The sequence below is a fragment of the Zingiber officinale genome, chromosome 10B (genome assembly GCF_018446385.1).
Source record: "Zingiber officinale cultivar Zhangliang chromosome 10B, Zo_v1.1, whole genome shotgun sequence".
NCBI classification, from domain to species: domain Eukaryota; kingdom Viridiplantae; phylum Streptophyta; class Magnoliopsida; order Zingiberales; family Zingiberaceae; genus Zingiber; species Zingiber officinale.
Window position 1 is genome coordinate 7,930,187 of NC_056005.1, and position 72,089 is coordinate 8,002,275.

The window sequence follows — 72,089 nt, forward strand, 5'->3', positions numbered from 1 at the left end:
TCACTTACCATATCAGACTTGAAGTCTGAATCTCCCCCTGCTTCGCTGCTCTCATCTGAGGTCGCTCCCCCTTCATCGATGCTAGGTTCTGACGAGCTTTGCCCTTCGTAACTTGCCATCAGCGCTATCCCAGCATATTCTTGAGCTTCTGATTCGGATGAAGAAGTGTCGTCCCAAGTTGCTTTTAGATTGTGTTTCTTGGGTGTCTTCATTTTGACCTTCTTGAGTTCTGGGCAGTCTTCCCTTAGGTGTCCCTCCTTCTGACACTGGTAGCACCGCACCTTTCTTCTGCATTTTAAATTTATTAGATCTAAAAAACTTTTTAAAGTTTCTTACCATGTATGCTTCTTTGTCGTCTTCGGAGTCTGACTCGGGTTCATCCTTGTTGGTTGCGTTTAGCGCCATAGTCTGGGTTGTGTCCTTTGATGTCTCTGCACATCTAGTTTCGTGTAATTCAAGGGTAGAAAAACATTCCTCTAATGTACTTACCTCCAAATCTTTTGAGATGTAGTAGGCGTCGATGATTGAAGTCCACTCCGGAGTTCGAGGAAATGCGTTGAGCGCGTAGCGTATTGTATCCCGATTTGATACCTTTTCTCCGAGGTTCTCGAGACTAGTAATTAGTTCTTTTACCTTCGCGTGTAGACTGGCTACTTTCTCACCTTTTTCCAGACGGATGTTCATCAGTTTGTTACGGAGGATGTCCCTTCTAGCGAGCTTTGCTTCGGACGTGCCTTCGTGGAGTTCCAAGAACTTCTCCCAAAGTTCTTTAGCAGATACATAGTTTCCGAGGCGATTGACCTCTTGAGGCGGTAACACACTCAGCAGGTGATGTTTGCTACCGACTCATTCTGCTCCTTCTTTGTCCAATCGCTCTCTTCTTTTTCTTTTCCATCTTTATCTACTGGAGCTATAAAACCATATTTCATAATAAACCGAATTTCAAAATCTGTTTTTAGGAATACCTCCATACGACGCTTCCAGTCTGCGAAGTTCCCCTCGAATTTTTGTGGGACGATACTTGGTCCGGCCATCTTGTTGCTTCGATCGGCGGTTAGTCCTCCTGAAGCGTCCTCGCTCTGATACCACTTGTTGGTCCCTTTGGAGGCCGGCAAGAGGGGAGGGGTGAATTGCCCTACAAGATAAAACAAAAAACCCTTCTCGGATATTCAACTAACTTAAAAGAACTTGTAATTAAAAGGGCAGAGACTAATTAAAACAGAAAATAGACACAGAGGAATTACTTGGTTTGCAATCAGAGGATTGCTAATCCAAGGCAAAGAAGGCGCACTAATTGATTCTCCTCTGGGCGGAGTAGCCTCTTACAGCGTTGAAAGCACAAAAAGAAATAACAAATGAAAGCACTGGATTACAAGTAGTTGTTCTTGATTAATTATCTTGCTTCTAGACCAAGGCTATATTTATAGCCTTGGTCGGGGCGCCTGGAAGGGTTCCGGGCGCCCTGGGGGGGATAAGTTTTATCCCCCAATGTTCAGATCGAGTCAAAGCTTGATCTGCTCGAAAATCAACTTCCGGGCGCCCCGGGCTGCTCCGGGCGCCCCGGAGCCCAAAGTCAACACAGTTGACTTTTGGCCCGGGCTCTTTACTCCGGTTCAGTTCTCCTCGGTCCAGGTCTTGTTCGCTCCAGTCTCGCTAGCTTGGGTGATCTCGGCCATCCGGAATAGGGCTCACCCGAACCCAAGTTCCGGCCTTCTCTTCGAGCAGCCTTCCTTCCCGGTTTCTCGTCCCTCGAATGCTGCGCATGTTCTTCTCGTCCACCGGTGTACTCTTCCGCGGACACCTCGTCCCTCGAACGCACCGAGCCCGTCGGCTCTCTCCCGTGCCGTCCTTCTCGCTAGCCGCGTCTTCCGCTCGACTTCCTGTGTTCCTAAGTTCCTGCACACTTAGACACAAGGGTTAAATTACGCAGGACCTAGCTTAACTTGTTTGATCACATCAAAACACCTCGAGGTTCCAACAAACCCTCCCCCTTTGTCATTCATCAAAAGAATTAATGTCAAGTAAACATAAATGCTGACTTCAGACAAAGTAAAAAATAATGGCAAGTTAACCTAGGGGAGTTTAAAATTAAACGATAGTCTTACCGTTATTTCTTAAATCCTTAAAAAAAATGAAAATAGCTGATTTATAACTTAGTAACTCTGAAAAAAAATTTAAGTTTGCAAACATCACTTTAAAAAAAATTTCAACACTAAGTTTTTGCAAATCAAATTATCAAAATTAAGTTAAACCTAATTTTTCAGAACTAGATTCAGGATAATTTTCAAAGTGAAGTTAAATGATTTTGAACTTTACTTTTTGTTTTCAAAGGAGTTTGGTAAAACTAATTTTGGTATAATTTTTAAAATGAAGGAGTTTTCAAAATAATTTTGTAAAATTCTTTTTCCAAAATCAAAATTTCAAAGTTCAAAAGTACTAGTTTCAAAACCATGGTTTAAACTACTTGAAAAGTTCAGTTTTCAAAGACTAAGTAAAAAGGATAAAAAGTTTGTGATTTAAAACAAACAATTTTGAGTTGATTTTAAAAAAAAATTTCATAATTTTAAACAAGTTGATTTTGAAGATTGATTTTTAAACTTTGATTTTCAAAATTAAGTTTAAAATTCAATTTGAAAAATTGAATTAGTTTTATTTCTCCCCCTGAACCTGACATTAAATTTTGAAAATATTTGCTAAAAATATTCAAAGTAATTGGGGTTGAATTTTCTAAAGAGATTTTAAAGAGAAAAAATAACACTTAAGAGTAAAAAAAACCTCCCCCTTAAGTTAATATTAAGGTTTGGTTGTGTTAAATTTCAAAAGCCCTAACACATTTGTCTAATTTAGTAACACTTATATTATTATCTCTGTATCCTTGGTATATGTTTATTTGAATTTGGTTAATCAATTATTAATTAATTTTAGATTCAGGCGCTTAACTTTAGTTTAAGGTTAAATAAGATAAGATTTTATTAATTCAATAACAGTTAAGTATTATCAATAGTTTATTGATTAGTTTTTACTTGATTTAATAATTTAATACTTAGTGAAATAATTTAAATTTTATATTACCTGATTGAGTTGGTCAATGAAAGTATAATTATTATTATTATTTTTATTTATTTATTTATTTAAATTTTTTTAAAGGGATTTCTAAAACAACATTTAAAAGGAATTTAAAATGATTTTTATAATATGTTTTATGTCAATTAACATACGTTTGATTCGGTTTTGATTTTAGATTTAAATTAATATTAGTGGTTAATTTAAGTTTAAGTTTAAGTTGAATTTTAAGTTTAAGTTAAAATTTTTAATTTTAATTGTAATTTCAATATTAAGTTTTAATTTAAGATTTAATTTTCAGTTAAGTTAAATTAAAAAATAATTTTAAGGTTAAAATGATGTTTAAGATTAAAAATGAGTTTAAAGTCAAAATAATAATTTTAGAAGTGAAAATAATCTATAGAAATAATTTATTATTATTACTATTTTTTTAAGTTAACAGAATTTTATTATAGTGAAAAAATAAGAAGAATTTTTAAAAATGATACATAATTTTTAAAATAGTTTTAAAATGAAAATAGTTTTTTTAAATGATTTTTTAAAGTTTTAAAAATAATTTTTTAAATAATTTTTAAGTTTAAAATAATTTTAAAAATATTTTTTAAGTTAATTAAAATAATTTTTAAGTTAAAATAATTTTTATGTTAAAATAATTTTTAAATAATGAAAAATATTTTTTAAGTAAAAATAATAATTTTTAAGTTAAAATAATTTTTATGTTAAATTATTTTTAAAATAATTTTTAAAAGAGTTTTTAAATAATTTTTTAAATGAATTTTTAAATGAGTTTTTAAAATAATTTTTAAAAGATTTTTAAAATAATTTTTTAAAGGAGTTTTTAAATAATTTTTTTTTAAAAGAATTTTAAAATAGTTTTTAAAGAATTTTTAAAATAGTTTTAAAAGAATTTTTTTAAAAAAAATAGTTTTTAAAGAATTTTTAAAATCATTTTTAAAGAATTTTTTAAAATAGTTTTTAAAGAATTTTTAAAAGAGTTTTTAAAGAATTTTTTTTTAAATAGTTTTTTAAAGAATTTTTAAAATAGTTTTTAAAGAATTTTTAAAAGATTTTTTAAAGAATTTTTAAAATAGTTTTTAAAGAATTTTTTAAAATAGGTTTTAAAAGTTTTTTTAAAAGAATTTTTTTTTAAAATATATTTTTTTAAAAAAAAATAATTAAGTTAAAATAATTTTTAGGTTAAAATAAATTTTTAATTTAAAATAAATTATGTTTAATTTTTAAACTAAATTTTTAAGTTAAAAAAAATAAATTTTAAAATAAATTTTTAAGTTAAAAAAAATTATGTTTAATTTTTAAAATAGATTTTAAAAAAATAATTTTAATTTAATTTTGATTAATTTTAATTTAGTTTGAAAATTAATTAATTTAATCCTTATTCATCTCACCCGATCTAGATTATCAATCAGGGAATCCTATAATTTTGTGAGATGAATTAGATTTAATTATAGAGTTTGGTTTAACTTGTGTTAGATTCAGGTTTAGCTTTGGTCTCAACAAATAGACATTCTTCGGATAAACTTCTAAGCTTGGTGAGTTACTTGGACGTCATTAGATGTAACCAACCTTTCGAGGTTTTCAGAATAGTCCTATCCACGGAGCTTAGTACTAAACCTTGGTCTAACCAGTTAGGATCTATTTAAGGGTAGCTTCGGTCAGTTTCACTTGGCCAAATGCACTAGATCGAAACCATATCTTTCTAGACATGCGATGCCCAAGTTTCCCTAACGTACTATCATCCAAAAACTTCACCAGTACCATGATTCAAGTTAAACTTGGTCTCTTTTTAGCTAATCCTAATTACCCTGCCGGGTTAGTTTGTTTAGGTTACCCTGTCGGGTAAGTTATTTTTGGAGGTGCCAGCTATTCTGGAGCCTCCCCCTGAATTATTGGTCTTTAATTTAAATTTTCGTTTTAGGTTTGTGTCTATTTCTTTTATAGTTATATTTAACTTGGTGATAATTTATATCTTGTTGAGTTTTAATATGTTTAAATTTTGAATTCTTTGATTTAGATTTGTATTTTGATTTTTGATTTGGTTTGTTCGAGTTTATATAATATATTTTTTCTTTAGGTATGTAATATTGATTAATTCCTACTTGCGTGGTCAAACACGCTTTCGAAACCCAAACTTGATTGGTAGGTTTGTATTGGGTTATTAATGATTTAAAGGTTTTATTTGAGTTCGACTTGTATCTAAGTCCGGTTTTATTATAACATGCTTTTTGATTATTCATGATTAAGTCTAGATTTTTTTGATCTTGTAGTGAATTTTTCTAGTATTTCTTTTAAGTTATTAATTTCTTATTTTAATGATAAATTTGCTTCAAGTATTAGATCTTGAGTTGGATTTGAATTTTTTATTTGTTCCTTGAGGTCTTGATTTTCCTCAAATACTGATTTGTTTTCATTTTCTATTTTAATTAACTTACTATTTAAGCAGGAAATAATTCTAAAAAAAATTGTTTAAATTAAAATATACCTCATCCGGGCCTTTGGAAACGAGTACGGACTCGTGGCTTGATTCGGGTTCGGACCCGTCTTCATCTCCCGACTCGTCTTCCGTTTCAGCTTCGTGGGCCATCAGCGCAAGGTGGCTCTGGTGCTTCTGCTCTTCTACCTCCGATTCGTCCGAGGAGGAGTCGTCCCACGTTGCTTTGAGGGCCTTCTTTTTTGTTGGCTTCGGTTTGTCAAATTTCAGTCTTGGGATTCGTTCTTATAGTCCCCTTTTTGTTGCATCCGAAGCAAGTCACATTCTTTTGTTCCGCGGGAGAACTGATCTTTTGAAGATCTTTTTTGTTGAAGCTCTTTTTTCTCCTGGTGAACATTTTTCTTACCAAGTTCACCAGGTATTCTTCGTCTTCGGAATCTTGACCGGAATCCTCTTCAGATTCAGTCTTGCTCTTCTTTTCTTTGGATGAGCCTGCAAATAAGGCAATACCTTTCTCGGCTCCAGCATTAGTTTGTTCATGTAATTCTAACTCACAGAAAAGCTCGTCTAATTTTAACTTAGATAGATTTTTCGAAATTTTGTAGGCATCTACGATTGTTGCCCACAAGCTATTACGAGGAAAGGCATTTAGTGCGTACCTTATTAAATCTCTGTTTTCCATCTGGTGGCCTATCGCGTGGAGTCCGTTGAGGATATCCTTGATCCTTGCGTGTAGTTGACTTGTCGTTTCCCCTTCCTGCATTTTTATATTAAATATTTTATTTAAAAGTAAATATCTTTTTGTTACCTTTGCGTCGCTCGTTCCTTCGTGCAGCTCGATCAATTTATCCCATAGTTCTTTAGCATTCTGATGCGGTCCGACCCGGTTCAGCTCTTCTCGTGTTAGGCCGTAGTGTAGCATATTGATTGCTTTGTTTTCCATCGACGCCTTTTTCCTCATGTCCGGAGTCCACTGTTCCGTGTCTAGTGGATTTCCGGAATTGTCGGTTGGAGCTCGGTAGGCCTTTATAACGCTGAACCATTGATCGTAATCCGTCTTTAGGTACACCTCCATTCTTTTCTTCCAGTACGAGAAGTCATCCCCGTTGAATAGAGGAGGACGTACTGTGTTGAAGCCTTCTAATTGAGACATCCTGCACACAAGTAAACAACAAAAAAAATATATCCCAAGACTTGGTGTTGGATCAGTAGTGCGGGGAAAATAATAACTGTATCTAAATTGGTGTTGCACCAATTTAGATTTAATTGCAACGAAAGAAGTTTCAAAACAGGTGATAACACCAGATTGGAATTTAGCGGGAAAAAAAATGAAAAGATAAAGGTTAATTTTTCACCCCCTTGTCTGATTGGTGGTTACACCAAATCAGAGCGGTACCTGCTCTGATACCACTTGTTGGATCGTGGAACGTCGATAGAGGGGAGGGTGAATATCGATTTAAAAAAATAGTGTTAAAAAGAGTTAAACGCAGCGGAATTTAAAACAGTGGACATAATAATTTTTACTTCGTTCGGAGCCTTTGACGACTCTTACTCGAAGGCCCGTACTCCGTGAGTACTTTCGTTGGGCAATTCACTAGCAATTTGAAATAATGATTACAAAAATAGTACAATGAATGCTAATGAAAATTAAAACAAAGCTATACCGACAGAAAGAAAAACCACAAGGACAAGAACACGTTGTCGGAGCTTCGTTAGCGTCGTTGGAGCGCAGAGCAGCAGAGCAAGCAGTCTAAGAGTTCTGAGTTGATTTTGAAGCTCCACCCCTGGGGCTTCTTTTATATGCTGCTCCGGGCGCCTGGATCCCTTCCGGGCGCCCTGGTGCGACGTGGCAGGTCTAATTAGTGAACTCCACGTGATGACGACTTAGTTTGAATAAAATTCACCTCCGGGCGCCCGGACCTCCTATTTCCAGAAATTCCTTCTTCTGTAAAATAGAATTAGTCCCAGGCAAATATATATCCTGTAAAACAGATTGTTAGCACAATTAAAGTTCAACAAAGTAATAGAAAAGAGTATGACTTAGATTCTGTCTTTCCGAGACCGGAATCTAGTCACGATCTCGACTTAGATATCCGAAATGGATCTAAGCCGGATCGACGCCTAATGTTCCCTTCCTGGGAACGCGTCCTCGCAGTCACTCCCCTCCAGTGACTTACCTCACTTACCTGCCAGACGTCCGGTCAGCCCGTCGACCTGCCAGCTATCCGGTCAGCCCGTCGACCTAGCTGGACTTCGTGCCTAAGCGTCCGGTCTGCCCGTCGACCCGCTTGGACTTTGTGCCAGCTATCCGGTCAGCCCGTCGACCTAGCTGGGCTTCGTGCCAGACATCCGGTCAACCCGTCGACCTGTCTGGACTTCTCCTGCACACTCGATCAAAGTGTCAGACAACAACAAACTAACTTAACCTGATTTGTCATTCATCAAAACTTGGGTTAAATCGTTAGTGCTAACCGCACCAACATTTACCTTTACTCGTATCCACATTGAGTTATCGTTTAGATTGCTTCACGAAGTCACGAGTCGTTCGTCTCTGACAAGGGCGGAGCCAAGTACAACCCTACCCGGGTTGTAGCCGGGGTGCCCAGCGGTGGTGAGAAGAGAAAAAAAGTCAAAGTTACTGTCGAAAAAAGGGAAAAATGAAACAGAAAGAGGAGCTAGCCCAGATGTTGGCGGCGTTGGCACCGACGTTGACGTTGGTGCTGGTGGCCCACAGTCCGGGTAAATTACCTGAGCTGGCTCCGCCATTGGACTCTCCGATCGGTACTAGCCAAGCGTGAAAACGAAGCGATCTAAGAAAACTCCCACTCAATCTTGTGCTCAGCGGTTCGAAGCAACTTGGCAGCACAAAGGAAGGTCCAACCAAAAGCTTGGTCAGCACTAGCAATGGCGAAGCCAGGTACAATCCTACTCGGGCTATAGCCCGGGTGCCCAATGACAATGAGAAAGGAAAAAGTCAATTTTATTGTAGAAAAAAGGGGAAAAAATGAAAGAGAAAAAGGAGGCTAGCCGAGGTGTCAACGTCGGTATTGACATCAATGTTGGCGCTCGTGGCCCACAACTCGAGTAGATCATCCGGACTGACTCCATCATTGGATATTAGAGCACTGGTGTCCAAAGTTAGCGGGCGGTGCTGGCTAGTGGCAAGGCAGCCGATCAACAACAGGTGACCGAAACTCCGAAAGATTAGCCCACAACAGAAACTAGAGAGAGGAAGAGGAGAGAAGATAAGACCTTAAGATTATCTCCAACCAATACTCTTTTATACTATTTTGATGTAAAAGAGACACCAAATACACTCTAATGGAAACTCTAACTAAATTTGCGCCATTGTAGTGTAAGTAAACAGTGCCGCACCAATGGTGCAAGGGTTTTTTCTAATATAATATGTTATAATATTAAATTTATATTTAAAATATTCTAAAATATTATAAATTAATATTATTTAATCTAATTGAGTTTATTATGTAAATTTTATATATTATAAGTTTATATTAATTATTAACTTAAATAAGTAATATTTAAAATATTTAACAAATTAATATGTATATTGAATAATAAATTATAAAATGGAAAAATAGAATATTCTAAGGAATATTTTTTTTATGCAGGAAATTATGTGTGTTGATTGAAGTTGGAAAAATATTTGGTGTTAAAAATGTATCAAAATAGATTTTATGATTGAAGATGGTCTAATCACAATTAGACTTTCTTTAATCAACAATTCACATACCTCTTCTCCTCGAAAGGGATATTTTATACACCTCTATATGAGTTAGGAGAAGTCATCTTTGATGATTTCACAGTGTTTTTATTGCATCATTTCTCCTATTCTAAGAGTGTGTTTGGTTCAGGGTTATTCTTGATAATCTTGGTTATCCATCCAAGGTTATAAACAAAACCCTTGTTTGGTTTAGGTATTCGATGATTCCCGAGTAATGTCCCATGCCTGACACGTCAGCAAAAGGGTTATACAGCTCGGAATCGGAAAACCTCAGAAAACTAAGGTTTTTCTTGATTCCGGGGTTAACGATTTTTTTTACCAAAAATATCCCGATAAGAAAAAACATGAAAAAAAGAGAAAAAATGTAAAAAATATAAAAAAATGTAATAAAAAATAAAAAAATGTTTAGAAAATTTAAAATTTTAAAATTTTTTAAAAATAAATAATTTTAAAAATAAAAAATTTAAAAATAAAAAATTTAAAAATAAAAAAAATAAAATTTAAAAAATTTAAAAAATTTTAAAAAAATTAAAAATTTTAAAAATTTTAAAAAATTTAAAATATTTTTAAAAATTTAAAATATTTTAAAATTTTTATAAAAAAATAAAAAAATTTAAAAATTTAAAAAATTTAAAAAATTAAAAAATTAAAAAAATTAAAAAAATTTTAAAAAAAATAAAATTTTTTAAAAAAATTTTAAAAAAAATAAAAATTTTTAAAAAAATTAAAAATAAATAAATAAATAAAAATTAAAATGTAAAAAAATAAATAATAAAAATATAAATAATATAAAAATATAAAAACATTAAAAAAATTTAAAAAAAATATACAAGAAAAAGAAAAGTACAAAATATAAATAATAATAATAATAATAATAATAATAATAATAATAATATGTATAGTTGGTTTTGTAACTGAGGGTAATACGGTAAAATATTAAACTAGGGTATTCATTAAAACCTTCAAACAAATAAGTTTTTGTTGCATTACCTAAGTTGAACCAAATAAGATTTAGTTATGTTTTATTCCCCATAATCTTGGTTATGTGATTACTTGGTAATCACATAACCAAGGTTATACATGATAACTTGAACCAAACGCACCCTAAAAGTATCTGCCCATTCCTCTACGTGCAAAATATGATTCCTTCATGTCAATGCCCCGTTAGTCCATTCCAAGACTATCACACAGAAGATAAATTGTGATAACTAAGAATCCACTTCTATTAATTTATTCAACCTTAAACAGAAGTCGTAAAAGTCTTTGCTTTTCAACGATTCACTCAAACTGTTGGAGAAATCCCTTCAGTCGTACGTGAGATTCCGACGAATACCTTTGTTCAAGGAAGATCGGGATTTCTGAGTGTCTAAATGGAAAACATGTCTTATTTTATCGTATTTTGTTTGATTTCTGGAATTAAAGATGAACCGGCCGGTCCATGGGTCCATCGACGACCGGTTCGAAGCGCTGTGCAAAATTGAGTTGCAACTGATAGCCTGTAAAACGGCATTCCATCTCCCCACGGTGAGGGCGAGGCGGCGCCTTCCTCCGCCCTCAGCAACCTCCCTCCCTCTCTCTGTCTCTCGCACCGCATAATGGTGCATCCGAAGAACAAAAATGCCACGAACAAGAAGCCGAAGCCCAGAAGGCAGCGCGATGGTGTCAGTTCCATCTATTGATTTCTTTATTTAGTTATGTTTTTTTTTGTCCAGTTGCTTTGCCTCCGTCGCTCTCCACTTCCGCCCAAATGTTTTCGTATCAACTTAATTCTTGGGATTCAGTGGCTGATCGGTATTGACGATCGAAATTCCGTGATGCCCAACGGGAAATCCACTATGGGATTCGGTCAAATCCTTTGAAGTTGCTTTTATGTCGGCCTCAAAATCAAATCTTCGAAATTATGCATTTTTTTAGTTAAGAATTTGCTAGTTCAATGTCTCACCTGATGATTATTTCCTCGTCTTGTTTGAAAATCCAAAGAGACGGAGTAAAGGGAGCGATGCCGTCGGGCAGGGTGAAACACTCTTTTCGCAGAGGATCTCCTATCTTAGTGAAGCGAATAAGCGGGATCAGATATCCTAAGGGAAAACCAAGCAATATTTTGGTTTCGGAAGTTCAGATTTGAACGGCCTTAGTTTCGTTTTTGTTTTCTTATTTTGCTTGACACTTGACGTTGAGTTTTATGGAAAAATTTTTCATTGTTACTTCTGTTTTAGTGTTTAAATTCGCTACAATTTCTATCATTTTTCTTACACATGATCTTTCAGTATGCAATAATCTTGTACCACATGCAGGTGAAGAAACACGGTAAACAAACTGATATAGAAGAATTTCGCGTTCAACTTGATGTTTTGGGATTAAAAATAGTTGAAGTTACAGCAGACGGCAACTGTTTCTTTAGGTTTGAAGGATATTGTTTTACCCTTTATTAGTAGTAATAAAATTACCATCTTTATTGAATGTTATGATTAGCATACGACAGACTCCAGAATGTGCATCATTAGAAATGAATTATCTTCCAAGTACACTTATTCGAAGTAGCTTGCAGGGCCCTAGCCGATCAGCTTCATGGTAATGAAGATGAACACCAAAAATTCCGTGAAATGGTGGTTAAATATATAATGGTAGGCTTCCATAACCCTATCCCTGTTTTTCCAAATCCTTCTTTATGGTTAATCACTTTGATCCAAATCTATCAAGACATTTTACTAAATTCTCTCTAATTCTTCAACTTTCTTTGAGTAGATTATGCAATTGTGTACTTAGCATAGTAGTTTAATGAACATATAGCATTATCTATCACAGGTATTTGATACTTGTCCTTCCCACCCTTCAAACCTAGTACTATTTGAAGTAATTGATGTTTCATAATATTCTTAAACTGCTTTCCACCATTCATCTTTCCTAAGCCTGCAACTAATCCATATACTTAACAGAATCATCGTGAAGACTTTGAGCCCTTTATTGAAGATGAGGTTCCATTTGACGAGTACTGTCGGACAATGGAAAAGGATGGAACATGGGCAGGCAATATGGAACTTCAAGCAGCTTCTCTTGTTACAAGGAGAAATATTTGTATTCATCGAGTAAATTCATGATTTTCTCCAGTTATGTTTCGCAATATAGGCTTGTTGCTTGTCCTTCCTCAATTGCATACTTGTGTACTGTTATAGTGAAGAAAGTTCAGTATTTTCCATGCAGTCTATGATGATTTAGGGATTGTAAATATTTTTTGTGTATCAGATCAATACTTCATATTTTGGGCTAGTGTCTCTGAATGGATATTCTGTGTAAATAACTTAAGAACTGATTTGATTTTGAAATATTGGAGCATCCATTTTTTTTTAAAAAAAAACAGAACTCGTGGTTTTAAATGATTGAGTGTGGAGTGACTAATGGAAAAGCAAACTTGTCCTTCACCATAGTTATTCCCATGTATCTCACCTTTAATATTTTGTCTTATCTTCCTCCCTAGTAAGTACCATCAAGCAGTATGAGCTTTGGTTGGGATCCGATGCAATAATTCTGTAGTTGGATAATGGCTTGCTGCTTTTTATGGCTGAATTTTATATTCTTAATTGTGATTAAAGATTTTAGGGGTGAGATGGGGTGGGGGTGGGAAGGTAAAAGAAAAACACATAAAGGAAAATATTGAGAGAAATAGAGATGTATTGGAGAATCAAATAGGGAATGAGATTTAAACTGGATCAGAAGTAAGCCCCTTTTCTCAAATAGGGAATGAGAAAAAGGGGAACTATATCAAGAATTTGAGAATTGAAATGCCTCAATTAATGCTATTGTGATTTTTGGTATCTATTCGTTCAATGTAGAGTTATGATTCATTAATTGGCATAGATACAAAAATTATATTTTTGGAAGGTGTTTTTATGCAAAAAAAAAAAATTGCATATACATTCCATCTCATCCATTCCTCCTCTTATTCACCCCCTCCCATGTGAATGAAAACAAGGTGAAAAATCCTTTCAGCTCCATTCATCTATCACTATAGATTCAAAATATTCAAAACCCCATAATGTTCTTTAATCCCCATTCCTGTATCCTTAGTTCTAATAACAAAACACATTTAGAGTTCACAGGAACGATTTCATTGTTGCTAGGACAGTTTTTATGAACTTGCTGGATAAATGCTCATGTAGAAAATTTGTATACATATATCTGCATTATATTTTATGAATGCTATTGGAAATGAGTTCTTGTAAATTTTTGATGGACTTGGCTTTGCTAATAAGTTTTCGTTATTTATTGGTCTGTGTTCAGTTTAGTTCTCCACGTTGGTACATTAGTAATTTCAGTGGTCATCAAGATGATATGATTCACTTGTAAGTTGGATACTCCTCTCAATAATATAATGGTTGCTTCCCATTTTTTTTTTTTTTTTTGTAACTTTATGATTTTGGGTGTTTTCATATTTGAAGCTTAATTTTATCATGACAATATGAAAAAAGATCAAGATGTCTTCGATAGGATTCTTTCAAAATCATAGTTCTGTTGTATTATTTAGGATTCATTGAACCATTTATATAGCTTATGCCCTTTTATGTATCCCTTCTTTCAAAATCATAGTTCTGTTGTATTATTTAGGATTCATTGAACCATTTATATAGCTTATGCCCTTTTATGTAACCCTAGTTCCACAATTGTACCCATTACTTGGGTTCTTCTGCAATCATAGGTTTGTTAAACAATCATTAGTTCCACTGGTATGATGTCTCTGATAGGATGCCATAATTCACTCATGCATAATGACTGATGGGACTACAAGGTCCTAATCCCATACTTATATTGGCTTTAGATCAAGTCAGTAGTATCACCAAGTCATGCAACTCTAGCAAAAGTTTATTTTATCACTGTGAATGTGATTTTTTTTTTTTTTTTAAAAATGAATATAATCAATGTTGAGGGAGGGAGTTTGTGTATATCACATTGGAAATTTGTGAATAGCTAATTGCATACTTGATTGTATGAAATATGCTAAACTTCTCATACTTGATACAATGATCTTATCTACATGGAATGAGATGCTGAAAGTTGATTGCAGTTAGCATGTATATCCCCTACCAATTCAGTTAAATTTTCTAATCTTGCATTTCTTTTTCTCATTTGTTATCATTGGTCTCTTGGCATCTTCCGTCAAGTTGTAACCTCCACACATCCAACTTACACTTTTAACTGGAAATTTCATTGATTGCACAATAGTGCTAATCAATGGCTTTTCTATACATACAAATATTTTTCTTTCCTGAAAAGGAATCTTTTAGCTATTTATTTTTACAGGTGCTACCATGATGGCGAGCACTACAACAGTGTTCGGCTAAAGGAAGATTCTTGTGAAGGACCTGCTAGGCCAATAATTATTAAGGTCCCTTTTTTTCTTCTATTGTTTGGATGAAGTAGTTCATGTCATTTCACAATATATGCTTTTTATGCAAAACAGTTGGTCCTTTCTTACATTTAGGTAGATGCTCATATTTCTAGAAAGGATCACGATGACAAAGCAACAACTAACAAATCATCAAAAGGGTCCTCATGCAGATCCTTCAATAGGGAATCAGTTAAATTGGTCATGATGGGAACAGGATGTAAGGATGTTGATAAAGTTGAACAGGTAGTAGAATGCTTATAAAATTCACTGACAAGTACTTCTTAGATTTCTATTTTTTCACTTTAATAAATGTCTCCAAATGTTGATTAATGGACTTAGGTTTTGCAAGAAGTAGATGGCGATGTCGATGCAGCAATTGAGTTTTTGATAGCTGAACAGGATATGGACTTACATGAAAATGCACAAAGTAGCAATGATAGGTCCATGGAAAATGATTTAGTTCAAGGTAATGAATTGTCTGAGTAAGCTTGTTCATGAACTTGATGCAACAAGAGTTTTAGATTTTTTTATGACTTTGTGAACTTGTGATTACCTATTCCATTATTGTCTTAGCCTAGATCTCTCTTGTTTGACACTGTTAGGATGTTAGAATTATTAGTTACTATGTTATGAACTTAGTACCACTTTGGGTATTATGTCAGAGTTATACATGTTTATATACTTGTTTTCCTTGACACAACACAATATCTTTTCCTTTCAACTTTGTATTGCAGCAGGTAAGAAAATTATTTAATCATCGTCTTATTGATAGATTGATCTACCTTATCATAACTATACTTGTTTCGACTGCAATAGTTGTGCATTCTCTTTTGGTTATGGAAATTTTCAAAACAACTTTGTTAACAAGATGGATGATACTTTTCGTGCATGTTCATTGACCATAGCCACCAAAAACGAAAATATTGGTGGATTTAGTATTAACTCTATTATAAATGATGTCGAACACCAAGCATAATTTAGAATGTCTAAGTTTTAGATGTATATGTTAAGAACTATATAGCTTATATTTTTTTTCCATTTTTCTTCTAAAATTGTGGTTGTTTATAAATATGGAAAAAAAATACTTGCTTTCAATTTTGATCTTTTGCAAAACTAATTATTACAATTTAGTACTGTTGAATTGTATCTCATGCTTGCGTCTATCTTCATAGGCTCTTTCTTATCATGACTACTTTCTTCTTATCATTGTTGTGTTATAATATATTCTGTATCATTTTTACCTCTTATCCCTACCTTGAGCCATAAGTGATTTTGTATTTTTGTTAACTTTTTTTTTTATTGTTTGTGAATGCTCTTTTTCATACTCTTTTTGTTGTTTTTCTGTTGCTTTCCTCATCTTGCTTTATTTGGTGTTGTTGTTGGTTTCCTCATCTTGCGTTATTTGGCATATTAAAAATAATAATAATCATTTAATAGATTATTAATTATTCAGTCGAAACATTATAATACAGTCAGTGTTCTAAAAATTAGTCTAGGTGGCAGCCTAGGCACCAACCAACCGCGCCGAAAACATGCTAGTCGGCCAACCTAGGCGACCTTGGCTCCTAGGCGGGATTAGGCGGCCCTAAGCGCTGACTAATCTGTCAAATCATTGGTTTTCATGATTTTTTTTTTTTAGTTTAAGGTTTTAAATTTAAAACCCAATTAAAAAAAACTGAAATGTAACTTTTTTTTATAAGCCCTAAACTTTAGTCCAATAAGGAAATCGATTTGTTGTCTTGCCCTAGTGGTTAGTACAAACTCCATCGTACTGAGTAACCAGAGCCAGACAAATTTGAGCGAATGAAGAAGCCCACATTTATGAGAAATCAGAGAGTTAAAAGGCTGGAGAAATTGATTTGAAGAAAAATTTATTGTCTGATCTTTCCTAGTGACTTGGAAGCGATTAAATTGAAGGTTGACCAAAGTCTCATCCTTTGTAACGTCATTTTATCAGACAACCCAGAAGAAGCTCTAGAGTGAGAGAACTTCGCGAAGATGATTTTGCATCCGAAGAAGAAAAGGATCACAATGATAATATTGAGTTTGTGTCCGATAAAGAACAAGTTGTTGAAAATTATGGAGAAGTAGAATAAATTTGTGATATTTTATTAGTTATGTAATTTTATACTCATTTTAAATTTGATGTTATTGAGTTGGAGTTATAGAATGTGATTTATCATGTAATTTATGTTGATACTTGGAATCTGCGTAGCGGTGCCTAGTCCCCGCCTAAGCAGCCTAGGCGTTAGGCGTTAGTCTGGCGCCCGACTAGCGCCTAGCGAATTTTAGAACCTTGAATACAGTATTGCCAATCTTAACTCATTTTTGAAGAGAATTTGAAATTTTCCTTAATAAATTTCTTTGTGGCAACCTTTGAGGAAAAATGATGCGTCACATGTCTGCCATTGTTTGGGATCTCAGGAGAATAAAGGCATGAAGCCACCAAGGACTAAAGGTTCACTAAAGATAAGTTAGATTAGGGATAAAAAAAAATCGATAACATTGATATATTTAATTGGATTTTCCTTTCGAATTAAAAAGTAATTTTTAGTTTTCTAGTGGGCAAACGGCTACTAAAAGTATGGCCCAGAAAAGCATCACTATTACAATTTTTCAATCAAGAGCTTCAACCCTTGGCTCCCCTGGTCAGGATAATATGATCCTAGTTTATGAATGTTAGACTCCTTGCTCACAAATTATGCTGGCTATATCCTATTATTAGTTGTAAAAGTAAATACTTCTCTAAGAATTTTGGTTGAATTTGGCTACAAGGAAAAAAAAATGACCGGGATTTGGAAATGATTTTTATAATTATTATGTGGCAGATACCAGAGAATCACACACTTTTTTTTTGGATCAACTATCTTATTTCAATATTTAACTATCTCTTGTAATGAGTTTGTGAACCCATATGGTGGTTCTTGATGCAATATATATGTTGGCAAGATTGCAATTCAAATTTTTTGCTAAATATTTTCAGATTTTTCTGGAGAAGGCCAAAGTCAGGAACCTGGACTGCCAGAGGTAGCATCAGAAGACTTAAGGTTGGACCAAAATGTATGTGATAAAATTACCCAAACTATACTGGCAGTTACATTGTTAATAATTCTGATAGCAATGGTTATATGGTATTTGGTATGGATTCATTTATGGTAGCAAGTATTCTTGGACAACTGTTTCTACTCATCATTGGTACTCATTTTTCTCACAGGAGAAACAAGGAAAGAAGGATTGTTCTCGCAAATCTAAAATGAAGTGCCAGGCTTGTTTCTCATCAACGGGAAAAACTTCACCCTCTGTGTATGCTCTTGGACAATTTCAGTTCCTGAAATTTATTAATTTTCTCTCTTATGTACCTCTGGATTGAAAATTTATGTTCGTGACTTCGTTCAAAGAAAATATTATTAGGCAACTTACCTGAGCATGTGCCTCATTTTATTAACCTCCCAGAAGCATCATAACATCGAGAAAATGCCCAACTGCATTCTCTTTTTTTCTTTTTTTCCAGATTCCAATTACTTCAAGCATCATGATATTGACTCAATCATACTCGATTGTCATAAGTGTATTTCTGTAAACTGATTGTCATACTCTGTAATAGTTGGAGAAACAACAGATTGTAGTTGATCATTGAGACTAGCTAACTCAGGCATGGATGCTTGGTAACCATCAGAATAATGATACAGTCGTACACTGAGAATATGTAGTTTATAGAATATCTCGGCACATATTCAAAAATCCACCAGAATCTCTGAACAATTTTTGTAGTTCTGAACATAACATGAACCTTTAGGATCTGAAAGTGATTGAACTACCTGTTCACAGAAGTTTCTGAACAATATTGAGCCAATAAGACTTTAAGCTTTCATTTTTTGACTCGGCATCATCTTTAGAGTGGTGTGCTAACCTTTCAAACATGACACTCTTTCGTACCCCATATGATAAATTTCAGCTCTGAACAATAACTTCCCTTTCAGCTCACCACTTCCTAGTTGGTCACGTATCAGCACTATTTCTTCAATTGAAGCCCATCCAAACTAGATATCAGTATATTGGCCTAGTAAAATTTCCTTCCAAGTCTAAATACTACTATTCACATTCACAGAAGATGTGTATATATTCTTATGCATATCTTTTGTTCAATACAATTCCCCACCATAAGTTGGTAACCGTACCATTCCGCGGAGCTAATATTAAGTTTCCTTAAAATCCAATATAGAATTATGGTTCAAAAGCTTGGTAGACAGACCCTTACAAATAATGGATCCTTCTTAGATGCTTTGTCCCATAGGAATTTCATAAATTAGGTCTTGTTCAGGAATTTGATATGTATTAGCTCCAATTCATCTTCTCTGTAAGACATATAATTCGATGGTCTGAACTTTTTTTTTCTATCTTCTGCACTCCATAAAATCTTGGAATTATTTAATTCTATCATTTTGAATTCTTGATGCATTCCCTTGGAAGAGAAGTAGAAGCCCAGTTGGATATCTTAAGTATCTTTCAGAATGCTTACTATGGCTATTGCAGATTGTGAATCATCCTTTGTAAATATTACCATCTGCAACTGATAGACGGGTGATTAATGGATTTTCATTTTTGACATGGAATCTGATTGCCTCTTGTAACTTCCTCATCTAGCCAATTAAATGACATTGGCATGGCAATTACAAACATATATGGGGAAAATGGACAGCCTCGTGTCACTCTTGGTGCTCTTTGCTTTACCATCCTTACATTCTTGGCATTAGTTGATGGTAAAATTTGGTGTCAGTATGCAAGTTCTGATCCTCTTCAGGATTTCAAGGCAAACTGTTGGTGCAGCGGGGCCGGCAAGAAAAGTGGGGGGCTCCTCAAAGAACTTCAACTCCAAAATAAAAGCAACAAGAGTAATTAAATTAAATAACAGAAACAAAGAGAGACGACTCAGCGGTTTTGACTTGGTTACAACCAAGATGGTTGTTAATCCAAGGCGGTGGAAAGGCGCACTAAAAGAGTCTCCTTCTCTGAAGGCGGAGAAGCCTTTTACACAATTGGAAAGCACAGAAGTTGTTTAGAGAATTAAAGTACAGAGTTGATTTCGAATAGCTGTTCGAGACCCCTTTATATAGGGTTCCAGAACTTATCAGATCACCTGATCTTCGGAATCAGGTTTTGACTCGAGAGGGATCGGTCGACCGATCCCCAGGTTCGGTCGACCGAACCTACGTACTTGGCCAGCCTTCCGTCCAGATGCAGTCTGTGTGGATCGAGCCTGCGTTCGGTCGACCGATCCCATTGTTCGGTCGACCGATCAACCAACGGTCCTTCCCTGAGCTGGCCCGATCAGAATGTTTGATTGAGTCTTGGGTTTATCTCCGGTTCGGTCGATCGATCAGAGGGTCCGGTCGACCGATCAGCCAATGGCTGGTTGCTAACGTGGCTGCAACGGCTGACTACTGAAGATAGGGGTTCGGTCGATCGATCATGACGTTCGGTCGACCGAACACTTGTCAAGTCAACTCTCGGTTGACTTGCTCTGGTTCGGTTTGCTTGGGTGATTTCGGCCAACCGGAATAGGGCTCACCCGAACCCAATTCCCGACTTTCTTCTCGAGCGGTCTTCCGTCCCGGCTTTACGTCCCTCGAACGTCGCACACGTTCTTCTTGCCCACCGGTGTATTCTTCCTCAGCTTTCTCGTCTTTTGGACGCATCAAGCTCATCGGCTCCCTTCCCATGCCGTCCTTCTCGCTAGCTACGTCTTCCGCTCGACTTCCTGCGCTCCTAAGCTCCTGCACACTTAGACACAGGGATCAGACATACAGGATCTAACCTAAACTTGGTTGATCACATCAAAACAACCTCAGGGTCCAACAATCTCCCCCTTTTGATGTGCATCAACCCAAGTTTAAGTTAGGGTAAAACAAGCAAATAGTAATTTTAAGAAAATTACTAAACTAACATTTTAAGCACAAAAAATAAAGTTTGCAACATAAGATAGAAAACATATTAAAAAATTAATTTTCCTAACTTCCCCTAAACTGGTTATTTAATTCTCCCCCTTTGATCACAGTAAAAATGGGGTAAAAAGAATTTTCTAAGTCATTTTGAAAAAAATTGCTAAGTGAAAATTTAATATTATTTTCAGAAAAACTTAGCTTAGATAAATCTAATTTCAGAAAATATCTTAATTAAAGAAAAATGAGAATTTTTCTAAGTAAAACTTTCAAGAAATATTTTTCTAGATAAAAAAAAATATTTTTGAAGAATTTCTAAGGAAATGTTTAAAAGCTTTTCAAATCATTATTTAATTCTAATTTTAATGTTTTTATCAGAAAGTTAATTAAACATTTTATTTCGATATTTCGGCTTCCAGGTCGTGGCGAGGCACTAGGCCTTCTTGGTTATTGGAGCAACAACCACTTCCTTAGACAAAGCTTCCATAAAGAAACTTATTGTTTAATTTTCTCACTGTAAGCTTTTAACTAAAAGAAAAATTTAAACTAGCAAAGATTTTGGAACCCAGTAAAGGTTCCTTCCTACAGGTTGGTCAAAAACTTAGGGGGTACATATCCTTTAGGTATTCTTCTAAGTTGACCTTGATGTTTTCTTACATACCAATTTAATTTTTCATAAACATTAATTTTTTATTTTTGAAAAGCATTAGTTTTTAAACATGAATTTTCAGTTTTCAATTTTTCATTTTTCAAATTTAATTTCTCATTTTTTAAATTCAAAATTTCTAACATTGTTTTTAAATTGACAATTTCTTTTTTTGATTTGACTAAGTCTTTAGTAAGTACTTTGATAAACTTAAAAGACTGAGAAGGAGTGAGATTACGTACCTTACTTACCTCACTTGTTGATGCTCCCCCTTCATCGTAACTTTTTTCTTCTGATTCTCCCCCTTGATCAATGCTCATCTCTGAGTCCGAGTCATCTTCGAAGAGATGGTTGGCCACCAGTGCTAGTCCCGAGAAAGCTTCGACTTCTGACTTGGAGGATGAAGAATCATCCCATGTAGCCTTCAGGCTCTTGTGTGTAGAGGACTTCGGTTTTTGAGGCTTCTCTTTGCTCTTTTTCTTCAGTTTGGGGCAGTCATCCTTGATGTGCCCTTCCTCGTTGCAGTTGTAGCATCGGACCGTCCTTCTGTTGCGTTGATGCTTTCTCGACTGCGATTTAAATTTATTAGTTTTAACAAATTTATTTAGCTTTCTTACCAATAATGTTACTTCGTTTTCATCGATCGATGCTTCGGAGTCGAAATCGTCCTTTTCGGTTTGTAGGGCAATGTTGAGGTTCGACTTCTCTACTGGTTTCTCTACAAGTCGAGACTCGTGAAGTTCGAAGGTAGAAAATAAGTTTTCTAAACTACTTGCCTCAAAGTCCTTAGAGATGTAGTATGCATCTACTAAGGACGCCCAGTCTGGAGTTCTGGGGAAGGCGTTGAGCGCATATCGGATGTAATCTCGGTTTGTTACCGATTCGCCGAGATTCATCAGTTGCGTAATCAGCTCCTTGATTTTTGCTTGGAGTTGTGCTACCTTCTCGTCGATGTTCATCCGGAGATTCGTTAGTTATGTCCGAAGGATGTTGCGCCTCGCTAGCTTTGTTTCCGAGGTACCTTCGTGGAGCTCTAGGAATTTCTCCCAGAGGTCTTATGCGGAGTCGTAGCTTCCGATCTGACTTATCTCCTGGGGTGGAAGTGTTGGGACCAAATATGTAGCTAGGGGGGGGGGGGGGGGGGGAATAGCTCGTCGCGATCCCCGTGTTCTTCGTTGCTTGTTTCTTCAAAGGTGTGCAGCGGAAAATACAAAGAAACACAATACAACGCTAACAAATGGATTTTACTTGGTATCCACCTCACAAGAGGTGACTAATCCAAGGATCCACACACTCACGCACCCTCCATTATGAAACACACTCCTCTACGGTAACTACCGAAGGCGGAGAAGCCTTTACAAACTCTCACAACAAGAAGAAAGGGAAAGGGAACAAAATACAAGCAAAAGCTTACAAGTTTGCACAAGAAAAACCCTAACCCTAGCTTTCTTCTTCGCCTCTTGACTTGGACGTGCCTCCAAGATCCTTCAAGAACTGGCGGTGAGAACTCTGTGGAGAAGCTGTGGGAGCGCTGTAAAGATCTGAGATGAATCGTGGAAGTTCTGCCGAAGGAATCGAACGCCTGCAGCTATAAACGACGCCAACGGTCGAATCCCGATCGATTGGATTGCTCCCAATCGATCGGAGAGGCTTTGGATCGATCAACCGATCGATCCAGAGCGCCTCTGTGCTTTCTGGAATAGCCTGGATCGATCCAAGGCTTATCGCCCACAAACAGCAGCTCCCAATCGATCCACTGATCGATTTGGACCTCTGGATCGATCCACGGATTGATCCAAAGGGGTTCTGTTCGCGGGGACTCACCCGATCGATCAGCTGATCGATCCAGATCTGCTGGATCGATCGGCTGATCGATCCAGATCTGCTGGATTAATCGGCTGATCAATCCAGATCTTGGTTTTTGCCCAAAAACAAAGTCCAAAGCCCCCTAAACCAGCATCCAGTCAACCATGACTTGTTGGCACATAAAACCTAGCATCCGGTCACCCTTGACCAGCTAGGACTCTCTCACCAAGTGTCTGGTCAAACCCTTTGGCTCACTTGGACTTTTCTCCTCTTGCCAAGTATCCGGTCAATCCCTTTGACTTATTTGGAGTTTTCTTCCTCGTGCCAAGTATCCGGTCAATCCCTTTGACTTACTTGGACTTTTCTCCTCTTGCCAAGTATCCGGTCAATCCCTTTGACCTACTTGGACTTTCACCAGATGTCTGGTTAACCTTGACCCATCTGGATTTCCCCGTGCCTGGCTTCACTCACCAGGATTTCCCTTCTGCCTAGCTTCACTCACCAGGATTTCCCTTCTGCCTAGCTTCACTTACCAGGACTTTCACCTAGCTTCACTCACTAGGTCTTTCACCTGGCTTCACTCACTAGGATTTTCTTCTGCCTGGCTTCACTCACCAGGACTTTCACACTGCCTAGCTTCACTTACTAGGTCTTTCAAACTGCCTAGCTTCACTCACTAGGTCTTTCACCTGGCTTCACTCACCAGGATTTTCCTCCTGCCTAACATCCTAGTTAGGATTTCCCAATCAAGTATCTGGTCAACCTTGACCTACTTGACTCTTCTTCAACCAACCTGATCAGACCCTGATCAGAGGGGAATTGCACCAAACAATCTCCCCAAATGAACAACTGCCTTGTCAAACATCGAAACCCAAACCAAGACTCAAGGTTGGTCAACCAGGTCAGCCTTGACCTGAGGGATATTGCACCAACAATCTCCCCCTTTTTGATGTTTGACAATATCACATTTAAGTTAGGCTAATCCCATAGCCTCAACCTCCTTCATGCCACTAGGTAATGAAGGCATAAGTTAAACCCTTCATTCTCCTCCTAAGAGGGCAAACTCCCTCTAGGTAATGAAGTCCTAACTTAAACCCTTCATTCTCCCCCTATTGACACACATCAACAAATGCCCCATCTTTGGGCACACATCAACAAATTCACTTATTGAAAACTCTCCCCTTTAAGACTCTCCCCCTGAAGAGTTGCTCATCGTTGTTCACAACTTCACTCGTTGTGATCAACACGATAATGAAAGTCTCATACCCTTCATTATCTTTAACCCTACATTCTCCCATTAATGTAGTCAAATGCTCATCCTTGAGTATTTTTAACTTAAACCACTTGAACAATGAGGATATACACTCCCCATTAAAGTTCAAATGCTCAACCTTGAGCATGTTCTGAAAAGAAGGTTAACCACCTTCCAAGGTTCATGAAAAATAGTTTTCATGTCTTTAAAGAGTCGCTCCCCCTAAAGACATGGTGGTAACTTCTGTCATTGCACCAACAATGACCTAGAATTCCTAAACCTTTAGGAAACCCAAATTTAGAAGTTTTGAGGTTCAAATATTCAATATTTGAAGCAAACCTCAATCTAAACTTCTACTTAGTCTCCCTTAACCAATCCATCCTTGTTTTCAACATGAAAACACCCTTTTTATGTATACAAATATCCTTTTAAGGGTTTGGAATGGTTACCTAGACTAACCATGGTTCAAAAATACTGAAATTAGGCTTTACCAGCCACAATCAGCAACTTCGATCGATTGGAGTTGGGTCCCAATCGATCGGACCATGCTGAATCGATCCACTGATCGATTCAGGAGGGCTGGATCGATCCAGACGGCTTCTGTTCGCGAGAAGCCTGTTCTCAATCGATCGCCCGATCGATTGAGACCCTTCAATCGATCGGGTGATCGATTGAGGTCTGATAGTTGCTGAAATTTCATTTCAGTCAACTTCAGAAGCCCCTAGAAAATTCTACAAAATTCCAAAAATCGTGAAACTTTGTGTAGACATTATTTAGGGTATATATTTTCAAGGAAAAATAGTTTTCTAAGAAAATACATCATATTTTCAAAGATTGACACAAATTTGAAAACTTGCAAAAACTTTAGTGTTTTCTTCAAGTTTGTGTCTAACTATTCAATGGTGATTACTATCAAAAGATAGCCTTCACCAAGGTTTTCCAAAATCATTTTAAAACCATTTTCAAAACCAATATCCCACCATATTCCTTGGGCTTAATGCACATGACTTGTACATTAGCTTTCCCAATGATGGGAACACACATAAATATGTGTTTTGATGAACTTAAAACTCAAAAAAATGCACTAAATCAGCATCTTGAGTTTTGTTCATCATCCTAACATCTCACTTGTATCTAATGTGCACTAAAACACATACAAGTCACCTTATGGATCTTTGTGAGATGTAAAAATTGGTTTTGCCCTAATCTAGGGATCATGCATATCTATCTAGGCATTTTTGTGGATATTGAACATCCAATTTGGACGTCTTGTTGATACTTGTTGATAAATGTCTTTTGTCCTTAATTTTAAGGAAATAAACATAATGCATGATAATGTTATGGCATACATCAAAAAGAAATAATTTTCAAAAGAAAATTTCTTATAACTACATGATGTATGTATGTCATGACATGGTATTTTTGTGTTTTTCAAAATAAGGCATGAATGCAGAATATCAAACTAAATATGATGTCATGGCATATAATGGGCAAGCAAATCATGGCAAGTTAGCATAAATAAAATACCTAGATTTCCTATTTAAGTATCCTTAAACCTTAGCTAAATTAAAAATTAAGCCTAGATTGCCCTCTAAACGTGCCAAGTAAATGCCAAAACCTAAATTGGCATTTTAGTTCTCTTGATTTACTTATGTCAATTGAAATTAAACTTATTCCTCAAATGTTGGCATATTTCGTTCTTCCATCAAGAGTAGCACTAAGAAAATACCAAAATCCCAACTTGGTATTTCCTTGTCTTTTCCCATATGTGTCATTTTAAAATAAGATCAATACTTCTCAATTTTGGCACATATTACTCTTCCAAAGAGTAAATTATAAATCCATTTCATTTTCAAAGGTTAATAATAACCTTGAAAATGCTCCTTGAGTGTCAATTTCTTCTAAGTTGGGTTAACTACCCTTCTTCTTAGAGTTGACACTCTCTAACCCATCTATGGGGTAGAGAAAATGCTCCTAGGAACCCAAAACCTATTGGTGCTCCTTGGATGTTCTAGGTATTCACTAGGGATAACTTCCCTAGATACCTTCCTAGTGACCTTGTTTGGCTTCTTAGAGGCCTTGGTCACCTTTTCTAAGTTAACCCTAGGAATTTCTTCCATTGTGACCTTCTTTGTGACCTTCTTTAACTTCTTAGAAGTCTTAGTCACATTTGTTGTTGCAAAGATACTTCTAGGGATAACTTCCCTTGTATCCTTGACTTGACCCTTAGACTTAGAGTTAGTTCCATAGCTATATGGAACCCTATGATAGGTAGGTACATCCTTTTTGGTTTTAGGTTTGTATCCCAAACCTCTATGGCCCTTGGATGACTTTTGTTATTCTAAACCTAGGTTTTTACTCTTAGACCCTTGTGTTCCATTTGTGATTTTTCTAAGGGTCTTCTCTAATTTATCAAGTCTTGACCTCAAGACTTGATTTTCCTTCCATAATTTCTCAACCTTAGGTTTTTTACTAAAACCTTGATTTTTCTTCTTCTTAGGCACATACCTAGAATCCTTAAGGTTCTTGCCTAAGTTCCTGTCTACCTTTCTAAACCTAGGTTGAGAGGTCTTAGCATGATAAGCTACATGATTTTCTTTAATTTTATCATGCCTCCTATTTTCATGGTAAATAGCATTAAAATGATATAAATTAGAGCTAGCATGCTTTTTACCATTATTCAAGGGAGTAGGCTCAATACAAGTTACCTTCTTTTCTACCTTGGAGGCTCCCCCTTGAATTGAGCTTCCTCCTTGAGCCTTGACCACCTTCTTCCCCTTAGGGCATTGACTTCGATAATGCCCCTTTTGGTTGCAAAAGAAGCACACAATGTGCTCCTTGCTCTTCTTTGTTCCGGGAATGGTCTCCTTGGGCTTCTCCTTGCTCTTTTGTGCCACTTGGCCCTTCTTCTTGGTCAATTTTGGACACTTGCTCTTGTAGTGCCCATGCTCTCTACACTCAAAACATATAATATGATTTTTATTTTTAATTGAGATGTTTATACCTTCACGTGTAGGGATGACACTTGGTCCTCCATATGATATGGATGTAGAGGCTTCCTCTTGATCCGATAGTGATGCTCCTTCATTTGATTTTGCTTGACTTGTGGAGGTGGAAGCTTCTTCATCCTCTTCTTCTTTTGACCCGGATGTGGAGGCTTCTTCTTCTTCTCCTTGATCCGGTGTCACCAAAAGTTGCTCCCCCTCAATCCTAGAGGTGGAGGCTTCTTGGACTTCTTCTTCTTCGGAAGTTGAGCATCTCTCAACCTCGGAGTCCTCCTCTTGGTCTTGCTCCAATGAGTCGCCCTCTTTGGATGCTTCTTGGATTGGTGCAGTGGAGGGGATCTCATGAATTGATGTCAATTTGCTCCATAGCTCCTTGGCATCCTTGAACTCTTCAATTTTGCATAGAATTGTGCTAGGCAATAAATTAACCAATAATTTGGTTACCTTGTCATTTGCTTCGCACCTTTGGACTTGCTCCGGGCTCCATTTGCTCCTCTTGAGAACTTTGCCCTTTGAATTCGTTGGAGCTTCGAAACCTTCCATAAGAGCAAACCATTGCTCTATCTCCACCATTAAGAAATTTTCGATCCTTGATTTCCAAAGATCGAAACTTGTAGATGTGTACGGTGGAGCCACCCTTGTGTCAAAACCAAGTCCATCTTAGAATTGCATCTTGAAGTTGAACTTCTTGAATTCTTTGACTTTGATAATTTTGCTCCAACTTCTTCACCCTCTAGCTTTGCTTGTTATGTTTGCCCCTTCCGGCGATGATTCCGGTGAAGAGCGACCTGACTCTGATACCACTTGTTGGGACCAAATATGTAGCTAGAGGAGGGGGGGTGAATAGCTCGTCGCAATCCCCGTGTTCTTCGTTGCTTGTTTCTTCAAAGGTGTGCAGCGGAAAATACAAAGAAACACAATACAACGCTAACAAATGGATTTTACTTGGTATCCACCTCACAAGAGGTGACTAATCCAAGGATCCACACACTCACGCACCCTCCACTATGAAACACACTCCTCTATGGTAACTACCGAAGGCGGAGAAGCCTTTACAAACTCTCACAACAAGAAGAAAGGGAAAGGGAACAAAATATAGGCAAAAACTTACAAGTTTGCACAAGAAAAACCCTAACCCTAGCTTTCTTCTTCGCCTCTTGACTTGGACGTGCTTCCAAGATCCTTCAAGAACTGGCGGTGAGAACTCTGTGGAGAAGCTGTGGGAGCGCTGTAAAGATCTGAGATGAATCGTGGAAGTTCTGCCGAAGGAATCGAAAGCCTGCAGCTATAAACGACGCCAACGGTCGAATCCCGATTGATTGGATTGATCCCAATCGATCGTGGAGGCTTTGGATTGATCAACCGATCGATCCAGAGCGCCTCTGTGCTTTCTGGAATAGCCTGGATCGATCGGCTGATCGATCCAAGGCTTATCGCGCACAAACAGCAGCTCCCAATCGATCCACTGATCGATTTGGACCTCTGGATCGATCCACGGATCGATCCAAAGGGGTTCTGTTCGCGGGGACTCACCCGATCGATCAGCTGATCGATCCAGATCTGCTAGATCGATCGGCTGATCGATCCAGATCTGCTGGATTGATCGGCTGATCAATCCAGATCTTGCTTTTTGCCCAAAACAAAGTCCAAAGCCCCCTAAACCAGCATTCAGTCAATCATGACTTGTTGGCACATAAAACCTAGCATCCGGTCACCCTTGACCAGCTAGGACTCTCTCACCAAGTGTCTGGTCAAACCCTTTGACTCACTTGGACTTTTCTCCTCTTGCCAAGTATCCGGTCAATCCGTTTGACCTACTTGGACTTTTCTTCCTCGTGCCAAGTATCCGGTCAATCTCTTTGACTTACTTGAACTTTTCTCCTCTTTGACTTAAGGTTGTCATGGCTGAGTAAAAACCTTATCAGGGTATTTTAGGGGAAAGGATGAGTAATTATTGAATATTCCTCCGAAACTCTTTTATTCCCAAAACTATAAAGGATATCTTTCTTTAAAACTTAAGCCGAGTGAATTGCAACTGTTGACCAGTTATAACAAAGCTTAAGGGCATGTCTAGCGAATTGCAACTGTTGATCAGTTATAGCAAAAACATGAACTGATATAGTGTCTGATTAACTTGACCCTAGTATTTATCAAACTGAAGATTTGCGGTAATAAGGCGACCGGGGAACAACGGGTGGATTGTAAAAGAACAAGTCCTAACTTGGTAGCAAGGCAAGGGATGCCGATGTAAATCCAAGGGCACACCTGTGTGAACAAGAAAACCCTTAGAACCCTCTAAGCTGTACGCCTCAAATCGCAGGTAAGATAAATAGCAGGAAACAGTTATAATAGTGTCTTATGTCAAGACGTTGGGAGGAAAAGATTCAGGAGTGGTATACAAAATCTCATACCTCAAACCTAGAATACCTTGATTTAGCTCAAAACAAAGAACAACCAACAAAAAGAGAACTTGCTCATAACCTATCGGTAATCTACGATAGAGTCTGTCTTTCTTGTCGAGTACATCTCAAAAACTTTAAAATAATCCAAGAACAACTTGAGGATATCAGGAAAGAAAACAAAGAGTTAAAGAAGGCCTTAGAAAACCTTGCAAAAGAAACCATTGAAAATAGGCTTTTGTCTGAAAAACAGTTAAAAAGTATTGTTGTGGAACAACCAAAGCTTACAGAACAACAGGTGTTCAAAATTTCAGAAGACTTACAAAAGAAGTTGACACAAGTGGAGTTATTATTACAAAGGGTGGAGACGTGGTCTTCTACATGAGCTATATTAATACTCAGGCAACAAATTCCTACAAAGACGCAGTCAGAGCAACTGAAGGAATAGAGGCACCAGCCCTTGGGTTCTGTAGACCAGCAGAATACAAAGGGGCAACAAGCAGTAGCACAGCCATCATCAAGCAGGCAAATACACAAATTCAACTTCTGGTTAGTATTCTTGAAAAGTTGGAATCTCTTGAAGAACGAATCAAGAAGATCGAAGGAAAGATAGCTGTAAGCTCAAATTTGCAGCAAGAAACAGCTTTACCTGATAATCTGATTCAAAGCTTAACGGATAGGATAAAAACTTTATCTATACAAGAAAAGCCAAAGGAATCCAAAGGTAAATTAAGGGTTTTTACTGATCCATTTACTATTTTGGAAGAAGAACAGGCTAAAGTAAGAAAGCAATGATGGCACGAACTAGAGCGCAAGATCCACCTGTAACCACAACAATAACAAGGCCAGGAGATGCCAGAGTTTTTGAGGATCAAATCAGAGAATACCATCAAGCCCATAGACGACGGTATAATGCTCAAAGAACAATTCAAAGGATGGCCGGTCATATTACTGGGCGAACATATACTCGTTCCTTAGAACAACAGATGGACCCACAAGTGCAGCTTAGATTATCCATGCAAGAAAGAGCAGCTATAGTACCAGCTGAGGTACTATACCATTCCAGGAGAGATGATGTTCATCACCGAGTTTATGTGCACAGATCAGAGGAAGCTCTCCTTGTAACAAGAAACCAAGTTGATCTCTCTTTTATTCAACCTGAAAGCTATGCACAACTTCAGAGAAGTGGCATGAGGTTCATACACATGGGAGTAATTCAGGTACGTATCCAAATCCTACATCGGCAGGAGGAAGGTACCTTGGCATTAGTTGTATTTCGAGACAATAGATGGCAGGGAGATCAGGCCATTTTTGCAACCATGGAGATTGATCTGACTAATGGAAGCCAGTTAGTATACGTGATTCCTAATACTATGCTAACAATCTCAGATTTCTACAGAAATATACAGATATCTGTTCTGACACGAGGATATGAAGGGTGGCAAAATAGTGAGGCCAACTTATTAATCACCAGAGGACTGGTGGGAAGACTTTCAAATACCCCAAATGTGGGTTTTGCTTATGAAGTCCAGAACGTGGTAGATTACTTAGCAAGCCATGGAGTACGGGCACTCCCAGGAAGAAGCTATAGCACAAGAGATGTCATTGGGCAAAACTGGACAGTTAGACCATCATCTGCCAATATTCCCGTAGAACCCACTGAGGTAAACACACGAAATTTATTAAATGGAAGCATCTCTTTGCAATTTACGAATTACCAAGCTACGACGACAAATCATCCAACATATAACCTAAATGATGAAGAAATTCAGTCGGATGAAGAAGAGATACGTAATCATATTGTTTCAGTGCTTATTGAATCACCAATTCCACGGGAGGAAGAATTACTTGTCAAAAGAATCTCTTCATTAGCATTATTGCCTCAACGACGAACAGCTGGATCTGCTGGATATGATTTGGCTATCAGTTATCCACAAGAAATTGCAGCACGAACAAGATCTATGATGGCTACAGGCATATGTATTCAGGTACCAAAAGGGACATATGCAAGGATAGCTCCAAGATATAGTGCAGCTTTACGAGGATTAATAATCATGGGAGGCGTAATTGACAGCGATTACAGAGGTGAACTCAAGATTATTGTTTATAATGCAACTGATAGTGATATATTTCTAGATCAGCAAGAATGCATTGCACAAATAATCTTGGAAAGGATCGCAACACCTCCTGTACGAGAAGTAGCTGAGCTCGCTAATACTTCAAGGGCGGATCAAGGGTTTGGCTCAACAAACCAAATATGCTCCAGGTACTTGGCAAACCCTTATTGTGTTGGTTGTCAATATTGTGATGACGATGCAGATTATCATCCGCAACCAATACATGAACTGGAACCTGAACCAGAAATAGTACCCGAAACATCAACAAGGAAGGGTAAGGATCCCCTAGAAATTCGCCTAAAAACTGAGGAAGCGATTGAAGAAGAAATTAGACAGATACAACATCAAGCAAGAATCAGGGCTATTGAAGATCATAAGTTTTATGAAGATGAGGCTTATTGCCAACTAACAGAAGGAACATGGGCACATAGCATTGCAACAACCAAACGTATGCTTCGTGATTCTCGAGAATATAGAAGACAATTACAGGCCTTACTGGATGTGGATGACCCCAATGCTTCAAGTTCCTCGTCCTCATCTAATTTCTTATGTGTTCTTTCTGAAGAAAATATTCCTGAACCTGATGATGATGATGATGATTATTTCCAATATCTGCAGTATTTAGCATTACAGGATACACCAACAGCAGTAACTAGTGATGAGGAATTTATCAATCCCTTCGCGAAAGGTGGTGGGAAAGAGATAATTGCTGCCACTACAGCTGATTCGGAATGGGTAACTGATTACCCTCAAATATCCAAGTTGCAGGAGCAAATTTATTCCCAGGAAGCAGCATCCAATTATCGACCCCCGGCAGACACAACAATGAATCCGGTAGGATACCCCCCCAACAGACCGCAGCCCGCACCAAAGGAAGAACCAATAAGTTTTGGGCGGCCTTCAGAACCGAAGGGGGCTTTTAAGCGAAAAGAAACATCAGAATGGTGGAATCTGCCAACTGCTCAACAACAAACTGGTGCGCTCCTGGTACTCCCTACTCAATTAAACAGGGTTGAAGATGTATTTCTCAGGTGGGAGGCAATTACAAGAAATGTGGTGGCTTTGCAAAATTTCACGGACACCCAAGATAAGGCAGATTTTATAGAAAACCTGTTGGGAGAATCAGAAAGGCTTACATGGATCCAGTGGCGAATGAATTACCCACATGAATATCAAGAACTTGTTAATTCAAGTGATGGGAGGAATGGTACTCAGAACATTATCTCTCAAATCAGAAGGGTATTTCTACTGGAAGATCCCTTTCAAGGCTCAACAGAAATGCAAGACCGAGCATATAGGGACCTTGAAAGATTAACATGTAACCAGGTAAAAGATATTTTACCATTTATGAATGAATATATGACTTTAGCAGCAAAAACAGGAAGGCTGTTTACGGGACTCTGGAAGTTCTGGCTCAAACTACCAGGTGATCTTGGAAGAAGGTTAAAGGAAGCCTTTGAAGAAAAGTACCAAGGCAACACAATGGGAGTTCATCCCCGAGTGATGTTTTCATATAAATTCCTTGAAGAAGAATGCAAGAAAGCGGCATTCAGTAGGTCGTTAAAGGACCTTTCTTTTTGTGCGCAAATTCCAATACCAGGATATTATGACAATCCTAAGAAGAAATATGGTGTACGAAAGTCGACAACATACAAGGGGAAGCCGCACCAATCCCACGCAAGAATAGAAAAGCGTAAGCACTTGGTCAGAAATAAGAAGTGTAAGTGTTTTCTCTGCGGAGAAGAGGGCCATTTCGCAAGAGAATGCCCTAAGGAGTACAAAAATGTCAAGAGGGTGGCCATGTTCGAAGGATTAGAATTGCCAGACGACTATGAAATTTTATCAGTTCAAGAGGGAGATGATATGTCTGATGCTATCTATAGCGTATCTGAAGGGGAAGATTTTCAGGTCAATTCTTTACTCCAAGAAACATTATTTGTCTTTATAGAACAAACAAATACTTACATGATAGGCAAAAGTGGCGGATGGCAACCCATGGTTCGTATTTCAAAATTACAACATGACTGCAACCACATCTGGGAAGTAAATGGCGAAATACCTCCAGAACATCAAAGGTGCAGCTGTTGCAAAAGAGAGACAATGCGAAAACATCGAATGCATTGTGGGGTATGCAAAATCACATCTTGTGGCATGTGTACAAGCAACTACTTTGATACAACTATACCTGTTGAGAGGTTTGTTCCTATCCCATTCTCTCCAACTAACCTTATACAGGAGCAGCAGAATTACATTATATGGGCCAAAGCAGAAATTGATCGATTAAATCAGGAGATCCAGACAACCAAGGCGTTATCTGAATTACAAATAGAAGCAGTAAAGCAAGAGTTTAAGCTGAAAGAGGCAGAGTTAATTCGACAGACAGATGCTGATAGAATGGAGGTAGATGCGGAAAATGAAGAATTACGTTTAAAGGTTGATCTTCTTGAACTTGAAAATACAGATTTAAAGAAGCGTATTCAATCCCCAAGCCAGCTCTTAAACAATAAGGAAATTGAAGAAGAAGACGAAGAAGCTTATGTTCTAATTGATTCCGGACGAGAAAAGATTTTCTCTATAGAGCAAGCTGAGCAACCAAAGAGACGGTCAAATGGTCTCTTTAACCTGATAGTAGAAATTGATATACAAGGAGTAGAAAAGTTCAAGGTGAACGCAATCCTAGATACAGGAGCAACTACCTGCTGCATTGATCAGGTATCTATTCCCCCATTATCTATTGAGGATAACACTTTTGTGGTAAATTTCAGCGGAATAAATTCAACAACTACTGCAAATAAGAAGCTGAAATATGGAACTATGCGTATTGGGGATCACAGCTTCAGGATTCCATATACCTACGCATTTCCATTATCAATTGGTGGGAACATATCAATGATACTGGGCTGCAACTTCATAAGATCCATGTATGGAGGAGTAAGGATTGAAGGTAATGAAGTTACTTTCTACAAGAATGTAACTACCATTAAAACTCAGCAGACAATTCCTATTGCAACGGCTATAGAAGAACTGGACTTAGAGGAAGAGGAGTACAATCAGATACAAGAACAGGTATGCACTTGGCATAAAGATCAAAAATTAACAGATTTGCTATCTGAATTGACCAACACAGGATACATAGGAAATGATCCTATGAAATATTGGGGAAATAACAAAATATCCTGTAAATTGGACATCAAAAACCCAGAATTAATTATTGAAGACAGGCCTTTAAAGCATGTCACACCTCAAATGAAGGAAACCTTCCAGAAGCATATTGACGCCCTTCTTCAACTAAAGGTGATCAGGCCCAGTTCTAGCAAACACAGAACCACTGCCATAATAGTCCAATCAGGTACTACAGTAGATTCAAAAACAGGGCAAGAAATAAAAGGGAAGGAGCGGATGGTTTTTAATTACAAGCGACTGAATGATAACACAAATAAAGACCAGTATAGCCTTCCAGGAATAAATACTATCATCCATAAAGTTGGAAGAAGCAAAATCTACTCGAAGTTTGACTTAAAAAGTGGGTTTCACCAAGTGGCAATGCATCCCGACTCAATATCATGGACAGCCTTCTGGGTTCCTCAGGGATTATTTGAATGGCTGGTAATGCCATTTGGCCTTAAAAACGCGCCAGCAGTATTCCAAAGGAAGATGGATGAATGTTTCAAAGGTACGGAACAATTTATTGCAGTATATATTGATGATATACTGGTATTTTCAGAAACTGAAGATCAGCATAAGAAGCACTTGGAAAAATTATTCGAGATTTGCAAGAAAAATGGGCTAATCCTAAGCCCAACAAAGATGAAAATAGGGAGTTCAACAATTGAATTCCTTGGCGCAACAATTGGGCAGTCCAGAATCAAGTTACAAGCCCATATTATTACAAAGGTGGCTAACTTTTCCAAGAAAGAACTTCAAACAACTAAAGGGCTCAGATCATGGTTAGGGCTTCTCAACTATGCAAGAGCCTACATTCCTAACTTAGGAAGAACATTGGGGCCATTATATTCAAAGACCAGCCCAAACGGTGAGAAAAGAATGAATTCACAAGATTGGCAGCTGATAGAAAAAGTACAAGGTATGATCAAAACCTTACCAGACCTAACCATTCCACCTGCAAAATGTTATGTCATTATAGAATCTGACGGATGCATGGAGGGTTGGGGTGGAATTCTCAAGTGGAAGCCAATGAAATTTGACTCAAAATCTGCAGAGCAAATTAGTGCGTATGCTAGCGGGAAGTTTTATCCTCCCAAGTCCACCATAGATGCAGAGATCTATACGGTAATGAATAGCTTGAACAACTTTAAGATCTACTACCTAGACAAAGAAGAATTTCTTATCAGGACTGATTGCCAGGCCATCATAAGTTTCTTCAATAAGTCATCACAAAATAAACCGTCTAGGGTTCGTTGGATCGCATTCACTGACTTCATCACTGGCCTTGGAATTCCGGTCCAATTCCAACACATTGAGGGTAAAGACAACACTCTTTCTGATGCATTATCTCGTTTGGTTTCTGTAATAACAGGTCCATGGAGCCCTACAAACGAAGACGAAATGATATTGGCACAGATGGAGGATTCAGCACAACAACTCAAGATTCGACCCAATGGTCAAGCAGCACATTGCTTGAAGGACCTTATGAATTTTTGGGCCAATACCAAGAAGTTTCAGGATGTGGCCCAAGAGCATGTACACCAAGTGAAGAAGATGCACGAAGACATCTGGCGGACATCGAATGGACTACAGCAAAAATGTTAGAATTTTTCGGGCCACGAAAACCGCTTTTCGCGTCGCGGAAACCCCGAAACACCCTAGCCAAGGATCTCGTGCAAAGAAAAATCCGATTCGAAAAATTCCACGTATTTATATCATGCTTAATACCCGAATATGTTAGATCTACTCCTAGATCTATAGTTTAAAGAAAAAACTACCTTTGATGCGTGCCCTTCGCTTATCCCGCTCAACTAAGGTTGAAGTTGGATCTAGAGGGCACAAAGTAGAGCCCCTCTATATGTGTCCACACAAGCAATTAGGTGGAGAAGATGACCGAAACAAGGTGTGCTAGCACCTATGTGGTTTTCGGCCAAGAAGAGGAGGAAGAGAGGGAGAAGTTGCCGAGAGCACCAAGGAAGAAGAATAATCAAAAATTTGAATTCAAAAATTCAATCAATCCACCATATCATGTGGCCGGCCACATAAATGTCATTAAGTGGGCAATTAATGCTCTTAATTGCCCCCTTAATGTGGCCGGCCACTCATGGGTAACCTCCCATGAGGTGGCAAGCATGAGGTGGCATGGTGATGTGTAGCATCCCCATTGGTTCTCCCATGCCACCTCATCAAATGTGGTGGCATCCAAGTCAAGTCAATATTGACTTTCAACCTTCCTAATTTGGCCAAAGTCAAACATGACCAAATTAACTCCCTTAATTGATTTATCCAACATTTGGATCATACTTGAGTCTAACTCATAGTCAAGTCAAACTTGTGGATTTAGGTCAAGTCAAACTTGCCTTTTATAGACTTTCCATATTTAGCCAAGTCAAACTTGACTTCATCTTTCCTCTTGGTTCATCATATGAACTAGTCTCCATCTATTGCTCTATGTGTGTGACCCTATAGGTTCTTGTCAACGTTGGCAATGTCCCTAAATCCAATTAGGGACATAAGCAATGAGAGGTATCTAGCAACACATCATTGCTACCCAAGTTACAAGAATGTTGAGATCCAACATCACCAATATGACTAATAATTGTGACTCTCACAATATGTGACATTGTCCTTCTATCCTTGATATCTAGATTGATCTTATATGAGGCATAGACCGTGTCATCCTCCAATCAATCTAAGTGTCTTGAACTCCAAGTAGACTCACTATAATCAAATAAGCACAATATCACATATTGCCTTATTTGGGCATGACCATGCACTTAGTGATCTCACTCTATCAAGACTATGATATCACTCCTGTAATATAGGAGGGATAGATCCCATCTACATCACTCACATCCCTCCGCATAATTTGTTACATACCCAAGAATCCCTTTATAGTCCACCCGATTACGGGTGACGTTTGATGAAACCAAAGAACATAACTCCTTATGTGAGGAACCGTGGTGACTTCGGTCTAAGGACTAAAGTCATACTAATAGTCACTTGAGAAAGTATATGACACTCATATAACGATCCATGATACTTTCTCATGGCGGGTCATTCAGTATACATTCTCCAATGTATACCCATGTGTCAACTTGATATCTCATATCCATGACTTGTGAGATCAAGTCATCATGTTGACCTACATGCTAGTCTCAATGCATTAACATTGTCCTTCTATGTTAATACTTGACTAGGAATAATTAAGTGTAGTGTTCTCTATATCATCTCACTATCGATTTAACTAATCGATTGATATAGATATGAACCTACTACCCTAGGACATTATTATACTTATTTATATAGCACAAATACACACAAGTATAATAATCACAATGCCTTTATTTATATATCAGAAATATATGTACAAGAATATGATACAAAGAGTCCAAAAAGTAACCATCACATGATTGGCTCTAGGGCTCTCACTAACAAAAAAGGCTTATCAACAGCCTGTGGGAGTTCAAGAGAATCATTGACACCAAGGAGACAGACTTTTTCAAAAGAAGCCAGCACTCAAAAGGAATCTACTTTAAAGACGCACTACCAGCTGTCACAGCATCAAAGCAACAATTATTAGATGCTTTCCTTCTGGTGCAAGGCATAGTCCAAGACGTGATAAACACCCCACCATAAAAGATGGAACGTGGTGAGCCCGAGAATCCAAAAAGATAAGATTGGATTGAGCCCCGGGGAGCCGTCCATATCTTAAAAACTCTTAGCCTTAGCTGGAAAGCAATATAGACTTAGCTGTAAAAGCATATAGGCTTGTGTGTAAAGAGAATTGAGAAGTGACAAGTGAATGACCGATGGGGCCCAATGAGCACCCGGTTCACTTTCATCTCTTCTATAAATTCTCTCTAGTAACTCATTGCAGAGCACGCACCGCATAACGGTTCAAGTTCTACTCTGAGATCTAAAGCACATTTAAGTAAGTTCCTTTTCTTGCAATCTCAGTCTTGTACTATTCTCTTTGTACATTATCTACTTTGCTTGAAAAGAAGCACGCTTCATTTTGGTATCGAGCAGTCTTCCGTCCCGGCTTTATGTCCCTCGAACGTCGCGCACATTCTTCTTGCCCGTCGGCTCCCTTCCTGTGCCGTCCTTCTCGCTAGCTGCGTCTTCCGCTCGACTTCCTGCGCTCCTAAGCTCCTGCACAGTTAGACACAGGGATCAGACACACAGGACCTAACCTAAACTTGGTTGATCACATCAAAACAACCACAGAGTCCAACACAAACTTCTCAATGATAACCATGATGGACTTCCTGCTAATTGGATCAAAGCTTTAGGTAGCTTATATTTTAGAGTTTTAATCAATTTTTAGTGCCCTTTCATTTTCTTTAGATCACAGATAGTGATGGAACTATACCCAGAAGCCTCTTTGTATTTATTTATTTATAATTTCATAAACATTTAGGAATTTCTTTCATCGTTTCTTTCATGTTCTTTGGAAGAAACATTTATTGCTTATTGCACTGCATTCTGGGCCTTATCCAAATTTATAAGCGTTTAAAGAAAGCCTGATTATTATCTCAAAAAGAAGACTAATTAATTGCCATATGGTTAGTTTAACATGAAAATGACAGTTTTGACAATAAAAATTGGAATTTTTATGCTCAATTGATTTATGATAGATTGCCGATCTAAGTTTAGCTGGAAAAATGCTTATTGCATTGTGATTTTCAACTCACATGAGTGAAAATTGTTTTTTTATGTTCATTATGCCATTAAGGTCAAAACATGTTCTCTTAAGATATAGTGGTATCATGTGGTATGTGTCATCGTCATCAGATTGATGAGCTCTGATATCTGCAAATTGATTATCATAATTGTCATTAACATGCATTTCCATTAAGTTTTAGACTCTATGTTTCAAGTTTTGAAATCTCGAGTTGGGCCTGAGTTTTAGTCCGGGCCAACTCATGATATGTTGTTAGTGCCGAGTGTTGGTGTCGGAGGTGTACCAAAGCCAAACACTAGAAGAGGAGATAGACGAAAGAGAGGAAAACTCTTGCAGAAGACGACACTAAAAGGAAGAGAGAAGGACCTTGACTTTGTCTCAGCAGTGACACAGTCAGGAGAGTCTCTAAAGTGGTTGTAGAGTGGTCGCTAAGTGGTTGCATTTGTCTCAAGAGCTCATAAAGTGGTCACATGCGTCTCATGCGAAAGTCTAGGGAGCTCAGAATTTTTTCACCAGCCTCAAATGGATTGTTTCTAACTTCGACAAAGTTGTTGGTGTTCGAAGTCCCATGAAATGCGTCATTGTGATGTGGAAGCTTCTTCGCTGTCTCTAGTCTCATGAAGTAGTTGTCATCGCAAGGTGCCACCAGGTGGTTTTTTTTTCCCTCACGCCTGTTCCACTTACTGATCGCAAGCTTTTTTGCCCATGCCAACTGGCACAAAATGAAATTCTAATATCTGGTAAGTTGGCAATGTTGGGTTTTTCATGCACAGCTAGTTTCTGCAAACAACATATTTCTCATTATTAAAATACTACATTTTATATTTGCTAGGTTTTTGGTTTATTGAATCTGTTCCTTTTCCTACTGATTAACCATTCCTGATTCCCTTACTATCTCTGATAGTGAGTTGTATGTAAGACTGACTGGGTGGAGGTTGAGAATATTTTCTGAGTGATGGTGCACAATTACCGTTAATATGATTGGTTTTTATTTTAAGAATTCCAGAAGTTTTATAGATTCTGAGGCAACATTATGATAATAAAATTTATGCCGATCTTACTTGGCAGTGATAACAAACGCGCTGTTAACAAAGGCAAGAGGGAAACAAAGCAGAATAAAAGAAAAGAAGCCCGCAAACAAGTCAAGGAGTCTGGATCAGGGCCATTGCCGGATATGGGAGCGCTTTGCATTTGATTGGTGGATTTTGACCAATTTACATAAATTTTCAGTTTCTTGCATGAAGCTTTGACACTTGATTATCAAGTCGGCCATGCTCCACTTATTTGAAGTTCACTGGGCACCTTGGTGTTGAGGTATTCCATTTTTTGTTCTCGTCGAAATTTCAGGCATCATCTACAATATTTTGCATATTGCTGTAAAAATACAAAGTTCTACCTTCTTGCGTGTTTCATCTTTCAATTCCACTCTTTTGTTTCAGGATTGAATGAAACATTCGTGACACTTTTATTCTGCTGATTCAGCCGGGGGTATTCGATCGTCAAAGTTTCAGCTGAGGATTCCCTTTGCAGAGCGAAACAAATCAAATCTTGTGTGTTCCCCATTTAAATCTTTTACACACTAGATGGTCATATAAGCTAGTAAACAGGTAATTAATCAGGAGACTCTCTCATGAGCTTTTACTGTATTTGTGACAACGATCGGAATAAAGGGGAAAAAAACAACAAAAAGTCCTCTTCGACACGGATGCAATGAACTTGTGCCTCGAATTATCCACGTGAAATTATCCCCCAACCATGCACTTTGCTTTTGGAGCTTTTCGAGGTGGTTCAATGTGAACTGCCTTTAATTATTGGTCACTTTCTCAATTCAGATCATTGAAACTCATGCTTAAATTGGAAGCAATCAATAAAAAAATTTTAAAAAAAAAGATTGTTTGAATATGAAGAATCAAGGTCAGATATTTCTATCACCTTTTTTTTGCAGGACAAATGAGAAAGCGAGGACATCGGAAAGTTCCGGCCTCCTAAAAACAGGAAGCTGATATTGACCGCAGCAGTAGGTAGGCAGTTCTTTCCCTTTAAAACAGGTAGGAAATCCAGAAGGCAATGCGCATGGTGTCAAAATAGTATAATTTGCAACGCTGTCAGATTGAACTTCCGTTTTTTGATCTCAAACAGCTTAAAACGTTTTCTTTTGTCGAGCTAATAGGAAAATTTTAAAGACGGTTTTGAAGCTGTTTTTTCTTTAAATAAAAATGGTACTTTCTAATTTTGTAGTGGAATTGAATTCCTGGGCCAACCTTTGCTTTAATATCTTTGTTTCTTTCTTTCTAAACGCCTACATTTAGTTAATTAATCTTTCCTGCTTTGAAACCAAGCAAAACAAAGAGACAAGCCGATCAAACAAGGGCTGATTTCGGTGTAGTATATCAAATTTTTTAATTGAAACTGTATATAATATTAAAAATTTTGGTACAAATATATTAAAATTTTGATATATCATATTTTTGATAGATATAAATTTAATATTCTATATCAAAATATAAAAGAAAAAAAAGTTATATTTGTCCAATTATCATTAATTAAATAACAAAACTTCTTCAAAAATATTAAATCTCTATATTTTGGTATATATTGAAATATAAAAAAAATATTAACTCTCATATTCATACTGAAAATTGGTATTTTTACCATGCCTAATTACAATAAAATTTGAAACTCGACATTCTTGTAAAGATTTATGGGAATAAACTTCAAAATCTAAATCTTGGAAAGTATGGATACTAATTTCCCATCCGCATTGAAAGTACTGCTTCTGCTATTTGGCCAATAGAGCTATGTGATGCCCCTCACAGTCTCACCTTTCCCTACCGCACCTTTCCCAATAATCCATAAAAAGGACCAGAGACAGTGTTCCAACCACATTTGCTCCAATTATTGGCTGTCTCAAAGGCAACAACTCTGAGCGATGACCAAAAGTATGTGCATCGTCCGTGTCCATAGGTTCAGCACCAGCAACTACTCCAAAATAACCAATGGATGCTTTGATGACATAGGAAAGGGGACAAAGCGTGGGTCCTTTGGGAGTAAATAATCAGGTTATTGAACCGATCATTAATGGCCGATCATTAATGGCGAAAAGAGTTGAGAAGCCATGGTTGTGCTGCGCCCGGAGGGGCAATTCTTCCTGATGCCAAAGGTGGGAATCCTGATGATGCTGCAAAGCTCTGTTCCTGCCAATTGAGAGCTCTTTCCCTGGCTTCGCGGCCGGGATACTGAATCGTGAATCGGATGGAAACATTAGATACTAAAAAGGATAAATTCATCGTGAGTCTGTAGGCAACCAACCTGATGATCAAACATATTCGTCTGTACTGAACTCCCCAAGCTCAGATCAAGATTGTGCTCGACCTGTTGTGAGATTGGTGATTTAAAAGGGCAGTTAGCCAAAGGGTAGACAGATTTCTCACTCGCAATTCCAAGCTCTGCCTCATAGAGCTTGAGGTGGAAGTTAGTGACTGCGTCCTTGCCGTTGCACTTGATTGCAGCCTTGTCATAAGCTCTGAGACACCAACAGACTCGATTAGGATTGAGATGCATGAGTGATCGGAGATAAAAATTTTGAGAAGAGAATGAACCTCGCAGCTTCGATTTCGGTATCGAAAAGTCCCAGATACACATACTTTTTGTCGAAGAACTGGCTCATTCTAGCTTCCCACCTCCCACATTTGTGGAAGGTGACTCCGCGATACTTGGAGCTTCCTCGGGGATTGCCGGTGCTCTGGCGCCTGAGAACTTGGACGAACTCCTCCTTGGTCAGATTGCCGATCTGCCCAAGATGAATCAATTGTGATCTAGAAATAAGCAAAGTTGGATCCTTGATCAGCAAAGCTTCTTTGGCTATACCTGTTTTAGATCCTCTTGGTACTCCTCCAAATTGAAGTTTATATCCGCATCGATTCCGCGGAACTTGATCGCGGCCCGATCGTATGCTCTGTTGAGTAGAATGTTTGAAACTTCAGACTTAAATCTATTGGAAATGAAGAACGAGTTGAAATGAATGACTGACCTTGCTGCTGCGTATGCTGAGTCAAATCCGCCTGCAGAAACATTAGCAGATAAATCGGTTTCAGGAAATCATTTATGATCCGAAGAAGAAGAAGAAGAAGAAGAAGAAGAAAAAGATGTTTTTGACTGAAGTTGGCTCCATACATACCCAAATAAACTTGCTTCCCGCAGTCCCTGTAAATAAGAGGAAATGTTGATGAAGGAATTCGATAGAAAGGAGGAAAAGATTTCCTTTTTCTGTCTTTTTTTTTATGATATTGATCTTTGAAGAGGAGGAAAGCATACCAGATATGGGATTCCCATCGCCCGGTCCTCCGGTAGAAGGTCACTCCCCGGTACTGCGAGCTCCTCGACCTCGGGCCGCGCCTGCTCTTCTTGCCAGGCGGCGCCGCCTCCATCGGCGTCCCGTTCACCGCTGCCTCCGCCGACTGCCGGGGCCCGAACCCGACCGTGTTAGCGCGAGGCGAAACCTCGTCGGGGAAGGGAAAGAACTGGCGCGTCACGGCGGCAGGTGCGCTCTCCTCGGAGGTGGTGCAGTCGCCGGAGATGGGGAACCCGAAGATCCTCCGGGCGGCGCCACCCTCGCCCTCCGCCTCGACGACGATGACTTCCGACGAACCGGTGCCGCCGTTCTCGACCTCGCCCGAGCTGTTTCCCGCAGTCTTCGCCTTTACGCCGCCCGGCCCGGCGGCAGCGGCCGCCGGGGAGTCCTCCTCCTCCGACGCTGCATCGTTGAGATCCCAAGCATCCTTCATGGTAAAAAAAATTGCACCTTTCCAACCTTCCCGGCCTCAAAATCCAACTTTTCTCCTCCGCCACTCCAATTTCTGCCAAAACTCGGGATTTTTCTCTACAATCTCAACCTTTCTAAACTTCCGAAGTGAAGAACAAGAAAACAGCTTCACAAAACTCAGTGACTGCATCAGATAGAGAAAAACACACACACACAAAACAAAAATAAGAAGAACAAACAAAACAAATCCAATCAAACACTTCCACTAATTCGTGAAATGATTTGTTCCTACTTGTTTTCCCCTTGTTCCGGAGGCAAATGATATACTTCTGGTGCCCGCCAATGGCCCTCCTCTCAGTTCGTCCGACTCCACCTATTCATGTCACGACATCTTGCCTTTTATGGTTGTTGCTGGTGAAAGAAAAAATAAAAGAAGCAACGAATTCTTTAATAATAATAAAAAAAAAAATCTCGCTTCCTGCTTGCCTTCCCACGTTAACCAAATCGAAAAAGATTAATGAACCTCATCTTACCAACGTATTGTATCGGCAATTTTCATTTTTCTTTTCTTTTCTTTGGGAACCTTTTATTTTCTTTCCTTTTTTGTTCTTTTTCATACTGAAAATTCGGAAAGCATGGTTCATATGTGGATTATCGGCACGGAATTGTCATTTTCAAATAAATCTTTTTCCGAATTAAGAAGTAGAAACAAGTAGTCAAGTAGTGGTGCCGTAGGTGGATAAACTCAAACCAATATCTTCTTTTTTAATACGATTCCTTATACATGTGACACCGTATGAATTAAATAGCAATAGTTGATCGCATTTCTTGGGGTTTCATTAAATCATTAAATTAATACTTTTTCTTTTCAAATATATGTTGATCTATATTCACAAAGATGAAAAATGCTTGATTTATTTTTCTATAAATAGATTTTACTATCATCTAGAATTGTATCCTTATTTATTATAATTAATTAATAGATCGACGACGTCTCGATTTATTGACATTGTTACTTTATTTGGTCAATTGAAAGGTATGATACGTTCCAATCTTTGGCGCACTGTTTAATTCCTCGTGCACTGCGTGCTTTCTTTTTATAGAATTAAGACGATCGCGCGCGGCGTTGATAATTGATTGCGTGCCTATGAAACCATTAACGACGACGTGATTCCCAGCAGGCAGTATTTTTGATAAAACAATTCTTTCACCCTTTAGCTATTTTTCAGTTTATAATTTACCTTTTATGATATAGACATAAATTATAAAAGATATAGATGAATAGAATTATTTTTTACTATAATTAACGACCACATATATCCCTTCGACATGGATTTGGACTGAGATACATGGTCAAGACATGCCTAAGCTAGACCCTATTTTATTTGGGTAGCCCTAATATTTTAATGTTTATTTGTATAAAAAATTAATTATTTTTAAAATTATATACTTTAGTTTTTTAAAATACATCTAACTTTTCCGACCTCTCACACATATTGCTACAAAATATGAATCTTTTTTCTCGCTTGTACTCACTAGTCATTCCACATTCTTTTCATTCTTCATTCGTGTTTAGTTATTTTTTTCCTTCTTGATCGATATTTCTCATGTCCTTTCTCTCCTTAGTCGATGGTTTCATATATTTCTGTTTTCGTCCTTTATGTGCTAGTCATTATTTCAAATACTCGTAGTCGTCCATGATTTATCTCTTTCATGTTGGTCCTGAAATGAATTGACAGGGGCACTAGGGACGAACATATTCATCTTTTACCATCATATATTTCTATTTTCTAATTAATTCTTTTCTCTTCTTGATATAAATTATTTTTATTTACTCTATTACCCTTCTTTTTATATACCCTTTTTTTATATGGAAAAAAACATTAGTTATTATGGACAGGACATTTGGCAAATCTTTACTATATCATTATTTTTAACAAATTTTCATCAATAAAAATATCTCATCTATATTAAAATTTTTTAAAAAAATCTTATTAAAAAAATTAATCGGACCACTGCTCCAAACAAATCAACAGTTCAAACTACTTTAGCCTTGATTTATAATCGGACATGCTCGTTAACTAGGTCAATGAATAACCAGTTTGTTGATCTGGTGACCTGGTTATAGGTTCAGTTCATCCTCGACCCATGGGCAAATTCATAAGAGATTGTTAAATATAAATTTTAAAATTTTTTATACATTAAAGTATAAGATGATTATGTTCACTACAAGTACTCCTCATAGTCCGTCCCTAAATTATATAAAGAGAGATAAATCATGAGGTTAACTTATAGTCATCCGACAAGTAGCTAGAGTGTGGGAGAGATTTGTTTTCCCCCAAAGGGACGTATCCGTTGGGAATTGATCATTTGCCTCATTGTAGTAAAGTTGTCATCCTCTAACCAACTAAGTACCTCATAAGGATTGAAACTCTTTATACATTGGAAATAGGTACTGATCCTGTCCGAATGCTGAATCAACGGACGCTGGGTACGTAGCGCTTTCCGGGTCGCTGGTCGTACGAAACTCCAGCGATCCTGCACAGAAGTCGGGCCGGGAAGGGTAGAGCTGTAAACGAGCCGAGTCGAGCCGAGCTTTGGGGTGTTCAAGCTTGTTTGATAAGATAACCGAGCTGAGCCGAGCCGAGCTTAAAATGAACCAAGCTTTTGAAATGAGTGTTCAAGCTTGGCTTGGTTTATTTTTTATGAGCTTGAGCTTGTTTGAAGCTTGGCTTGAGCTTGGTTCGTTTAGATGTTATCAAACTCTCAATTCAAGCTTGGCTTGAGCTTGGTTTGAGCTTGGCTTGAGCTTGGTTCGTTTAGATGTTATCAAGCTCTCAACTCAAGCTTGTTTGATTGTTTGAAACTTTTAATTGTTTGATTGGTTATTAAGATTGATAATTTAAATTTATTTATTTATTTTATTTTATTTAATTATTTATTTAGGATATTGAAAAGAGTTTTTTTAATAAATATGGTTCGTGAACATTGTTCACGAACGTTGTTCACGAACATTGTTCACGAACGTTGTTCACGAACGTTAACGAGCTGAACACATATGTGTTCAAGCTTGTTTGTTTAGCTTAACAAGCTGTTCAAGCTTGTTTGTTTAATTAATCCTATGTATATTGAACGAACATAAACAAGCTCTTACCAAGCCGAACACCAAGCTTGTTCACGAACGCTTGGTTCATTTACAGCCCTAGGGAAGGGGTTCCCGGCGGCGACCCTCCGACGCTCAAGTCAGGCAAGCGAACAGTGAAGAAGTGGCTCCAAAAATATCAGAACGCATACCTCCAGCGAAGTATAGGGCTCCTTATATAGAGCGGTGAAAGAACTCACGCACACATACCGAGGCAAACACGTGTTCTTAGCCCATACCTCGGTATGTGTTTGTCAGAGAGCTTACCTGACACCATACTGCTACAGTCATGACACGTCTTCGATGGGACAGCAGAACACCTTACCGCCAGATTTGGAGTATGACCCAGTCATAGGAATTGACAGCTATCATAAGATGTTACTTGTCCTTCTCTCCCTACTCCAAACCGGGGCGTCCGGCCGGCCGACACTCATCTCCTGTCCGGCCAGCCGGCACTCATCTCCTGTCCGGCCAGCCGGCACTCATCTCACATCCGGCCGGCCGGCACTCACATCACATACGGCCCTCCATATGCATCGGCATGCTGGGGAGATCCTCGGTAAGGTGCTATGTGGGGACTACTGGCAGTATGTTACCTTATGTCTACGGCCGAGCGTGACTTCCGCTCGGCCCTTCGTTACTGTTCAATCGAGCACCGGAACCCCGACCCCTGTCGGGGCGCCTTTTACCATCGGTTATTTACCGAACGGCCGACCGAGGGGTCGGCCCATCCTTCTCCGGTCGACCGACCGACTCGCCTTTCTCCGGTCGGCCACCTGGCCTTTGACTTCCACATGGCGTTGACCCCTCAAAATGGGGGTCTCTTGTTCTAACTGCCGGATCACTTGTCTCCCCCTCAAGTCTAGTCGAAGGAGGCGAAGTCCGATTGACTGGACTGCCGATCTGACTGAGTAACGGCCGCTACACTAGTCCGCTCGGCCAGGCATAGAGATGCTCATCCGGTCGGCGGTGTCTTACTCGTGCCTTGTATTCCCTTGAAATCCCTACCAAATCCTTTCCTTTACTGCCAATCACGTGCGCTGCGCACGGTAAGGGGTGCTCATTAAATGTGACCCGTATCCTGCTGACACGTGGCGATCCTGCTTTTGTCAGCGTATGGCGGTAGCGTCACCTCCGATGGGACATCCGCCGTTTGAAATGAACGGCCGGATGATGGCCTCGTATTTCACGACCTGAATCGGACGGTGAAAGTTGATTGCGGCCGTCATTATAAAGCTCCCGACTTCTCCTCTTCGCCGCACTTTGGCTTCATCGATCCCAGACGCCTCACTGCTCCTTTCTTCTCCGGCGACCTCGCTTCTCCGACGACTTCAAAGCCCCCTGCGACCGTCTTTTTGCTTATAAGCCTTTCTTTTCCTCGATTCCTCGCTCCTTTTCTTCCAGTTAATCACCTCTATCATTCTGCCCCCTTCTTTCCTGGCTTTATTTCTTTTTCCTTTCATTCCGCGTTCATTCCCGGCCCTATACCATGACTAGTACCTCACAGTCGACCGGCGGGGCTCTCGGTCTCTGGTACACGACCATGGAGAGCCGGTTTCACGAGGAGGACGCACTGCGCCTCGCTCGGACTTATGACATCCCTTCCGATCACCATATAATAATAGCCACCCCCGCCGACCGGCCACATGAACCACCGCCCGACACCATTCTTTTCTTCTGAGACCAATTCTTGGTCGGGCTACGCTTTCCACCCCATAAGTTTTTCTTGCAAGTTTGTAATTATTTTCGCATCCCGCTCGGCCAACTGGTTCCGAACTCCATCAGGCTGCTGAGCGGGGTGGTAGTTCTCTTTAAATTGAACAACATCCCATTAGACCCCAAAGTGTTACATTACTTCTATTACCCCAAGCAAGCCGAGTGGGGAACTTTTGTTTTCCAATCTAGGATAGGTTTCGTCCTTTTTGATAACATGCCGAGCTCCAACAAACATTGGAAGGAGCACTTTTTCTACATGCGTTTCCCCGAGCCACCGGCCTTTCGTATCAAGTGGCAAACGGCGATGCCAGCGCAACCGGAGCTTGGCAAGTTCAGGAGCGATCCAGCCTACTTTCATGCAGCCGACCGGCTGATCGGCCAGTGATATCACATCGAGAAGCTGCTCCTTCCGGGAGTATTGTATCTATTCGGCTTGTCTTCCATTCCAGCCGATCTGCCTAGCAGCATGAGTAAGTTCTCCTATCTTCCCGTTTCTTTTGTTCTAACTGATTTATTCTTTGCTTCTGCAACTGAAGTCATGTGGCGCGCCAAGGCTACCGAGCGGCTGAAACTGAGAGCCGCTGAGATCGAGGCGGCCAAGAATAAGGAGGTCGCCGAGCAGGGCTTGGCTTCAGCTGATCCGGCCGGCGAAGAAGATGAGGGGACTCAAGGTGTCCCCGAAGCCTTAGACGCTCCTGCCTCTCACGACGAGGTCACGGGCGACATAGAACCCTCTACTCAAGTCGAGGTAGAGGGTCGTTCGGCCGACGACGTTCCCCTAGCAACTCGGAAGCGCAGACGGCCAGAGTCAACATCTCAACCGACTCCATCTGATGAACCACAGTCCGAGCGGGGCGATGAAGCTCCAGTGTTATCCGGGACAGTTTCTATAGAGAGTACCCCGACGCCGCGTGGTTCTCCAAGGGTTACCTCTGAGGTGCCGCCTTCCAGTCCTACCCGCACCCTACGGCATCTTAGGCGGTTGGGCGACCGTCCTTCTTCCTCCACCAGTGAGCCGTCCGGTAAGGCCGCTGCTTCTCAGGGTGATCCGAGCGGCCCCAAGTTGATAAAAACCGTCCTGCGCCTCCTGTCGGAAGAATACATGGCGGCCGCTGATCGGCCGGTGGTCCCCGAGCAGCAAATCACACTCACGGGTCCTCTCGCCAAGGCTTGGGAGGATGCTCGGCTCAGAATTGCCATGATAACTCCCGGGCAGCTCGGCGACAGCAATTTACAACAGGCGACCGAGGTATGTTCTTTTGCTTTGTTGGTTATTGTGGATCGAATTTCTAAGTTGTTCATATCCGTTCGCAGAACCGGGTGGAGCATATTGCCATCAGCAATCGACTGGCCGAGCTGGAGGACGAGCTGAAAAAGCTCAAAGCCGCGGGAGAAAGCAGACAATCGACGACCGCTCTGGAGAAGGCCAAAAAGCTGCTGGAAGCCGAACAGGGTAAGTCCTCCGGCTTGTCGAGCGAAGTGGCTCGACTCGAGGCTTTGGTCAAGCAGCGGGACAAAGAGATAAAGACCGCTACCACCCGGAAGCTTAAAGCCATCGATGACATGGATATGATGAAGGTAGAGAACCGGGGGTTAGAGCAGCGGGTTAAAGAATTGGAAACCTCATTATCCGGCGAACAGGAGGGTCGTTCGGCCGACCAGGCTAAAGCAAAAGGGGCTCTGGAAGATCTTCAAGCTGCCTTCGATGCTTCTAAAGCTACTTTTAAAGAATATCAGGACGGAGAGCCTGGCTGGTCGGCGGAGGTGAGCAAAGCATTCGTCCATTCGGACGAATTTGGCGAAAGGTTTAGCGACAAGTTATCCTTGACTTTTGAAGAGGCGATCAAAGTGGCGGTGGACTACATGAAGACCAAGGGCCACATACCCGCCGAGCTATCCGTCCCCCCCCCCCCTCGAAGATTTAGCGACCATGATGGGCTCCATTCCCGACTCTCTTTTTAATTTCGATGACTGTGAATGAGGGTCTATGAAGTTTCTTTCAAGTATCTACGATCTTCTGTATGCTTGCCGCTCGAGGCAAATGTTATAAATTTTGTTTGTCCGCTGCTTTTGCGTGAATGAATTTTTTCTTTGGTTATTTGTTTGCTTGACCAGCGTCCAATCTCTAACTCTCGTCTCGGTCATAATTTCCCTGCGTCAAAGTAAATTTTGTAAAGGAGCCGCCCGGCCACACGATGGCTTCATTCTCGCTATTACAGCTGGCCCGATCACCGTTCGGCCCTTTCAACCAAGGACCACGTATTGAGCCATTCGTCCGACGACCTTACAAGCTCCGGTTGCCCATCTTTTAACATCGAATTTTATCATCGGAACTCGACTACCTTCCGGTCGGAAGGTTTATAGACGCCGATCCGTCTCTTGATTTTTAACGTCGGAGCTCGACGGTCTTCCACTCGGAGGGTTTATAGACGCCGGCTTGTCTCTCGATTTTTAACGTCGGAGCTCGACGGTCTTCCGCTCGGAGGGTTTATAAACGCCGGCTCGTCTCTCGATTTTTAACATCGGAGCTCGACGGTCTTCCGCTCGGGAGTTTATAGATGTCGGCTCGTCTCTCGATATTTAACGTCGGAGCTCGACGTTCTTCCGCTCGGCGGATTTATAGATGCCGGCTCGTCTCTCGATTTTTAATGTCGGAGCTCGACGATCTTCCGCTCGGCGGGTTTATAGACGTCGGCTCGTCTCTCGATATTTAACGTCGGAGCTCGACGGTCTTCCGCTCGGCGGGTTTATAGACGCCGGCTCGTCTCTCGATTTTTAACGTCGGAGCTCGACGGTCTTCCGCTCGGCGGGTTTATAGACGCCGGCTCGTCTCTCGCCGAGCTCGACGGTCTTCCGCTCGGCGGGTTTATAGACGCCGGCTCGTCTCTTGATTTTTAACGTCGGAGCTCGACGGTCTTTCGCTCGGGAGTTTATAGACGCCGGCTCGTCTCTTGATATTTAACGTCGGAGCTCAACGGTCTTCCGCTCGGAGGGTTTATAGACGCCGGCTCGTCTCTCGATATTTAACGTCGGAGCTCGACGGTCTTCCGCTCGGAGGGTTTATAGACGCCGGCTCGTCTCTCGATATTTAACGTCGGAGCTCGACGGCCTTAAAGGCTAATCTTTAACACAGCCGCTCGGCGAACACATCAGCCATCCTTTAATTCATTTTTGCTTCCTGCATTACAAGGACATGGGCGACTAGAATATACACAAAAATGAGTTACATCAGTGCACCTTTCACCCAGCTTGATAAGGCTGGAGATGATTCGCGCTCCAAGGTCGGTCCAGCGGCCGCCCATCTTCATCCTCCAAATAATAAGCGCCCGAGCGGAGCTTTTCGATGATTTTGAAAGGGCCCGCCCAAGGAGCTTCTAGCTTGCCGACGTCGCCGACCGGCTTCACTTTCTTCCAGACAAGATCGCCGACCTGGAATGATCTGGGGATTACACGCCGGTTGTAATTCTACTTCATTCTTTGACGGTACGCCATCAGCCGGACGGACGCCTTGGCTCTTTCTTCTTCGACCAAATCCAGCTCCATGTTCCTCCGCTCGGCGTTGTCATCATCATAATTTTGGATCCGAGCGGACTCAACTCCAACTTCGACAGGAATAACCTCTTCGCCGCCATACACCGGGTGAAAGGGCGTGACGCCAGTTCCTTCCTTCGGGGTCGTTCGGATGGCCCATAAGACGCCTGACACTTCATCCACCCAGCTTCCTCCTATATGGTCGAGCTGAGCCCGCAAAATGCGAAGAATCTCCCGATTGGCTACTTCGGCTTGACCGTTGCTTTGGGGGTATGCCACGGACGTGAAGTGTTGCTCGATGCCGTAGTTTTTGCACCAATCTTCGAGCAATTTTCCTGTGAATTGCCGCTCTTTGTCGGAAATAAGTCGACGGGGGATGCCAAAACGACAGATGATGTTCTGCCAAATAAATTTCTTGACCATCTGCTCGGTGATCTTGGCTAGCGGCTCGGCCTCCACCCACTTGGAAAAATAATCAACCGCCACCAATAAAAATTTCCGCTGTCCGATCGCCATAGGAAACGGACCCACGATATCCATTCCCCATTGGTCGAACGGACAAGACACAGTAGCGGCCTTCATTTCTTCCGCCGGTCGGTGAGATAAATTATGATACCTTTGACAAGAAAGGCACGTCGCGACGGTCCGAGCGGCATCTGCTTGTAAAGTTGGCCAGAAGTATCCGGCCAGCAGTATCTTTTTAGCTAGCGATCGTCCGCCCGGATGTCGCCCGCACGATCCTTGATGCACTTCTTGGAGGATGTATGCTGCATCTTCTGAACTCACGCATTTCAGGAGCGGGCGGGAGAAAGCCTTCTTGTATAGTTGATCTCCACTGAGCGTGAACCGACCGGCTCTTCTCCTTAGTAGCTGAGCTTCATCCCGATTGGACGGTGTAGCACCCGAGCGGAGAAACCCCATGATGGGTGTCCTCCAGTCGCTCGGAAACGTGAGCCCCTCCATACGGTCGACGTGCGCCACCAACAATACTTGTTCAATCAGCTGTTGAATGGCGACTGGCGTTATTGAGCTCGTGAGTTTGGCTAACTCATCGGTCGCTTGATTTTCCGCTCTGGGTATCTTCTGGACAATGACTTCTCTAAAATTGGTTTTAAGCTTCTCAAAGGCTACAGCGTAGAGCTTGAGCCGAGCGCTGTTGATTTCAAAGGTGTCAGAGAGCTGCTGAGCGACCAACTGAGAATCTGAATGTATAGTCACCCGTCCGGCTCCCACATGCCGAGCTGCCTGCAAGCCGGCTATGAGGGCTTCATACTCAGCTTCATTGTTTGTAGCTTTATAATCCAGCTGGACGGATAAGTGCATCTTTTCTTCTTGAGGGGAGAGCAACAGTATTCCAATCCCGCTTCCGAGCCGAGTGGATGATTCGTCCACAAATATTTTCCACATAGCTTCCGGCTCTGAATTCTGCACCTCAGTCACAAAATCTACTAAGGACTGTGCTTTGATTGCCGAGCGGGGTTGGTATTGGATGTCAAATTCACTTAACTCTGTCGTCTATTTGATGAGCCGCCCGGACGCTTCTGGATTCAGTAATACACGCTCGAGCGGGCTATTGGTTTTGACAATGATGGTATGCGCCAGGAAGTATGGACGAAGGCGCCGAGCGGAGAGGACCAGAGCGAAAGCCAGCTTCTCGAGCCCAGTGTAGCGAGATTCAGCATCTTTTAAAATATGACTAAGAAAATACACAGGTTCTTCTCCGCTCGCCCTCACTAGTGCCGAGCCAATTGCTTGCTCGGTTGAAGACAAGTAGATACAAAGTGGCTCACCCGCGGCCGGCTTGGCTAATACCGGGAGAGACTTCAGATATGCCTTCAAATCTTCGAACGCCCGATCGCATTCTTCGTTCCAGTGGAACTTAGTGGCTTTGCGCAAGATTTTGAAGAAAGGAAGGCTCCGGTCGGCGGTCTTGGATATGAATCTGGACAAAGCAGTTATCCGACCGGTCAAACGTTGCACTTCCCTCGTATTTCGCGGAGGCGGCATGTCTTGTAGAGATTTCACCTTGCTAGGATTTGCTTCGATACCCCGCTCGGCCACTATGTAACCTAAGAAACGCCTTCCTTTTGCTCCAAATAGGCACTTCTGGGGATTTAGCTTGACTCCATATTTCCGCAGCGTTCGGAAGGTTTCCTCCATGTCTTTGAAGAGATCGGCCGCTCGGACGGACTTGATAAGAATGTCGTCCACATAAACTTCCAGATTCCGCCCGATCTGCTCCTTGAACACTTTGTTCATCAAGCGTTGATAAGTGGCTCCCGCGTTCTTCAATCCGAACGGCATCACATTATAGCAGTAGGTGCCGTCGGCCGTCACGAAGCTAACTTTTTCTTGATCTTCCCGGGCGAGCGGCACTTGATGATATCCCTGATAGGCGTCGAGCTTGCATATCAACTCGCAGCCGGCCGTAGAATCCACCAGTTGATCGATTCGGGGCAAGGGGTAAAAATCCTTTGGGCACGCCTTATTACGGTCCCGGAAATCGATGCACACTCTCCACTTATTGTCGGGCCTAGAAACTAGCACCACATTCGCCAGCCAGCTCGGGAACTGGACCTCGCGTATATGGCCGGCCTCCAAGAGTTTTTCCACCTCCGCTCGGATGATGGCATTTTGCTCGGCGCTGAAGTCCCTTTTTCTTTGCTTTACTGGCCGAGCGTCCGGTCGGACGTGGAGCTCATGCTGCGCTATACTTGGTGAAATTCCCGGCAGCTCATGTGTCGACCAGATGAAAACATCATGGTTTCTCCGGAGGCATTGGATCACCTCTTCTTTCTGATTCGCCTCCAGATCGGACGCGATGAATGTCGTGGCCTCCTGTCGGGTCGGGTGTATCTGCACTTCCTCTTTTTCTTCATAAACTAAAGAGGGAGGCTTTTCAGTTATAGCATTCACCTCGATCCGTGGCGACTTCTGACCGGAATTTGCTTCTGCTCGGACCATCTCGACGTAGCATCGCCGAGCTGCCAGTTGATCTCCCCGTACTTCTCCCACTTTGTCTTCGACGGGGAACTTGATCTTCTGATGCAAGGTGGAGACGGCCGCCCGGAACTCGCTGAGCGCCGGTCGTCCCAATATGACGTTGTATGATGAGGGAGAGTCCACCACCACGAAGTTTGCTGTCCGCGTCCTCATGAGCGGCTCTTCTCCCAGTGAGATAGCCAGCCAGATTTGTCCGACCGGCAGGACTTCATTGCCCGTAAACCGGTAGAGGGGGGTTGTCATGGGCAGCAGCTCGGCTCGGTCAATTTATAGTTGATCGAACGCCTTTTTGAATATGATGTTGACCGAGCTTCCTGTGTCAATAAAAACGTGGTGAATAGTGTAGTTGGCTATTACCGCTTTGATGAGCAGAGCGTCGTCGTGGGGCACTTCAACTCCTTCCAAGTCCCCGGGCCCGAAACTGATTTCGGGTCCACTCGCCCGCTCTCGGCTACAGCTGACTGCATGGATCTGGAGCTGCCGGGCGCTCGCCTTTCTTGCTCGGTTGGAATCTCCTCCGGTCGGCCCACCAGCTATGATGTTGATCTCGCCTCGGGAAGTATTGCTCCTATTTTCTTCTTCCCGAGCGGACGGTCGGGGGCGTTCCCTAGACATTCGGAGATTCTCCCGCCTCGGAGAGCGATGCCACTCGGGAGTCTATTGTCATCGTCTGTCAGCTACCGTCTGATCGGCTTCACGAGGCCTCTGTCGTCTGTCGGCTGATGGCGACCGACGACCGCCACCTCTAGGAACGGGGTGGGCGATTAGTGGAAGACTACGACAATCCCTGGTGTTATGTGTGTCCGTCCGGTGGAAGGAGCAGAACATCGGGGTCCATCTCTTCTTTGTCCTGGGTCGCTCGGCTGCTACTTCTTGGACATGAGGTCTTGGATGAGCACGAATCGCTTCGGCCCGTGGTCCTCTGGGTGGCTGGTGAGCAACGTGAGGCTTCCGTTCGGTCGGAGGAGCCCGCTCGGCTGGAGTTTCTTTTTTCCGGGTTGCTTGCGCCTCCTCCACGTTGATGTATTCATTGGCCCGGTGTAGCATGTGGTCGTAATCTTGGGGCGGTTTCCGAATGAGTGATCGGAAGAAATCCCCATCCACGAGGCCTTGTGTGAAGGCATTCATCATGATTTCCGAGGTGGCCGTTGGAATGTCCATGGCCACTCTGTTGAACTGCTGGATGTAAGCTCGGAGCGGTTCGCGGGCTTCCTGTTTGATGGCAAACAGACTAACACTGGTTTTTTGATAGCGCCGACTGCTTGCGAAGTGGTGGAGGAAGGCCGTTCGGAAGTCTTTGAAGCTTGTGATAGATCCGTCTGGCAACCTCCGAAACCATCGTTGAGCCGATCCGGAAAGGGTGGTGAGGAAAACCCGACACTTCACCCCGTCTGTGTATTGATGCAGAGTTGCAGTGTTATCGAATTTACCCAAATGGTCATCCGGGTCGGTGGTTCCATTGTATTCGCCGATCGTCGGAGGCACATAGTGCTTGGGTAGAGGGTCTCGTAGAATAGCCTCCGAAAATTGGCGGTTGATCCGCTCGGGCGATGCATCCGCTCGAGGGGCTTTCCCTTTTCTGCTATCTCGTCTTGGCATTTCATCCGAAGATGATCCCCGATCTCGATTAGTTGCCGCGGCTTTAGGAGGAGTGCGGAAAAGAGCCCAATGGAATGGAACTGTCGCTGGCGGTGCTTCCGCTCGGCCACCAGATGCTGAAGTTGCTTGCTGCTCTGGCCGATCGGCTATTGCCTTCTGTTTTTGTTCCACAAGCTTAGCGGCCCTCAACTCGGTCAAAGCGTCGAGTTCCTCCATGGAAAGCGTCACTGTGTGCTGTCGTCCAGCCTCGTCCATTGTTTCCGTTCGGATGCAGGAGCGTTCCCACAGACGGTGTCAAATTGATCCTGTCCGAATGCTGAATCAACGGACGCTGGGTACGTGGCGCTTTCCGGGTCGCTGGTCGTACGAAACTCCGGCGATCCTGCACAGAAGTCGGGCCGGGAAGGGGTTCCCGGCGGCGACCCTCCGACGCTCAAGTCGGGCAAGCGAACAGTGAAGAAGTGACTCCAAAAATATCAGAACGCGTACCTCTGGCGAAGTATAGGGCTCCTTATATAGAGCGGTGAAAGAACTCACGCACACATACCGAGGCAAACACGTGTTCTTAGCCCATACCTCGGTATGTGTTTGTCAGAGAGCTTACCTGACACCATACTGCTACAGTCATGACACGTCTTCGATGGGACAGCAGAACACCTTACCGCTAGATTTGGAGTATGGCCCAGTCATAGGAATTGACAGCTATCATAAGATGTTACTTGTCCTTCTCTCCCTACTCCAAACCGGGGCGTCCGGCCGGCCGGCACTCATCTCCCGTCCGGCCGACCGGCACTCATCTCCTGTCCGGCCAGCCAGCACTCATCTCACATCCGGCCGGTCGGCACTCACATCACATACGACCCTCCATATGCATCGGCATGCTGTGGAGATCCTCGGTAAGGTGCTATATGGGGACTACTGGCAGTATGTTACCTTATGTCTACGGCCGAGCGTGACTTCCGCTCGGCCCTTCGTTACTGTTCAATCGAGCGTCGAAACCCCGACCCCTATCGGGGCGCCTTTTACCATCGATTATTTACCGAACGGCCGGCCGGGGGGTCGGCCCATCCTTCTCCGATCGGCCGACCGGCTCGCCTTTCTCCGGTCGGCCACCTGACCTTTGACTTCCACATGGCGTTGACCCCTCAAAATGGGGGTCTCCTGTTCTAACCGCCGGATCAGGTACATATATAAAATGTTTCCCAAGATAACAACTTCAGAAAAAAAAATCTAAGAAACACATATATCATAAGTTAGACACTAGCTATCAATCTCTACACATAAGGTATCACCAGCCTCGGTCCTAACATTCAAGAGGTCCGAGGTGAAACGATCAAAATAGGTCTTTAATTTTTTCTTTAATAAAGTAAAAATTATTTACAATGACTTCTTCTAATTTTTTTAGATGCAAAATCATCTATAATATTATTAATTTCAAGATTTTCTAAAATCTCTTTTTCAATAGATAAAATTGCTAATACATTCCATCTCTCTTGTGACATTGTTGATCTCATGTATATTTTTAACAATTTTAATTTTGAGAAATTTTTTTCAGCCAATTCTACGGTAACAGACATAGTTAATAATACTTTATAAGTAATTACAACATTTGGATAACAATCTATATTTTTTTATAAAATTAAGAATATTAATTGCTGACATTATCTCATTTAGTAAAGTCACTTGTAATATTTTTAATTCTGTAAACAAATTATCTAACTCAATGATCCGGCGGTAAGAATGGGGGACCCGGTAAGAATGGGGGACCCACTTCTTGAGGGGTCCCAGCCTGAGGACGGATGGAGGGCTGACTAAGCGGGTCAAGCAGTTGGGCAGGTCCGAGCGGAGCCAGAGATAACCCAGCCAGACTTGGGTTTTCGACGCCAAGGCGGGAGGGCTGAATGGCCGAGCGGGTGTCTGCCCGGCTGGAACCGAAGGGCCGAGCGGGTGGTCCGTTCGGCCAAGATAAGGGCGAGGATACAAAGGTTAGCCGAGCGGCCTATTCGTTCGCCTCGGAATATGGGATGTCAGCAAAGGCATGTCTGATGATTATGCCGTACACAAGATTTCACGATAGAGGGTCTTGCCGTCACATCTCCGTCACATCATGGAGAGGTTGATACAGTAGCGGTATGGCCTTATGGATGCCCTTCTGACAAACTCATACCTGGGCATGGTCGAAAGCAGGTGATTGCTTTGATTGACGCGCCCAGGCTCCTGTGAGAGGTCTATATAAGGTCTCCATTTCTTCACCGGAGGTACGCTAGTCTGGATCTCTGAAGCCGCCTCTTTGTTATTCCTCGCCTGACTTGAGCGTCGGAGGGCCGTCGCCGGGACACCCCTCCCGGCTCGGTTTTGTTGCAGGTTCGCCAGAGCACTCGAGGATCCAGCAGGGAGCGCCACATCCCCAGCGTCCGTTGACTCCTGGTTCGGACAGGATCAATTTGGCGCCGTCTGTGGGAACGCACCTGCATCCGAGCAGAGGCAATGGACGAGGCTGGAAGACTACATACCGTGGCACTCTCACAAGAAGAGTTTGACGCTATAGTCGAGGCGAGGGCAGCCAAGATAGTGGCGCAGCAAAAGGAGAAAGCACAGGCTGAGCGAGCGCAACAGCAAACCTCGGCTTCAGCAGGCCGGGCGGCGCAAGCAGACCGCCCGCTTCATCTGATGAGCCTCCCGTTCGGGATCATAGGAAGGGCAAAGCTCCCCAAGCGAACGCACCGCCCGAGCAGGTTCACCGACAGTTTTCTGAAGCCATACATCGGGATCCGTTACCAAAATACTACACACCACCGCCGATCGGAGCTTACAATGGGACGACCGACCCCGACGATCATTTGGGGAAGTTCGACAGCATCGCCACATTGCATCAGTACTCCGATGGCGTAAAGTGCCGGGTATTTCTCACCACTCTATCGGAATCTGCACATAGGTGGTTTCGGAGGCTGCCGGACGGCTCTATCACTAGTTTCCAGGAGTTCCGAACGGCATTTCTTCATCACTTTGCGAGCAGCCGACGTTATCAAAGGACAAGCGTCAGCCTATTCACCATCAAACAAGAACCGAGAGAATCTCTCCGGGCGTATATACAGCGATTTAATCAGGTAGCCGTGGACATCCCCACAGCCACCTCGGAGACAATGGTAAACGCCTTCACGCAAGGCCTCGTGGAAGGGGACTTCTTCCGCGCGCTCATTCGCAAACCGCCCAGAGACTACGACCACATGCTACACCGGGCGAATGAGTATATAAATGTGGAAGAGGCGGAGGCTGCCCGACGGAAGGGAACTCATGCCGAACGTCCGGCCCACGCCGAACGGAAGCAGCCCGCTGCCCACCAGCCACCAAGAGGACCAAGAGTTGAGGCATCTCGGGCACATCATGCGAAGTCCCCGGTGGTCCAAGAGGTAGCGGCCGAGCGGTCAAAGATGAAGAAAAAGAGGGTATGGACCCCAATGTTTTGCTCTTTCCATAATACTGACACCCATCCTGTACGACGGGGTGGCCCGCGTCGACCGCCTTCGCCCGACCGCCGGCAGCGGCATCAAGAGTCCGGTCGGCGAACATATAGGAGATCTCCCGAACAGCGCTTCCCTCCAAGGCATGAAGATCGTTCTCGGTCCAATGAGCGATCTAGGCAGTCCGCTCGGGAAGAGGAGAACAGAAACAACACCTCCCGGGGAGAAATCAATATTATTGCGGGTGGGCCGACCGGAGGAGATTCACACAGGGCAAGAAAGGCAAGCGCCCGGCAGCTCAGAATCCATGAGGTGGGTTGCAGCCAAGAAAAGGCGAGCGGGCCCGAGATCAGTTTCGGGCCCAAGGATCTTGAGGGAGTTGAAGTGCCGCATGATGATGCCCTTATCATCAAAGCGGTGATAGCCAACTACACCATCCACCGTATCTTCATTGATACTGGCAGCTCGGTCAACATCATCTTCAGAAAGGCCTTTGATCAACTACAAATCGATCAAGCCGAGCTGCTGCCCATGACAACCCCCCTCTACGGGTTTACGGGCAACGAGGTTCTCCCGGTCGGACAGGTAAGACTGGCTATCTCCTTAGGGGAAGAACCGCTCCGGAGAACGAGGACAACAAACTGTGGTGGTCGACTCCCCTTCATCCTACAATGTGATACTGGGGCGACCGGCGTTAAGCGAATTCCGAGCTGTTGCGTCGACGTTCTACCAGAAGATCAAATTCCCGGTCGAGGACAAAATCGGTGAAGTACGAGGAGATCAGTTCCAGTGCAGCGCGAAAGGCTCCACGGATCGAGGTACATGTCATAACTGAGAAACCTCCTGCTTTAATTTATGATGAAAAAGAGGAGGTTCAGATCCATCCGAGCCGATCGGAGGCTACAACATTTATTGCTGCCGACCTGGAGGACGAACAGAAAGAAGAAGTGGTTAAATGCCTCCGGATGAATCATGACGTCTTCGCTTGGTCGACGCATGAGTTGCCCGGTGTCTCCCCCAGCATAGCCCAACATAAGCTTCACGTCCGGCCGGACGCTCAGCCAGTAAAACAAAGGAGAAGAGATTTCAGCGCCGAGCAGAATATTATCATTCGAGCGGAGGTAGAAAGACTCTTAGAGGCCGGCCACATACGGGAGGTTCAATTCCCAAGCTGGTTAGCAAATGTGGTGCTCGTCTCCAAGCCGGACAACAAATGGAGGGTGTGCATCGACTTCAGAGATCTGAACAAAGCTTGCCCGAAGGATTTCTACCCTCTACCCCGAATCGACCAGCTCGTAGATTCTACAGTCGGATGCGAGCTTATATGTATGCTGGACGCCTACCAAGGCTATCATCAAGTGCCGCTCGCCCCAGAGGATCAGGAAAAAGTTAGCTTCGTTACACCGGACGGGACGTATTGCTATACGGTGATGCCGTTCGGGCTGAAGAATGCCGGAGCAACATATCAAAGATTGATGAATAGGGTTTTCCGCGAGCAAATCGGACACAACCTGGAGGTCTATGTAGATGACATCCTCATCAAATCCTTCCAAGCGGCCACTTTATGCGAAGATATGGAAGAAACCTTCCGTACACTCAGAAAATTTGGGGTCAAACTAAATACTCATAAGTGTTTGTTCGGCGCCAAAGGAGGACGTTTCTTGGGCTATATTGTGACCGAACGGGGTATTGAAGCTAATCCTAGCAAGGTGAAGGCTCTTCAAGACATGCCACCGCCCAGAAACACAAGGGAAGTACAGAGGCTGACCGGTCGGATTACAGCGCTATCACGCTTCATCTCCAAGACAGCCGACCGGAGCCTTCCGTTCTTCAAAATCCTCCGCAAAGCTGCAAAGTTCCAATGGAATGAAGACTGCGATCGGGCCTTTGAAGAACTGAAGACGTACTTAAATTCCCTGCCTGTACTGGCCAAGCCAGCTATCGACGAGCCGTTGTACATTTATTTATCCTCAATCGAGCAGGCAGTGGGATCAGCGTTAGTCCGGTCGGGAAATGAGGAACAACCTGTATATTTCCTTAGTCATATCTTGAAAGATGTTGAAACCCGCTACACCGAACTCGAGAAGTTGGCCTTTGCTCTGATCCTAGCCGCTCGGAGACTTCGTCCTTATTTTCTGGCGCACACGATTATCGTCAAGACCAATAGCCCGTTGGGACGAGTGCTTTTAAATCCAGAAGCTTCCGGACGGCTCATCAAATGGACAACAGAGCTAAGCGAATTTGATATACAATATCAGCCCCGCTTAGCTATCAAGGCACAAGCCTTAGCCGATTTTGTGACGGAGGTGCAGGACCCGTAACCCGAAGCTGTGTGGAAAGTGTTCGTGGATGGATCGTCCACTAGACACGGGAGCGGAATTGGCATAGTTTTGCTGTCCCCACAAGGAGAGTGGATGCAGCTCTCCGTCCGGCTAGATTACCGAGCGACCAACAACGAAGCAGAATATGAAGCCCTTATTGCTGGATTGCAAGTCGCTCGGCACGTTGGAGCCGTCCGGGTCATCCTCTATTCAGATTCCCAGTTGGCTGCTCAGCAAATCTCGGGGATTTTCGAGATAAATAGTACAAGGCTCAAGCTCTATGTGAAGGCTATCGAAAAACTTAAGCTCAACTTTAGGGAAGTGATTATTCAGAAGATCCCCCGGGCGGAGAATCAAGTGGCGGATGAATTGGCCAAGCTGGCAAGCGCGTTATCCCCGGTCGGCTATCAGAAGCCGATCGAGCAAGTATCTTTAGTAGCACATGTCGATCGGATGGAGGGCATCACATACCCGAGCGACTGGAGGACAACTATTGTGGAGTTTTTGCGCTCGGGAGCTACCCCCTCCGACCGGGAAGAAGCTCATTTGCTGAAGAGAAGGGCTAGTCGGTTCACCCTCATGGGAGATCAACTCTATAAGAAGGCCTTCTCCCGTCCGCTCCTAAAATGCGTCAGCTGGGAAGATGCCGAGTACATCCTTCGAGAAGTGCACCAAGGTTCGTGCGGTGGGCATCCAGGCGGACGGTCGTTAACCAGGAAGATTTTGCTAGCCGGGTATTTTTGGCCAACCCTTCAAAAGGATGCTGCCCGGACTGTTGCAAATTGTCTATCCTGTCAGAAGTATCACGACATGTCCCACCGACCGGCAGATGAGATGAAAGCATCAACTGTGGCCTGCTCGTTCGACCAATGGGGATGGACATCGTGGGACCCTTCCCCATGGCTACCGGGCAACGGAAGTTCTTATTAGTGGCGGTCGACTACTTCTCAAAATGGGTAGAAGCTGAGCCACTTGCAAAAATATCCGAGCAGATGGTTAAAAAGTTCATATGGCAAAATATCATCTGCCGCTTTGGCATCCCAAGACGACTCGTCTCCGACAACAGACGTCAATTCACTAGGAAGCTGCTCGGGAAGTGGTGCGAAAGTTATGGCATCGAGCAGCACTTCACATCGGTGGCATACCCTCAAAGTAACGGTCAAGCCGAAGTAACCAACCGAGAGATTCTCAGAATTTTACGGGCTCGGCTCGACCATGAAGGAGGCAGCTGGGTAGACGAGCTGTCGGGCGTCCTATGGGCTCTCCGCACGACACCAAAGGAGGGAACGGGCGTCACTCCATTTCACTTGGTATATGGAGGCGAAGCAGTCATCCCGATTGAAGTTGGGGTGGAGTCCGTTCGGGTACAAAATTATGATGAAAATAACGCCGAACGGAGGAACATGGAGCTAGACTTCGTCGAAGAGGAAAGAGCTAAAGCGTCCGTCCGGCTGATGGCGTACCGGCAACGTATGAAACAGAACTACAACCGGCGCGTGATCCCTAGAGCCTTTCAAGTAGGCGACCTAGTTTGGAAGAAAGTCAAGCCAGTCGGAGATGTCGGCAAGTTGGAAGCTCCCTGGGCAGGACCCTTTGAAGTGGTCGAGAAGCTCCGTTCGGGCGCTTATTACCTCAAGGATGCGGAAGGTCGGATGCTGGATCGGCCATGGAGTGCAAATCACCTTCAGCCATATAGAGCTGGGTGAGAGGTGCACTTTTGCTCTATTTTGTGTAAATTCAAAATAGCTGTACTCCTTTTATCGCAGGAAACAAATTATTCCCAAGGCATTTTGTGTTCATAGCCGAACGGTTAGTACTCCGAAGGCCCCGAGCTGCTCAGCCGGAGGTATATTGTACGAGCCAAAGGCTCGATTCCGAAGACCCTGTGCTGTTCGGCCAGGTAAACGTTGTCCAAATTAGGCTTAAAAGTCCGACGAGCTCCGTCGTTAAAGATCGAGAGCCGCGCCGACCGGCTATAAATATCCGCGCCGACGAGCTCCGTCGTTAAAGATCGAGAGCCGCGCCGACCGGCTATAAATATCCGCGCCGACGAGCTCCGTCGTTAAAACGCGCGGACCGGCTATAAATATCCGCCACGAGCTCCGTCGTTAAAGATCGAGAGCCACGCCGATAAACATCCGCGCCGACGAGCTCCGTTAAAGATCGAGAGCCGCCCGACCGGCTATAAACATCCGCGCCGACGAGCTCCGTCGTTAAAGATCGAGAGCACGCCCCTCCGAGCGGAATACCGACGAGCTCCGTCGTTAAAGATCGAGCCGCGCCGACCGGCTATAAATATCCATGCCGACGAGCTCCGTCGTTAAAGATCGAGTCGCGCCGACCGCTATAAATATCCGCGCCGACGACGTTAAAGATCGAGCCGCACCGACCGGCTATAAATATCCGCGCCAACGAGCTCCGTCGTTAAAGATCGAGAGCCGCGCCGACCGGCTATAAATATCCGCGCCGACGAGCTCCGTCGTTAAAGATCGAGAGCCGCGCCGACCGGCTATAAATATTCGCGCGGACGAGCTCCGTCGTTAAAGATCGAGAGCCTCGCCGATCGGCTATAAATATCCGCGCCGACGAGCTCCGTCGTTAAAGATCGAGAGCCGCGCCGACGAGCTCCGTCGTTAAAGATCGAGAGCCGCGTCGACCGGCTATAAACATCCGCGCCAACGAGCTCCGTCGTTAAAGATCGAGAGCCGCGCCGACCGGCTATAAACATCCGCGCCGACGAGCTCCGTCGTTAAAAATCGAGAGCCGCGCCGACCGGCTATAAATATCCGCACCGACGAGCTCCGTCGTTAAACATCGAGAGCTGCGCCGACCGGCTATAAATATCCGCGCCGACGAGCTCCGTCGTTAAACATCGAGAGTCGAACCCGCGACTATGAGCTTACTGGACGAAACTAAGGATGCCAAATAACGAGCGTTCGCAAGTACTAAATTGATTAAGTCCGATCGGCCATCAGTTTGCCAATACTTCGCATTCACTGAATGCAAACAGCATAGCCAAGCGCTAAACGATTTCGAGGAAAACAAGTCAACTGATTAACCCGATCGGTCGTCTAGTGGGGAACACGTGGAGCTTAACTGACTCTACGGATAAGCACCAAACAGACAAAAGAAGGGCAATGAAGGGCAAACAAAAATACAAGCAAAGGAACACAACTATGCCGAACGACGCGTACAAAAATTTTACATCCGCAAAGCGGATGAAATACAGAAAGTACTTGGAAGAACTCGCCTCACTCCGGGTCCTCAAAATTAAAAAAGGCGTCCGGGATTTCGTCAATCATAGCCGCCAGATCTAAAGAGGGAATGCTCAGGTCAGCAGGAAGGTGCCCTCCCTTCTTCCAGTACGCCGTGGTGACCTTGACGGCCTCGGCGAAAGTTGAGGAGACGTTGCCACCAAATTTTACACCGAACCGCTCCGAGCGGAGGTATTCTTGGCGCGCTGAGGCTAGGCGACTTGGCTCCCCCTCCTTGTACTTTCTGAGCGCCGCTCGGGAGGCAATTAGTGAATCTTGGAGAACTTTTTGGTCCACCTCCGCTTTAGTGCGTTCAGCTGAGCGCCCATCCCGTTCGGCAGTTAATTGGGCTTCAAGATTCTTAGATTGCTGATCTAGGGCTCGGACTTCAACTTTCATCTTGTCCAGATCAGCGATCGCCCGCTTCTTCCGGCTACTGGCGCGCTTCACGTCTGCGTCGCGTTTCTTCACCAGGCCTTCAAGTCGAGCCACCTCTGTAGCCAGGTCGGCGGCCTTCTTCTGTTCGGCCTCACGGGCTTGTTTCTCCCGCTCGGCCGATGGACCCCCCGAGACTTGGAGTTTTTCCATGAGATCCTCCAGCTCGGCCAGCCGCTGGCTAGTGGCGATTTGCTCCGCCCAATGCTGTAAGTGAAATAATAAAATCAGAAACCAAACAGTAGCATGGCGCAGGAAGAAAAATGAACCTACCTGAGTGGCCTGCTGCATGTGGTTATCGCCGAGCTGCTTGGGCGTCATGAGGGCCACCCGAATCTGGGCGTCCTCGAAAAGTTTGGCGAGCGGACCCGTCAAGGTTATTTCATGAACGGAGCTTGATGGCCGATCGGCAGACAGTAAATATTCCTCCGATGGGAATCGAAGGGTAGTCTTGATGGTCGGGTGGCCGGCCGACACTTCCTCAGCTGCAGTCGCCTGGCCCAAGGACTCCCCTATGGTTGAAGTCTCGCCCAACCGTCGTAAGCAACGACGAGTCCGTGGAGGAGAGCCAGAGGGCTGTGCGGTGGGCGAGGTCACGGGGGTCCTGATCTGCGACGGCGTGCGATCTGGCGAAGCGATCTCGATCGGCGCCTGCGGTTCGCCCTCTTGGGTCGGCGGGAGGCTGGAGTCTCTTCGACGTTTCCGCCGAACTTCCAGTGGTGAATCCCCGGTCGGGGGGACTCCCAGCTCTGCTGGAGCAGAGGAAACGGGATCCGCCTCAACCTCCGTTGAAGCGGCTGGGGTAACTTCTGTTTCAGGGGCGGACTGCGTCCCCCCCTCTCCTGTAGCTGCCGGGCGGCTGGGGATTAGACCCCTCAATTTCCACGGCTTTCAATTTCAGATGATCAGTAGCCTTGGAGCGCCACATGACTTCAGCTGCAGTAGAAAAAATTAAAATCAGTTAGACAAAAAAGGCGAAGTGAGTAAAGAGTCCTTACCCATGCGGTAGGGAAGATTGGCCCGAACGGGAGATAATCCAAAAATGTACAACACCCCCTTGAGAAGCAACTGGTCGATTTTGTACCGCTGACCGGACAACCAGTTTGCCGCATGAAGGTAGGCTGGATTGCTTTTGAATTTGTCGAGCTCCGGCTGGGTCGGCACAGCGGTCTGCCATTTGGTTCTGAATGCTGGCCGCTCGGGAAGTCGTATATAGAAGAAGAACTCCTTCCAGTGCTTGTTGGAGGTCGGCATATTCTCAAAAAATTTGAAGCCTATTCTACTTTGGAAAATAAAAGTACCCAACTCGGATTGTTTGGGGTAGAAGAAGTAGTGGAATATTTTGGGGTCGAGTGGGATCTTGTGCGACTTAAAGAGGATCGACCACCCCGCTCGAGTGACCTAAAGGAATTGGCACAAGTTGGTCGGGATCTGAAATAATTACAAACTTCCAAAATAAAGGGATGGGTAGGAAATCTAAGGCCGCCCTGGTCCAGAAAAAAACAAATAGTACCGATCGGCGGGTTATGGGGCCGGTCGGTCGGGTCGGCCACAACTATTTCATGGTCATCCGGGATCCCGTACGTCCGAACAAGACGCCGAGTGCCCTCCTCGTCAAATTTACTCTCCATGGTCATATACCAGGGACCATGAGCATCAACAGCGGGTACGGAAGTGCTCGCCATGACTAAAGTACCAAGAAAAAGAAAGAAGGAAGCCGAAAGAAACTCGGAAACGGAGGACAGATAAAAGTTCGCAAGCAAGGGACGAAAGGAGTTCCCCGCGAAAGGGAAAGGCCGAACGAAAGGAAGGGAGAAGCTTACTGAGGGAAGATGAACGGAGAGGATCACCAGAAAGCCGAAAACCACCAAGAGGCAAGAACTAGGACAGCCGGAACGATGCAGCCGCGGGCACCTTCGACGGAGGACGCGCAATGAGACAGAGAATGCGGCGTAAGGGCAAAGACGAAGGCTTTATGCGAACGAGGCTGGTCGGCCTCGTCCATCGGATGCAGGTCACGAGAGACGAGGTCATCATCTAACCGTCCATTTCAAAACAATCGGCGTCCCATCGTACGGATCATCACCGCCACGCGAGAAGAGCCACGTGGTGCTCTGTCACCAGGCGCAATTAATGCGCCCATACCGCGCATGCTTCGACTTAATGAAAAGGATTTGCGTGATTTTCGAGAAGATTTAGACAAGCAAACATCCACGTTGAGCACCAAGACATCCAAAACGAAGAGCCGAGCGGCTGAATTTGGGGTTTAGGGCCGAACGGCTCAAGGGATATTATAAGCGACGGTAAGGCGACGACCGCCCGCTCGGACACGTAGTCCAGTCAGTCGGACTCACTGCCTCCTTCGACTAGACTTGAAGGGGAGGCAAGTGATCCGGCGGTAAGAATGGGGGACCCGGTAAGAATGGGGGACCCACTTCTTGAGGGGTCCCAGCCTGAGGACGGATGGAGGGCTGACTAAGCGGGTCAAGCAGTTGGGCAGGTCCGAGCGGAGCCAGAGATAACCCAGCCAGACTTGGGTTTTCGACGCCAAGGCGGGAGGACTGAATGGCCGAGCGGGTGTCTGCCCGGCTGGAACCGAAGGGCCAAGCGGGTGGTCCGTTCGGCCAGGATAAGGGCGAGGATACAAAGGTTAGCCGAGCGGCCTATTCGTTCGCCTCGGAATATGGGATGTCAGCAAAGGCATGTCTGATGATTATGCCGTACACAAGATTTCACGATAGAGGGTCTTGCCGTCACATCTCCGTCACATCATGGAGAGGTTGATACAGTAGCGGTATGGCCTTATGGATGCCCTTCTGACAAACTCATACCTGGGCATGGTCGAAAGCAGGTGATTGCTTTGATTGACGCGCCCAGGCTCCTGCGAGAGGTCTATATAAGGTCTCCATTTCTTCACCGGAGGTACGCTAGTCTGGATCTCTGAAGCCGCCTCTTTGTTATTCCTCGTCTGACTTGAGCGTCGGAGGGCCGTCGCCGGGACACCCCTCCCGGCTCGGTTTTGTTGCAGGTTCGCCAGAGCACTCGAGGATCCAGCAGGGAGCGCCACATCCCCAGCGTCCGTTGACTCCTGCTTCGGACAGGATCACTCAACATCTAATGAATTGTCATGTGTAAAAGTGGATGTTAGATTAACACAATATTTTCTCAACTCATCATTATCTAATGATTTTAATGTTTTCGAATCAAACAAAAAATCAAATATATTTTCAAATGTTTTCATTTCATCAAATACACCTTTCAAAGAAAGAATTTTCATGTCTACAATAATCACAAAATAATCAATTCTAAAAAATTTTTCAAGTGATAGTGAAATTTCATCATCTTCTTTCTCATCAAATTATTTTTTTTCTAAAAATACAACATTTCATTGAAAATATTGGCTCTATATTCATATCAGATGCAAAACTTTTAGAGATAGTCAAACTTGTTACAAAACCATCATTCCTATATTTTTCAAAATATGATATTACACCATCTAATTGTTTCATAACAGAATCAATGCACATAGACTTTGATTGTAACTTCTTATTTATCATGTTTATAGCAAATAAAATGTCATACCAAATAACCATACTAAGTAAAAATTCAATACTTTCAATTGAGTTAACTATACTTTCAGCTTCACTCTTAGACTTTGCATCATCACAAATGTTATATAACTCTAATAAAGCACTTCACACTTCAAGAGCTTGAAATCTAATAGCTTGAATACTTTTAATATGACTTTCCCAACGCGTGTTTGAAAAAGATTTGACAGTTAATCCTTTCATATTATCAAGTAAAACTTTTCATCTTTTAGGAGAACTTGAAAACAATGTATATATACATTGGACTACTCCAAAAAAAGAAACAGCTTTAACACAAGAATGTGTCATATCACTAAGAGTCAAATTAAGACTATGACAAGCACATGACATGTATAATGCTCTTGGATTTATTTCAAGTAACATTTTTTGAACTCCTTGGTGTTTTCCTTTCATATTAGAATCATTATCATAACCTTGACGTCTAATATTTTTAATACTAAGATCAAGTGATTTTAACACATTTTTTAATTCATTAAAAAGTCCAAAACCAGATGTATTATTAACTTTTAGAAACTCTAAAAAGTACTCTTCTATTTTCACATTGCTAGATGACATATTAACACATCGTACTATGAAAGTCATTTGTTCTTGATGACTTATATCTGGAGTACAATCAAGAATTACTAAAAAATATTTTGTCTCCTTAATTTTCTTAATGATAATACTTCTAGCATTATCAGCTAAAAGAGAAATCAACTCATTCTAAATTTGATGACAAAGATAATGATGTTGAATTTCATGATTTTGAATGCGTCTAATATGATCTTGCATCATAACATCAAATTCAGCAATCATTTCAATCAACCCTAAAAATTTTCCATTACTTTTTTGATATAGTTTCTCATTAGATCCTGAAAAGTCAAACAATGTTTAGAAATACATTTTATAATTATTAATATTCTTGTAAGAACTTGTCTTTAACGCTCTCTTTCTTTAGAGATTTCTCATTATAGATCTTTATTAATTGTTTCATTTTTATCTATTCTCATTTTCAATTCTTTTCAAGAGTTCATATTAGTTATATATTCAATAGAATTTTTATGTTCTTTAAGTCATTCACTGATATGTTTCCAATCTCTAAACCTATCATTTGCTAAAGAACTTCTATTATTTTCAGATTTAAATAACTTACAAGAAAAGCAATAAACTTTATCTACATGCTTATTGTATACCAACCACTTTTGATCTATTACCTCTCCATTACTTAACTTTTTTAAATAATGAGTACTTGAAAAATGTCTAGAGTAGTGATCAAAAGGAAATATGAGATTCATTTCTCTTATAGGTCATTTTTCAACTAAAATATCATGTGCATTATTATCAAGATTATCCCAATTCCTTGGATCATATATATCAAGTGGAGGAATAAATTGTTTATCAATATTAGTATTCTCAATATCTACTATAACATTTTCATGCTCATTAAATTATCTTTATCCTCATTAACATCATGAATTTCATTAGACACCTCGTTAACATCATATATTTCTTTAAACTCATATATATGATCCCTATTTAAATTTTCTATATTTTCATTAGAACTTGATCGTTTAACAAAGAATTTATTAAGAACATCTTTTTGTGATTCACTTAATTGTTCTAGT

At 42.1% G+C, this 72,089-nt stretch overlaps 2 protein-coding genes across 14 annotated transcripts; one reads left to right on the top strand and one right to left on the bottom strand.

Moving 5' to 3' along the window:
* The first annotated feature begins 10,747 nt into the window (after positions 1-10,747).
* LOC122029725 (OVARIAN TUMOR DOMAIN-containing deubiquitinating enzyme 7-like) lies at positions 10,748-41,364 on the top strand. 12 transcript variants are annotated; one of them, XR_006125167.1, is made up of 12 exons: positions 10,749-10,915; positions 11,549-11,655; positions 11,803-11,878; positions 12,191-12,340; positions 13,533-13,594; positions 14,550-14,634; positions 14,731-14,880; positions 14,977-15,103; positions 17,621-17,697; positions 17,852-17,940; positions 40,722-40,967; positions 41,093-41,364. XR_006125167.1 is itself a non-coding variant. In XM_042588835.1 (11 exons), exons 1-11 carry the CDS (start codon positions 10,850-10,852, stop codon positions 30,477-30,479), a joined length of 1,470 nt encoding a protein of 489 aa, XP_042444769.1. In that variant the 5' UTR covers positions 10,748-10,849; the 3' UTR covers positions 30,480-30,626. The 12 variants fall into 12 exon arrangements, 9 of the variants coding, with proteins under 9 accessions (XP_042444769.1, XP_042444773.1, XP_042444771.1 ...); XM_042588835.1 differs by lacking the exons at positions 40,722-40,967; positions 41,093-41,364 and adding an exon at positions 29,999-30,626 and having other exon boundaries at positions 10,748-10,915; XM_042588839.1 differs by lacking the exon at positions 41,093-41,364 and having other exon boundaries at positions 17,621-17,684; positions 40,722-40,852.
* Positions 41,365-42,221: 857 nt separating this feature from the next.
* On the bottom strand, positions 42,222-44,835 carry LOC122030461 (AP2-like ethylene-responsive transcription factor TOE3). Of its 2 annotated transcripts, XM_042589670.1 has the most exons (8): positions 44,708-44,835; positions 43,968-44,599; positions 43,831-43,856; positions 43,684-43,714; positions 43,521-43,608; positions 43,253-43,443; positions 42,963-43,176; positions 42,222-42,873 (listed from the first exon to the last, which is right to left on the bottom strand). In XM_042589670.1, the coding sequence occupies exons 2-8, from the start codon at positions 44,435-44,437 to the stop codon at positions 42,709-42,711; spliced, it is 1,185 nt and encodes a 394-aa protein (XP_042445604.1). In that variant the 5' UTR covers positions 44,438-44,599; positions 44,708-44,835; the 3' UTR covers positions 42,222-42,708. The 2 variants fall into 2 exon arrangements, with proteins under 2 accessions (XP_042445604.1, XP_042445605.1); XM_042589671.1 differs by lacking the exon at positions 44,708-44,835 and having other exon boundaries at positions 42,222-42,889.
* Between the last annotated feature and the right edge of the window lie 27,254 nt (positions 44,836-72,089).

Bases quoted from the DNA above. Each gene is read 5' to 3' on its own strand.
- LOC122030461 (XM_042589670.1), bottom strand. From the start codon at position 44,437: ATGAAGGATGCTTGGGATCTCAACGATGCAGCGTCGGAGGAGGAGGAC. The intron at 43,857-43,967 runs GTATGCTTTCCT...TCTTATTTACAG, and splicing joins CGATGGGAATCCCATATCTG to GGACTGCGGGAAGCAAGTTT. The intron at 42,874-42,962 runs GTTGGTTGCCTA...CCGGCCGCGAAG, and splicing joins CGAATATGTTTGATCATCAG to CCAGGGAAAGAGCTCTCAAT.
- LOC122029725 (XM_042588834.1), top strand. From the start codon at position 30,476: ATGATGGCACGAACTAGAGCGCAAGATCCACCTGTAACCACAACAATA.